Below are 72089 nucleotides of genomic sequence, written 5' to 3'. Positions count from 1 at the left end.
ATTTGCAATAAGAATTGACCCCAAAGTTGTCAGATATTATCAATAACATCATTGTTATATGATGGTGGATCATCATATATCTACAAGTGCAAACAATTAAATAAATTAAATGAGAACATGTTAAACCATGAAGTGATGTGATTTACATATTAAGCATTGAAATCTTTTTGTATTCATTTGGATAATGTCAAACATATTTTTCATTATATAATAACCACAAGCTCAACTATTGTCTTGTTGATGTGCCTACAAATTAAATAATATATATATATATATATATATATATATATATATATATATATATATATAATATATATATATATATATATATATATATATATATATATATATATATATATATATATATATATATATATATATATATATATATATATATATATATATATATATATATATATATATATATATATATATATATATAAAAGACAACCAACTTACCTTGATAGATATAAAATTAGACTTTTTATTCATAATATAGTCTCTCAGGATGTTATAACCTCTCATAATCCTAATTAAAAAAATAATATTTAACAAAAATATAATTATATTTAGTAAACATATAAAGTTAAACAATAGAGAAATCTCAACATAAATTTTGAAAGAGACATTTTACCTTAAAAGTGTGTTCTTAAAAGACTTGCTTGATTGATTTCCAAGCAAATAAAACTAATAAACAATATTATCATCTGGACACATTAGAAATAATTTCCAATGATTATTGTGATTTTACAAAGTGTTGTGTTAGAAGCACATATATACAAAAATATAGCATGCAAACAACTTGACAATCTAATAAGTAATATGAACTTACACATTAAAACGTGGTCCTAAAAAACATTATTTAAGATGATTATACATGTTATTTTGTATGAATACTTGCATAGCTTCGTCACTATGGCCACCATATTTGTTATTAAATACCTTAAAAGGATCAAAGAAACCAAAATTTTCGCTAGAGGAATTGAAGATGCATCAATGATGCAGATCAATGATGCAGATATCTAAATTATTAAAATAAATTTAAATATGAATTTATCAATATAGAAATGTTTCACATCACTACATTGTCATCAATACATTTATATCAACATGTTTGTATTTTTAATACCTATTATATTTTATAATATTTATTGTAGAAAATAAGAAAATTTAATAGCATTTAATTCTTATTATTATCATTACTATTTTAATTTCTAGTTAATTCTTTTTTTAATGAGATAATAATTAAGATTAAATATGTGTGGTTAATTAAAACAAGAAGTTAATCATTGGTCTATTAAATAGTCTGTAAGCCAATGTTCCACGCTCCTATATTAGAGTCCACAACTATATATAAAATAAATGTGAAAAAATAATTAATTATAGAAAAAGATAATTAGATATTACTTATCTAACCTCACAATTTTAATTTTAATTCTTTTTATTTTTTTAATTGGATTATTTATAAATTTTTATTTATTATATGAATTTTATTTTAATTAAGGATCATATCAATTCAAAATTTTGTATATGAAATTAGAAACTAAAAAAGTAAATAAATAAAAGAGTTGAAGTTTTAATTAAACCATTAAAAACATTAGATTGATATATTAAAAATAAATGTAAAAATATACTTAAAATTTAAATAATTTTGTTGGCCAATAAATAAGTTAGAAGTGTAGAAATTAACAAGTTTAGATACAAATCTACTTTTAATATATAAAAGTTATCTACTTTTAATATATAAAAGTTAATTACCACCATAATTACTTAATTACCCTAATTACAATCCATAATACAGCTAATTTCATATTCCTATAAGTAATTTCGTGCTAAACTCTATTTAATACTCTAACTAACTCTACCACCATAATTACTTAATTACCCTAATTACAATCCATAATACAGCTAATTTCATGTTCCTATAAGTAATTTCGTACTAAACTCTATTTAATACTCTAACTAACTCTACCATTTTACAATTTAATAAATTTGCCTCGACAACATAAAAATTGATTCAACTATATATTATATAAAATATAATTAAAAAATTGATTCAAATATATCAAAATACATTAAAAGAGAGTTTTTCATTGGGTAAGGTGATGTATGATATATCATAATTTTAAAAATAGTCTATTATATTTATTACCATTATTTCATGAGTTTTATTTTTTTTAAATGATTTAAATGTTTATAATAATAATAATACACGTATTTATTAAAATACTTATAAAATTGATTCAAATATATCAAAATACATTAAAAGAGAGTTTTTCATTGGGTAAGGTGATGTATGATATATCATAATTTAAAAAATAGTCTATTATATTTATTACCATTATTTCATGAGTTTTATTTTTTTAAATGATTTAAATGTTTATAATAATAATAATACACGTATTTATTAAAATACTTATAAAAATAAAATATTTTATTTGTGTAACATTTTATTAAGTACTATTAATATTTGGGATAAAATATTATATGTATTAATTTTTTTTATGATAAGAAATAAAATAATATATTTATTATCCATACGCATTTTTTGTTTTTTCAATACTAATGTTAATAATAAAAAATTAAATTATTTATTATTTAGTTATTATAAAAAATTTAATGATGGAAATAATTTTTATGACATTATTTTTTCAATTTTTACAATCATTTATGACTTTTTCGTCCCCATAAACAATATTTAATTTATATTTTTTTGATAAATAATATAATTTATTGTAATATTTTATCAACATTTGTTTTTTTTAATTATGGCATTATTTTTTATAACATTAATGTTTTCAATACCTCATTATAATGATTTATTAGGTTTTTTGTCTTAAAAATAGTTGACTCTTTTTGATTATTAGTGACAAAGATTTATTTTTATTTTTATAGGGAATAAAATTAATTTTTGTCACATTTTATTATGTGCTATTAATACTTGAGATACAATATTATATGAACTTTTTTTTGTTCATGTGAAATAAAATAACATATTTTTTATTAATATGTAATTTTAAATTTAGAGTAATAACAAAAAAATTAAATATTTATTATTTTCATTATTGAATTTAATTTGTGAACAACTTTAAATATGTTAGTGGTTCTCCAAAAAAAGAAAAAAAATTAAATGTAGTTTATTGTAAATATTTTATCAAGATTAAGTTTATTTATTAGTATCATAAATAAACGTTTTTTTAGATAGACTAAATTAATATTTTATGATTCGAACGAATTTTATTTTAATATTTTAATTAATGGCCTTCATATAGTATAATATATGCTACATGGTGATGGATTAATTTTAATAAATATTGATTATAGTCATCTAATATCTATGTTTATTATTTATAATTTACCAACAATATGAAGAATATTATTTTGATTATAAAAAGAATAAATATAATTATTTGTAAATATGAATAAAATTTTGTACAAAATGATATTTTTTATATTGATTATTTCCTATGTTATATTTAAAATAAAATTAATATGAATATTTATAATAATAATAATAATAATAATAATATATAAGTAAACCATTTATATTGATTATAAATTGCAAATTATAATGTAATTGGAATCCAATGAACCGTTCCATTACAGGATAATTATTTGTAATTTACCAACAATATGAAGAATATTATTTTGATTATAAAAAGAATAAATATAATTATTTGTAAATATGAATAAAATTTTGTACAAAATGATCTTTTTTATATTGATTATTTCCTATGTTATATTTAAAATAAAATTGATATGAATATTTATAATAATAATAATAATAATAATAATAATAATAATATATAAGTAAACCATGTATATTGATTATAAATTGCAAATTATAATGTAATTGGAATCCAATGAACCGTTATTTTATTGTTGTTGCAATCTTATCATTCCAAAATGAAATCAATATTTTGAAATTAAATTAATTATTATTGTAGTTTTTTTTGCCAAATATTATCGTTACTTGATTTTCTTTAAATGACAAAATGAACTTTTTTAATAATAAATATACTGATTTTTTAAGTGGTCTTTCTGAGATGTCAAACCGAGAATATGAAAAGAGGGGAAGTAATATGAAACGGTTTGATGAAAATTAGGGTTTTATTTAATTTAATAAATTGATATTATTATTATTATTAATATTGTTATTTATTAATATTTATTATCATCATTATTAATCTCATTTACCCACTTAATAACTCAAAATATTCCAAAACCACTATTCCAAAACCATTGACAATATTATACCATTTTAACTAACTCTACACTTTTACAATTTAATAAATTTGCCTCGACAACATAAATTGCCTTTTCCTATTACCTGCACGCCGAAAATTTCCTTGGGAACACAACAGTCTTCACGCCTTCTTCTTCAACAATGCTGCTAATTAATTCGATGTTATATATGTGTAACATCAAAAGTTGGATCCTTTTCAGCATTTTGCCACACATCTCTATCAAATTTATATACTCTTTTTTTCCAGGTTATTAGGTTTGTAATTTTATAGTCATCTAAATTTGCAGTTACATTAATTTTTGAATTTTTTTCAGTGAAAATGAGTAGAAATGTTGATTCTGTGAAAGACATCAATGACTCAAAAGAAACTTGGCGTCTTGCTGTTCGAATAATGGATGTTTGGAGTGTTGTGAATAATAAGGGTATTGAACATTTGAAGATGATTGTTATGGATTCCTTGGTAAATTGTTTATCTTTTTTTAAGTATAGATTTTTGTATGATAGTTAGTAATTATAACAAAATGCTTTTTTGTATAGATTTGTATTTTTCATTATACGTTCAATAATTTTTATATTAATTATAAAATTTACAATGTCAAATGCATGGAGTGGTTCCAAATTGTTGATAAATGAAGACATCCCTGAAATTCAAGATTTTATGTCTAAGTATGGATTTTATTTATTTATTTATATTCAGATTATTATACATAATTTTTAATTTCAAAAACAATCTTTTTTCTATAGGTTGCCTACTAATGAACAGAAGGAGAAGCCTACTCAATTTGCAAAATCTCTTTCTAATTGGTCTGGTGGTTCTCAGTATTCGTCAGTAGAAAGGTTTGTTCATAATGCGAAATGTATGTCCTTAAGTCAGTTCTGCAAAATCAAACATGTAAGTTGAATACTATAGAGCCGAATTTATCTTTACTATTACAATTATATTGTTTGCTTTTTGAAATTAATATCATTTTTTATTTGCTTTTAGGAAACTTTATGTGTTACTGTAGCAACCACATTGAAATTTGCTGTCTCAAAGTATGGATGGTTTTATTATGGCTGCACAAGGTGTTCTTCGAAGGCACCTAATCCTGAAAAAGCTTATGAATGTTCATGTGGGCAAAAAGTCGAACAACCTATACCAAGGTACATATAATCTAGATGAATTGCAAATAAATTTGGTAATGGATTTGTTATTAATCATATTGTTTTCTTCGTTTAAAATACTATAGGTACAAGATTGAGATATATGTTAGCAATGGTGAATCAAAATATCGATTTGTATTCTAGGATTCCGAATGTGCTGCTATACATGGAATGACTGCTGAATTTATGCATAACTCTATGGTGGAGGTACATTGTTATACATAAGTTAAAATGTTAATAGTTTATCGAGTTGTAAAGTTCAGATTATCACTCATGGTTGATATTTTATTTTTCCATTAGAATGGAGAAGATGATCTAATGGTTTATTCTGATGAGCTTGAAATGCTCTTGAATAAGAAAATGGCTTTTAGAGTTAAGGTGCATCCAACGTTTTCCCAAGCGTCTGTTTGGAAGCTTTATGACGATGAAGCCTTTCTTAAAGAGATTGAAAATGACTACATAGTAGAAGACGTATAATATTCACTTAATTCATGTATTATTTAAACATTTAACAAATATAATAAATATTCGATGTTTCAATGTGCAGAATCAGTCTAAAATTGAATAAATTGATTCCAAAACCACTATTCCAAAACCACTGACAATATTATACCATTTTAAATGTAATGAATACAGATATGCAACTTCCAAACTGGAAAAAGTTATTTGTGGAAATTTTTTGAACCCATTTATTGATCATTTAACATCCATTACATTAATGCAATAAATTTGTGTACGTTGATCCAACCATATATATATATATATATATATATATATATATATATATATATATATATATATATATATATATATATATATATATATATATATATATATATATATATATATATATATATATATATATATATATATATATAAACAAAAAAATATATTATATTTTAATTTTTTAAAAATAAATTATTGCACTTGCGCGACCCGTGCGAACGCACGGGTCCTTTACTAGTTAAAATAAAAACAATAATTTGTTAGTAAAAATTGAAGATAACAATGAAAATATAAATGATATCTTATTAGTAAGAATTGTATTATCTTCCCATTTATAAGAATTTTAAATAGTATTGATAGAATAATATTGATAAGATAATATTATTGATAGAATAATATTATCTTTCAATAATTGTATAACAATTAAAGTTATTGTACAACTTGATTAAATTTTATTTAAGAGCAACAAATTTTCGATAAAGATGAAATTTGTTGATTTTATTATCAATTAAATATTAAACCAATTGATAATGATAACTTTTTTTGGTACGAATTAATAATTTTAATTTAATAAATAATTTTGCATGTTAAAAATTTATTTTTTTAAGTTTTTATTAATAACTTCAATTTTTTATAATAATATGTCAAACAAATTTATGAAACTTATTTCTATACAATTTTTGTAAACTTTTTGCATAACCATGTTTAAAAGCTCAACATAGGACGACGGATTTCGTAAACTTTTTATCTATACAATTTTTTACTACAAATATGAAATGATTGAAAAAGAATTATATTTGACCCATATAATTAAATAAAAATTATTAAATATCATATATCAATTCAAAAAGGAGGTCTAAATCTAAATATTTTGCATAACCATATTTAAAATTTCATACCTCGCGTGTTGGTTCAAATTTACAATTCATTTCTTCGATTTTGTTAGAATCTTATAGATGTTAGATATATGGCGAACTAGATGAAGTTGCATAACAAAAACAAAGCAAAATAAAATAATTATCACAATCCATGACAAATAGATTTCAAATTAGTAAAACACATTATGATAAAAATCAAATATGTTATTCTTGCTTAAGAACTAATCACATCAAACAATACATAGAAATCAAGTATCAAATAACGTATTCAATACAAAATAATAGAGTCATAACTTTGAATCAAAGTGATATGAAATTTTATTTCCAAAGAACAAAAATTAAACAAAACTAACTAAATTAGAGTGAGGATTTAAGAAAAATAATTATAAGTCAAAGGACATATCACAAAGATCTTGGCATGGCGGCGTGTGGCAAACGGAAGGGAACACCGATTCTAATTCAATTGATACCTAAAAGAAAGGGATTACGTTTGTGATTATTCAAAATTGATTTAGAGAAAGTTTTTTATTCTGAATATTTTTTTAGAGAACTTTTCAAGTTTTATTAATTTAGAGGAGTGTAGCGGGGTATTCGTCACCATAAGAGATATTGACTAAATCTAAGGTAAATCATACAAGTCGAGTCGCCACCGCACTTCTATTTATCCAAAGGAATGGTTAGAAAGCGAACAAAAACCTAAAAGTTTTAACAAAAACTAGTAAAAGAAACAGAGATCTGGGTAAGGAGGTTGATTATGCAATGGGAAGGTGTTAGGCACCCAAAACATCCTAGGTATTCCTAGGGAGCCCTTTCCACGTTTGTTGTAAAGGTTATTGTTTTGTGAAAATTTATTTGTGCAAACATGATTGAAGGGATGAGAAAAGAATATAGAAGTTTATTCACATTTTTGTATTTGAATGGATGAACCCATTGCCTATGTACCATCTTGAAAAAGATTAGGATCAAAACCTCGTAGTTCGGGTAGAAAAGTTCAAAACAAGTGAGTGGATTGATTGGTTCAAAAGCCCTAAGGTCTTTTGTTATCCAAGGGAGAAAACTCAACCATAAAACCACAAGTCCACCATGTGAGGATAGCTTCAACATGCTAGTGAGGGGTTAACCCTATAATAAGCATGGAAGACTCATTGTCCATCACTAAGGACAAAGGTGAGTATTATATCTACCTCAAGGATAACTCAAACCTAATAGCTAAAGGTTATGGAAAATTTGATTAAGAAAGTGGCCATTGAAACCACAAAAGTATTTGGATGAGTGGTTTTTAGCAATGAAAAGTAATTACAAAAATGGTCAAAGTTGACTTTATAGGTTCAATTCAAAATAAGTGTTATGAAAAGAAAGTTTGAAAATCCAAAGCATAAGGCTTAGGTTTCTAGTGTTGAAAACAAAAGTCAAATGTTTGTACAAATGTTTTGGTTTGGGTTAGAGTGGAGAGAAGAAGAAGAATGGCTAAGTCCCAAGTAAAACAAAAAGAGTGAAGGGAAAGAAGTGAACCACACTAGGAGTTCCTCTTTTGAGATCATATTGATGATCCAAGTAGCTCCCATCCTTTGGAATAAAGCAAACACAAGCAAATATCTCAAGCAATCAAGCACACAAATCAAGCTTCTAAGAATCCTCCAATGGCTTTTGTATCTCTCATTTTGGATGCTCATGGTAATGGTTCCTCAAAGTGACTAAAGGTTGGAATTCCCTAGCACAAGAAAACACACATCAAAAAGTTCTATAAACAATCAAGGAATGGACAAGAGGGAGTTTAGAATATGGTCCTTTCAATTCATCTTCAAAAACTTTAAGCATTCTAAAGGCAGGAGGCCTAGTTGCTCTTTGACATTTAAGCATTCTAAAGGCATGAGGCCTAGTTGCTCTTCAAACTCCATTTGCTTGGGTATGGGTCCTAAATTCTAAGTCCTTATTGTCCAATTCTTGGCATTTGGTTCACAAGCAAACAGACAAACACAAGCACAAAAGTTTATACACAATTATGTACCCAAATGGGCAAAAGGCAAATGGAATTAACATAAACATGTGCTCAAATGAACAAAGAAAAAAAACAAATGAATAATATGTGCAAGAATAGTAAATTGCATAAAGTAAATTGCACAAAGTAAAGGTTAGTTGTTAATGGTTAATGGTTAGTATGCCATGAGGCAAAATTTAGCGCTATGTTAAGCAATCGTAATTGGACTTATATAGAAGTCACAACTATCTGAGGCCGGTCAATAATAATGTAGGCAACAAACACAAGTTAGGAGTCTTGATTAGTGAACCAAGTCCCAACAGCTTGCCATGCCAAAAGAAAAGAAGGATTGATCTTGTATTGGAATCGAGATCAAGCTTCATCACTGCAAACTGAAGATGGAATTTCTCAAACTTTCCTTCTTCGATTCTCTCTCATTTCTCCATATTTTTGCTTGATTTTTGGTCTGCTGAAGTCCTACCAATATGGGAAACAAGATTGAGTTGCTTTGAGGTCAAATGGAAGCAACTCAGTTATGGAACATCAATTTTCAATTCCACATATATTTCTATATAGTGAGAATTGGAGAGATTGGAGGTCAGATTCGAGATCCTCATGATTTTCTCTTCAAAATAGTGTATCATCCATGCATTTTTTGCGAAGATTTTTGTTGGACTAATCCGGTGAGGGTGACCGGAGAAGATTTTTTGAGAAGGTTTTGTGGTTTTATTATTATTCATAATACAAAATTTTCTAAAACTTTGGCCTTTTGTGCCTTTTCTTGTTAAAACTTTTGTTAAAAGAAATTCACCAACTTCTTCGAAATTTTTACCACGAACTACGGGGTTTTGATCCCTCATTTTTATGTTGGTACATAGGCATAAGACCGAAGGTCTTGTCAAACACAAAAATATAATTAATGAATTCTTTTCTCATCCCCACACTCTTTATTTCACCAAACATCATTTATACCCAAAAACATATGCACACAAAAAAGGGCTCCCTAGGTGTACCTAGGAAACTTTATGTGCTAACATCTTCTCCCTGTGTAACCAACCCCCTTACATGTAATCTCTGACATTTTATTAGTTTTGATTTGAAAACTTCTTATCTTTGGGTTTTGTTCGTATTTTTTCCTTTTCCTTTGGAAACAATAAAAGCGCGGTGGCGACTTTGGTTTTATTGAGGTCGAGTTTATCCATAGCTTGATCGTCGCGAATTTAACGCTACACATTGGTACACGAATTTGGAGTGGATTGCATCATTACTTGGGCCTAATTACATGCCCATGCACACAACTTGTTAAATTTTACCAAATTTTCAAATGGTGTGGAAATCAATTTAAAAGCCTATAAATACATTGCTATTGCCTCAAAATTAAAGGATCCTTGGCCAAGCTTGCCATGCAATTCCCCTAACCTCCATTGAAACAACAACATTGAAGATTTTTTTGAAATCGAGTTTTAGTTCAAATTTTGTTTATGAACTAAAACTCCAAGGGTTCACATCTATTTTCATCTGAACCATCTCATGCAAGCAAGAGGAACCAAGGCCAAGTGAATTGGAATCGAGATCAAGTTTCATCACTGCAAACTGAAGATGGAATTTCTCAAACTTTCCTTCTTCGATTCTCTCTCATTTCTCCATATTTTTGCTTGATTTTTGATCTGCTGAAGTCCTACCAATGTGGGAAACAAGATTGAGTTGCTTTGAGGTCAAATGGAAGCAACTCAGTTATGGAACATCAATTTTCAATTCCACATATATTTCTATATAGTGAGAATTGGAGAGATTGGAGGTCAGATTCGAGATCCTCATGATTTTCTCTTCAAAATAGTGTATCATCCATGCATTTTTTGCGAACATTTTTGTTGGACTAATCCGGTGAGGGTGACCGGAGAAGATTTTTTGAAAAGGTTTTGTGGTTTTATTATTATTCAAAATACAAAATTTTCTTAGTTTGGAGAAATAAAAAATAATATTAAAGAGAAGTTTGGAGAACTTAGATAAATTATTCAAATATAATTTAAACTATTATAATTTTTAAAAATTAAAAATAGGTTAATGATAATTTTTATTTATTTTATTTTATACAAAATTATACTTTCAACAAATTTCAAAGATTTATTTATATTTTCTTCAGCTTTCCTTTTCCTAAAACTCTCTCTTTCCCTTCTCTTCTAACTCGCAAACGGAGTCCGATTGCAAAAGAAGATGTGGTGCAATCAATTGATTAGTGAAATGTGAAGTAGATTATCACACTAAGTGAACTCCCTTTTATAATGTATTTGACCTCCGGTACCCTCATGATTGTTACTATAGTACAATTTTTAATGTATGGTCATATTTGTAATCATTATGATATTACTTTGTTGTAAGTATTATGGTGATACTCCTATGTGCTTATTTTTAACATATTTGATATTCTTTTATTCATGGTTATTATCTTTAACCTTTTTGACCATTGATTGACTCACTCATGACATAGTAGATGCTCTATGTCCTTACCAAATAAAAGTCTCACAAAGAAAAAGTCTTCATTCACCAAGCACAAAAACAAACCACTATCTCAATCTCTCATCATCATATCATAACCAAAAACCATACAAAGACTAAAACAAAACTTCACAATTGGAAATCCAAAATATCTAAAGAAAAAAATGTTGAGTAATCTTCAACTACACTCCACTCAAAGAATTACCATATTAGCTTTGAGACTCTCATTTCTTCTAATTTTCAGTTCTTTATTTCCTACTTCTCATAGCTACCCTTCAAGAACTCACATCACAATCTATGCAAGTTGCTCACAAGAAAAATACCAACCAAACACACCCTTTAAATCCAACCTCAACAGCTTTCTATCCTCAGTTGCAACTTCATCATCAGAAGTTACTTACGATTCTTTCGCAATCGGAAATGATACCTCAACAGGAGGAGGAGTCGTATATGTTTTATACCAATGTAGAGGTGATTTGCATCCACTTGATTGCTCAAAGTGTGTTGGAAGATGTGTTAATCAAATAGGCTTAGTGTGTCCTTATTCACTTGGTGCTTCTTTGCAATTTGAAGGTTGTTATGTAAGATATGAACATAGTGGTGATTTACTTGGGAAGTTGGATACAGGTGTTAGGTATAAGAAATGTAGTAAAGGTGTTAGTAGTGATGTTGAGTTTTTTCGGCGTAGAGACGATGTTCTTGAAGATTTGCAAACGGCGAATGGATTTAGGGTTAGTAGTTCGGGATTAGTTCAAGGGTTTGCGCAATGTTTGGGGGACTTGAGTGTTTCAGATTGTTCAACTTGCTTGGTTGATGCAGTTGGAAAGATGAAGAGCTTGTGTGGATCAGCAGCTGCTGTTGATGTGTTCTTGGGACAATGTTATGCTCGGTATTGGGCTTCTGGTTACTATGATGAACGAGGTAGGTTCATTCTCATTCTTCTTTTTTTCATTTTCAAATCCTTTAGCATGGTTCTAAATTGCAAAGAATATAAGCTAAACATAACTCAATCCCTGCAAAATTAGCTAACTCGATAGACGAAGGCGTTGTCTTTCACTTAGAAACACATTTTCAGTACATCACATAAACCCTAAACAGATACCGAGGAGTGGAATCTAAGTAGTCTGATAATACCTGATAGCAAATAATCCAACCAATCTTAAATAGATTCTAAGGACATTTTAATTGAGAATAACACAATTTTATTAAGCCGATTTATAAGATAAGGACCGATTTATGATATTTCATCAAACATAAAAATCTTAACAACGGCCGTAATTGCAATATTAATATTATTGTAACAAAAAAAAACTTATATATATATATATATATATATATATATATATATATATATATATATATATATATATATATATTGCAACAATTATAGATACACACCATAATATATAACCATGAACATAATTGTATCTTGATGACTTTATTTTCTTAGTGCTTAACTAATCGTGCATTAAAATGTTTTTAAGATAAGCATGAACAAAGCAAAATATGAGAATAAATAAATAAACCAATTGGATTCTTATTGAAAGAAGAAAGAATGGCATGGAAAGTTGATTTTACTTAACTATGAATTATTATTATATAATTCCTTTACATAAAGTAATCTACCCTCGATGACCCCTTTGTGGTAAAGTAATAAGTAAAATGGAGGTTAAAAAAACATAAGTACCTATGAGAAATTTCTAAACGCAATGGAGGTAAGAGCCAAAGCATTAAGCATATTAGCTTTTACACTTTATTTGGGAAAATGCACCTTTGTGCCATTCGTTTTTATTCTTTTTCATGAAACCCCTTTGTTGTTAGCATCATATTCTATATTCTTCACCTTCAACTGGCTTCTTGTATTAGCATAAAGAAACGAATGGTGTTTAAAAGAGAAAGCATGGAATCTCACTTCTATCTTTTGATCCCCAACAATATAAAGTTATATTCTTTCTTAATTTCTAACACTTAACATTTTTTCATTATCAACTATTAAGCATGAGCAGATACACAAACACATAACAAGACATTAATATCGACACATCAACATCATAATAATTAATATTTGACATTAATATAAATTAAAAAAAATTCTAAAAATATTAGTATCTAGATATTATTGTAATAATTGTAAAATATTAAAAGTGGAATCAACTATATACACATTTCTCAGCTTTTGTGGAAATTTATATTTTCTCAAAAATTTAGTGTTTTGTGTAGATTCCCATAATGATGATCAAGTTGGCAAATCAGTTGCAATCATTGTGGGGGTGTTTGGGGGTCTAGCAGTTCTAGTTGTTCTTCTCTCAATTTGCAAAAAAGCAGCAGGTATAATCATATATTTTACTAAATTTGTGATTCTTATAATAAAATGCATACTCCTATCATTGATTAAATGATATGGTTATAATGGTTAATATTTATTTATAATTTATGCAGGCTAAGAAGATATGGGGGCTATATGAAAGGGCAATCATCAAGAAAGATCCACAAATGTTTGTTAAATTTTTAGTGAAACACTACTTTCACTTTTTGATCAATTTATTGTATTTTTTTTTTGACAAAAGAAAGTGAGAGCTATCCTTTAGATTAAAAAAGTAGAATATAATATCAATCCACTTAGAAAGGGCTGCACATTGTCTTGCCTTTTTGATGTCCAACAAAAACCCATAATTCATTTTATCATTTTTAATTGCATTTCTATATTATTCTTTTTTGCACTTATTTCTAATTTACTTTGCTTTGTGTTTTGTTGACAAAAAAATTCTTGTTGCCTTTTTATGTAGAAACAAAACACATTCTTTTACTATAAAAAATAGATAATAATTTTGTTATCAAAGTAAACTGAAAATATATATATATATATATATATATATATATATTTTACTTTTACTAGTTGCGCTCTATTTATTTTCACTTACACTCGATAACACTAATAAAACATTTAAATGCACTCGTCTTCGGAATAGATGAGAGTATATCTCAAATTGTATTAATTCACGAGGTATTTGGATCGAACTCTAGTCTCAATAAGGTTAGTTTTATGGTTCGATAATAGTCGAAGTTGTGCATGTCGTAGTCAAAAAAATCTCTTACATGCAGAAATATGTTAGTTTGTTGTTTAACTTAGCATGTCGAATTGGACCAGTTTGTTGGATCAATGGTTTAGTATATTAGCTGAAAGCTAGAGTTTAGTTTTCTTATAAATAGCATACCAACTCTCACTTCTCCATCAATCATTGATAATCCTAATAAGAGGGAGAAAGTGGTGTGGTTGAGATTCAATTGTAAACATTGTTCCCTAATGTGTAATTGAATCAAGAATCCAATTTTTAACCACTTTGATTATTCTTTCTCTTCTATATTTTTCTTTACTTTATGGCTTTCTTGTTAATCAAGAAATCGATCATACTTTATTTTCTTGAGCATCGTTTCACAACATAGATAATATTGAAGTAAGTGTCATTAAGGATCGATCAAAAAGACTAATATTAAATTTACTAATGGAAATAGTTAAACAAAAAGATTTTGAATCGGTTTGAATGATATAATGATAAAATAAAAGGTAGACCGTAAAAAAAAGGTCGGATCTCCGATAAAGATTCAACAATATCTCATATACTAGTTCTTAGTCAGAATAGATATGTCTTCTCGATATTCCTACTTCGAGTTGAAAAAATTCCACATGTTTCAAACATTTTAAAAAGAGGTCTGCAATACGGAGTAACTATGTTCTACCGACTTTGCATCTCCATATGGTAATTTTAAGTCTTCTTCAAGCCTTCCTGGTCTCCAACTCACTTATCGCCTTGCGAGAAAACTCTAAAGCCTCATTCATATTAGCAAGGGCGGTCTCACCATCAAATAACTCATTCCCAACCGACGATAACGTGGCATCCACCTCCATTCTAGCGTTGATTATTGGCCGACGTTGTTGCACCCCAAAATTTGCCCTCTATTTTTAACTCTAACCAATTTTTTTGTTTCACATTCATTTGCATCATCTTCATAGCATAACATTTTTTTCTGTCTTAATATTAGCCGGAATAATTTCTCGGAATTTACAAACAGACTGGTCAAATTAACTTTTTAACTGTGCCTAAAATTAGTCAACGAAAAAATGTCAAGTTTAAGTTTGCAAATGTCGGTAACATTAATTTGCGGTTCACGTGGTTTAATTTGACATGCTAAAAATATATTTACGACTATTTTTGGTCATATGTTGATCAGTCTGAGCGGTTTAAACGGTCATTTCAAAATCCGACCAAACGCTGTATTTTTCCGAGTCATTTATTTCGCGCTGATTATTTTGACGTGTTCATTTTATTTTTTCGAGCATTTTTGGTGCCCGACTTTTATTTTTTTTGAGTCTATTTATTTTTATATTGGGTCTAGAATAAATAAATAGGTTAATTAGTTTTTATTTTAATTTTAACTATTTTAATTATTTAACTTTATTCAGTTTTTAATTTAATATTGGGTTTCAAAATAAACTTAGGCCCATTATCATTAACCTAATTTGTTCCTATATATATTTGCTAGCATGACTGATAGAGGGGGCCGAAAGACAGAACAAAAAAGAGAAACTGAGAGTGGCTGATCTATGCTATCGTACACACAGTTTGGTAATAGTTTATATATGATATATACTTTATCTATTTTGTTGATATATTTGATTATGTTTTCGGATCGTATCGTGTCAATACGCCGTTTTCACATATACGTGTATGAGGCGTGACATTTGTGTTATCCGATCCAGTTGCGATGATCGCAATTTTGCGCTAGCAATGCCGTTGTTTTTTTTAATTCATTTTTTTATATATATATACATATATTTAGATCTGCACATTTTTTTTTCATAACTAACTACCCTGATTTTTCCTAAACCCTGACAATTTCGCCACAAACTCTAAATTTCAAACCTAAAACTTTAACCGTGTTGTTTCCTCTAAACCATAAACCTTTTCTTAAACCTTAACAAACCTTATTATTGTTTCCTATTTTCGCTCATATTTATGTTATTCATACACTGTAACTGCTTCGCCCTTGTAATATTTTAAGTTTTAACTTGTAATATTTTCAGTTTTACTTTTCGCCATCTTTATTATGTAACTGCACCAAAGCGTTATAATAATTAGGATTTTATTTTCTGCCATTTATTTTCTGCCATTTTATTTTTCTGCCATTTATTTTTCTGCCATTTAAATTCCTGCCATTGATCCTATATTAACTGCGTGGTTTAGTAATGTAGGGCGTGAAAACCTACTAAATTAATTATTTAATATTTTTCTATAACCTTTATTTTTTTTTTTGTAAATAAATAATAAATACTAACTATTTTAATAACTTTTTTTTTATTACTTACTTATAATAATAAATCTTTATATATTTTGTAAATAAAATCTAATTGACCATTTTTCTAATTGAATAATAATAATAAACCTATTAATCTAATAATTTGATATTTTCTATAACCTTTATTTATTTTGTAAATAACTAACTTATTATTTTTCATATAACTCTTTTATTTTATAATTTGTACATTAATGTATTTTAAATTCTTTTATTATTACTAATTTATTTTAAACTCATATTTTTCTAATAACTTCTAAAAAAATCTAACTTGTCTAACCTAAAATAATTTCTTTTAAAATTCTAACCTTTTTATTATCACTTTATTATTATTGTTATTTTATTATTGCTTTATTACCATTGTTTATTTATTATTTTATTATTATTTGCTTTTATCTATTCTATTTTTGCTTCATTATTTTCCTTATTTTAATTTCGTTTTATTTATAATATTATGAACAAATGTATAGGTTGTAAATTTATTCATTCTCGCCTGATTATTATGTATCTGTTCCATAGCCATGTAATAGTTTAGGAATTTATTTTTCTTGCTTTTATTTTTGTAAATATTTATTGCGTGGTTAGTAATTTAGGGAGTGCAAAAAACTAACTGTAAATAATTGAACTTAGAAAATTAAATTCAAGACAAATATCTGAAAAATAACACTCACACACGTAAGTCGATCTTTGATCGCCATCTGTACTTCCTAGGGTATTCCTCTTGGTTGCCTTCTTTAAATGGTCAAGTCCCTCGAAAATAGGGGTGCCTTAAGCAAAGTCCCTTCAAACAGAAAAATCATCAAGTCCCTATAAACTTAAAAGATCAAGTCCCTACGAGGTTGCCTACGATATAATGATCTTGTCCCTTCGGTAAATATGATGATAGTCTCTACGAGTTGCTAAAGACACCCCTTATGTTGCCTTCATTTACCATACGATGACCCTACGCCCGTCCCTTAAACACATCCAAGGTAATGACTACCTATTCCTTAATAATAGGGACAGTCTTACCATTGAAAGAATATACAAGAATACGAAAGACTTAATCTAGGGTAGGTATCTCATAGTTACTTGCTCACACTTTTCAAAATTACTTTTACACCTCACAATTTCTAAACTAGGCTTTGTATACACCCATACGAGGGTCATTACAAAGTACTTAAAGAAATTTTTCTAATCACACACTACACTCTTGCAAACAAACAAAGTGAGCTAAGTAACTAAGAGCCCATGGATAACCATGGATATAAAGGGTGCTAATACCTTCCCTTTGTATAACCTACCCCCCGAACTCAAAATCTTTTTAAGGCATTTCCTGTTCTTTTATGTCCTTTCCTTTTGGATAAAATAAAAGTCGGTGGTGACTCTTGCTATCCGCAACATTTAACTAAAGTCAGTTCTCCCACCGTGTTACAGAACTGGCGACTTTGCTGGGGATTTAATAAAAGAGGGGTACCCTTAGGAATTAGATCACTTTAAAATTGTTTGCCTTGTTTGCTTTATACTTATCTATTGGGTGCTCTTATGTGTGAAAGACCCTAACCCGGATCTAGTGTACCTTAGGTAAATGGCAATAGACCAAGGAAACTGTACGGCGTATATCGATATGGTTGATCTGGTGGCCATAGTTAGTGTGACTTCTTGGTTGGTGCTTATGTTCCTTAAGCAAGTTGAGGATAATATGAGGCTGCCATATGTTGTCAATACACTAACTGACTTTTAGAACCCTAGTCATCCCATCTTGGCCTTTAGAAAGTAGTGAGATAACCGGCTTTGGTGAAGACTGAAGCTGGTTGATACTCGATACTACACTCATTGAGATCCTAAACTTGGAGGGTTTTGGTTGGCAAGTAAGTTGCCTACTGAACAACCACCCTTGTGAAGGGAAAATGATTTTGAGATCCCTTAGAACCTGGTTACTTTTGTAGGACAGGATGAATCAACTAAACTTCAGGGGAGGGTACTTACCTTTAAACCTCATGCAAGCCTTCAAACCTAGGGCTATTGTGTGACTTGTTTGTGTGTGCCACATGTTTGTGATTGAGCATAACATCATAGCATCATCATGCATCATAAGCATAGCATTTTCACTAACCATTTCAAGGACCAAAGGATTGATCTTTGTTCTTTGTTGCAGGTCATGGCTTCTGCTCGTAGGAATACTATCCGGATCAACTTTGTAGGAATACCTCCTAAGCTTAAGGAATTGGTCTCTCAAGTTTCTGAAAACTCCCAGTTCATCAAGAGGCATGGTCACCTACTGGATCTAGTCACTTCAAGGTTCAATGAAGACATGATGAGTGTCCTGTTTCAGTTCTTTGACCCTAAACATCATTGCTTCACATTTCCCGATTATCAGCTGGTTCCTAATGGAAGAGTTCTCTAAGCTTCTGGGTATACCTATTCTTGATCAGAAACCCTTCACAGGCTTGGAAAAAGAGCCTAAACCTGAAGTCATTGTTGCAGCCTTACATTTAAAGAAATTAGACATTGTCCTAGAAACAAGGAGTGGAGTTCTTAGTCGGAATAGATATGTCTTCTCGATATTCCTACTTCGAGTTGAAAACATTCCACATGTTTCAAACATTTTAAAAAGAGGTCTGCAATACGGAGTAACTATGTTCTACCGACTTTGCATCTCCATATGGTAATTTTAAGTCTTCTTCAAGCCTTCCTGGTCTCCAACTCACTTATCGCCTTGCGAGAAAACTCTAAAGCCTCATTCATATTAGCAAGGGCGGTCTCACCATCAAATAACTCATTCCCAACCGACGATAACGTGGCATCCACCTCCATTCTAGCGTTGATTATTGGCTGACGCTAAATACTATTTTTCTAGTATAGAGTTGATTATACTCAGAAGCTCGCACCTCATCATTAATTTCCCATAAGAGGTTTCTCGACTTAAAGATCTCATCAAGAAATCATCCCCACTCAATATCTAGGTCTCCAATATGCTCCTCGAGTGCCTCTTTCTCCTTTTGAAGATGGCTAGACACAAAGGTGTCCCTTATACCTACAACATCGAATGCCAAGATAGCTGAAGCCTTACACATCTTGTATGCCATTTATTCCATTTCTTATGGATGGATAACTTTGGCTTTGCTCAAGAAATATGCATGATCCTCTTCACAAACAAAATGTAGAAGTTATGTAGTCGTCCGAGGACCAGGGAGAGCTAGGAACAACACTGACAAGCTAGTTGGGGTTAGTGACGAGCTTCTGTGAAGATCCATTCTTCTCATAATCGGCTCTACTGCTCGAAGAATTTTTCAGGTTAATTATCCAGTGGGGTGATCAGTGCATTTTCATGCACATTCTTTCACTATTATGTTGCAACAATTCTATAGTGCATTTTGTTATTTGTTACTATTTTAGTGTGTTTCCTTAGCTTAGTTTATTGTTACATTTATTTTAATTTCGTATGGTATTTTCTGAATAACCAGCTATTTACACCCTCTCGCTTCGTAGGTAATAACTTCGGCTAAGAGAATTGGATTGACACTTTCTAATAAGTGTTGGAAATATGAGAGGATAAGGTAAAAGTTTCATGTTGAAGTCAGAAGCAGATTCAGCGTGTAGAAGACTTGAATAAACTGTTTTCAGTTCAGACTTACAAAAGTACTTTGTTTTTGGGCTGCTTTTGTATTATTTTCAGGTTGGTTGCTATTAGGCCCAAATTCTCTTGCTCTATTTAAATAAATTAGTAATTTTAGGTTTCATTATTCAAAATTCAAGAAATAGAGAATATAACACACTATTCACTATTCACAAAATTCCAAGCTTTGTACGATTTTCATAGAGAACTAATCCTTAAGGCGAATTTTGTTGATTATGGGTTCACCGCTTTAAGGTTATTTTAATTCCAATTCAATTTTGATTTCCGTTCAATTCTGTCTATGTAATTGTTTGCTTAATTTAATTGATTTCGTTTGCTTAATTTGATTGTTAATCATAAGATAGAATTGATTAAATTTGATTGTATGCATGCTCCTAATTTTAATCGCGTGTTAACTTAGCTTATATGTTAGCTTCACCTAATCTTTAAACCATCATGCTTAATGCGGTAAATATGAACATAATTCACATGATATTGATAGCGTTTGTCTAATGATTTCATATTCGAATATAATCGAAGCCACTTAGGGGATTGGATTTACAATAGCCAGTGATAAGTTGAAACCTAAATCAGTAGGATTAGCCATTTTAGCTTATTCATAATCAAATCTTTTTTACTGTCATGTTATTCGAAACCTAAACCTTAAAACCCTCATCATTTTCAGTTGGTAAAATTCAATACAAGAGTCCTTGTGATACGACATTCAAGTGTCGCTTCCTTAAACTATAGTTTTTAATTACTCGTTTTGGACCCATGCGCGACAACGAATCAAATTGGCTTCGTTGTCGGGGACTCTTGTCAATTTTAACCAATATTAGAGTCATAGGTGTTACGTTCCATCATTCTTGCCCTAGCATTCCTGCTTTCTGGCCTTTTCGTATTTTAGCGTTAAAACTCAGTTTTTAGGAAAACTGTCTCAGATTAGTCTGATTTTTTCCCATTCATTATAAATAACTCTGAGAGAACTTGTTGCCCTTGATGTTCATTATAATGCTTTATGTATTGAATGTCTTGTTGTTGTTGTACCTCTCGAATTGAAATCTAATGGTCTTATAGGTGAGGATTTGTATAAGCATTTGAAGGAATTCCAGGTTGTGTGCTCTACACCTTTGAGACCTGAAGGAATCATACAGGATCATATTAAGCTTAGATCATTCCCATTCTCACTTCAAGGAGCTGCAAAAGATTGGGTATATTATCTTGAGCCAAATTCTGTCACAAACTGGAATGATCTAAAAAGAGTGTTCCTAGAAAGGTTTTTCCCTGCCTCAAGAGTTGCTTAGATCAGAAAGGATATATGTGGTATTAGGCAAGTTGACATGGAGTCATTGGGCGAATATTGGGGGAGATTCAAGTAGTTAGTGTTGAGTTGTCCTCAACGCCAGATTTTTGAACAATTGTTAATTCAGTACTTTTATGAAGAGTTATTACCTATGGACAGAAATATCTTGGATGATGCTAGTAACCACCTATGCACCTCTCAGACCTTCACTAGAGGTCCTTGTCAAGAAAATGGCTGTAAATAGTCTCCAATTTCAGCAACGAATAAATTCTATTATTCAGAACTTGCAGACACAGACTGGACAACTTTCCACTTCAATGAATGTTATGCAGTAAGCTCAAGGATCAAACCAACTTCTTACCCAAAAATTAGTGAATCCAAAATGACCTAATGTGAGTGAAATTTATTTGAGATCCGAAAAAAGTTTTGAACCAACCCCAATACTCGAAAAAAATAACAAAGTTGTTGATTCCATGCTTGAGCCCATACCTAAACCTGATTCTAGTGTTGTGGTCGAAGCCAAAAAAGAGAAAAAGTATGTACCACTAATTCCTTTCCCACAGAGAGTTCTGAAAACTAAAAAAATGGATGAGGAGGATAGGGATAAGGAAATATTGGACGTATTCAGAAAAGTGGCGGTGAACATCCCACTTCTTAATGTTATTAAGCAGGTTCCCAAATATGCAAAATTTCTGAAATACTTATGCATTCACAAGACGATATTGAAAGGGAATGAGAGAGTGAATATGTGAAGAAATGTTTCATCCCGCATTCAGCCTAAACTTGTATCTTCACAAGTCATAATTGAGCGAAATGTCTCATCTCTCACTTAGGACATGCCCTAAAAGTGCAAAGATCACGAGACACTTGTTATTCCATGCACCATTAGGGATCGAAAATTCGAAAATTTCATGTTGGATTTAGGAGCTTTTGTTAATGTTATGCCTACATATGTTGGATTTAGGTCCTTTGCAGAATACATGTTTAACTATTCAGGTGGAAAACATAAGTAATGCTCGTCCTACTGGAGTAGTGGAAGATGTACTTGTTTAAGTTAATGACTTAATTTTTCCTGTAGATTTCTACATTCTAGAAATGGAAGGAGACATTAAGTCAAGCAGGGCATCCATCGTTTTAGGAAATCCATTCATGAAAACAACAAAAATAAAAATTGATGTTGATGATGGCACAATGTCCATGGAGTTTGGTGATATCATTGTTAAAACGATGTTAATGATGGCACAAAAATTAATGTTGAAGATGGAAAAAAAGTAGTGAGATAAACCCTTAATCATTTGATTCTTGATGGTGTGAAAAATGAGATCACTTTCACGTGCCCATTTGAAACTTTTACTTATTGAAGATCCTTCTTTGATCATGGAATAAAAGACGAAGGCACTACTAAAAATTTCAAGAACAATGGACATTTCCCAAAGCTACTACATGAGAGCCCCACTTTAGAAGAAGAGATCGTAGAAGATCTCTCTTTAGGAAAGGCTGCTTATGTAACCATCTATCTGCCTTGACTCCTCGGGTGTGTTCTTTCCTATCTCTCATCTCTCTTATTGTATACTTATGTTATTTCATTAAGGACAACACGTGTCTTAAGTGTGGGGGAGAGAATCATTTACTTGTGCATTTTCTTGTTTTCAAATACTTACTTGTTTTCTTATTTTAAAGAAAAGCATGTATTTTTATTGGTTTTGGGGTTGCAAGTGTTGTGTGAGTAATTTTTCTATTGATTAAAGACTTGTGGTGTGATTTTATTCATTTGTTGTACAATCTTAGTATATTAAGTATGACTAAACTCTGAATTATGCATCATTTGTGGTAGATCATTTACCATGTTAGATTTTGAGCCTAATAATGAATAACATTCAAAAATCCATCTTTATCTTTGTTGTGTGTTTCACTCATGTCTGTTAGTCTCTAGAACTTGAATTAACTCTTCTTGAAGCTTTTTGTTTACTTGTGTACACTAATATGATAAAGGAAACATGTTTTTATATATTTTTTTTTTTTTAGCCAGTTAGCAAAAAATCCAACCCTGAATATATCATCCCTTGTTTGGAAATCCCTTGAGCCTATTATCCCATTCTTTGTTTAAAACTCATTACAAGCCAAAAAATGAAAAACAATGGTATCACCCTATTCAAAAGGTTAAAGGAGTCTTGTTTATAGTTATGTAGGGTTGAACTATTATAGTTGTGATACTTCAAAGGCTGACAGAAAAGAAAAAAAAAAAGAAAAAAATGGAAAAAGAAAGGAAGGATGACAATACATGTTCTTTCTAGAAAAAAAAGAATAAAATGAGAAAAGAAAATAGAAATAGATGCAAGGTTGTTGTGTGAAAATGAATAAATTTTTTGATAGTTCAACTCCCGCAGTTTCTTTTAATTTTCTTTTGACCATTTGAACTTTAGCCTAGTTCCCCATTAGGATTTATCTCACCCTTACCTTGGCATGTTACAACCTGAATAAAAGTCTGTTTGATCTTTGTGTGCATATATTTCAATTGTGGATATTAGAGTCTTTTCAAGCTTATGGTAATACTAATTTTCATGATGTGCTTTGAGTGTAAACAAAAACCTAAACACTTGAGAGTTGAGTGAATTTTATTTTGTTGCTTTTGATGTATGCTTTGGTAAACTGTCTTCTTACTTCCTTTAAATGTCATTGAATTCTACTCACTAACATCACATTTATTAAAGCTTAGAATTAGAATTTTACTTGCACCCTTGTGATTTTAAAAGTCTTTGAATTTGCATGTTCTGTTTTGTTCATATTTTTCTATTTTGAATTTTAACTTTAGAACTTTGCTCGTAGTGCAAAATTTCATGTGTGGGGGAATTTGATCAGTGCATTTTTATGCATATTTTTTCACTACTATGTTGAAACAATTCTAGAGTCTCTTTTTTTATTTATACTATTTTAGTGTGTTTTCTTAGCTTAGTTTATTGTTACATTTATTTTAATTTTGTATGGTATTTTCTGAATAAACAATTATTTACACCCTCTCGCATCGCATGTCATAACTTGGGCTACGAGAATTGAATTGACGCATTCTATTAGAATTTGGAAACCTGAGAGGAGAAGCTAAAAGTTTCATGTTAAAGTGAGAAGCATAATCATAGTGTAGAAGACTCGAATAAATCGTTTTCAGTTTAGAATTACGAAAATACTTAGTATTTGAGCCGATTTTGTATTTTTTTCGGGTCGGATGCCATTAGACCCGAATTTCCTTGCTCTATTTAAAAAAAATAGTAGTTTTAGGTTTCATTATTCAGCATTCACGAAATAGATAATAGGACACACTATTAACTATTCATGAAATTTGTAGCTTTGTTTGATTTTTATGGAGAACTAATCCCTAAGGTGGACTCTGCTGATTAGGGGTTCCACCGCTTTGAGGTTATTTTAATTCCAGTTCAATTTGGATTTCTATTCAATTCTAACTATTCACCTGATTTTCACTAAGTCCCTATTTCTTCATACTTAGCTACTTTTTCCTTATTCTTTGGTGTTTATTCTTCATTTTTACTCCTCTTTAACTTGTTTTGATTCGTTTCTTCGACCGAAGTCATGCAATGACGAATTATCCTCAATGGCCAACCTTAGTAAGGGGTATAACAAGGTAGTACCGACCCATGAAATTTTTAATATTTTTATTATACACCTTGAACATTTTCCTACCTTACCTAAGGGATGACAAACCACAATATCACTCCGAGTCAACTGAACTACATAGGATATTAAAAATAAAGAAACCTTTATGCAGGCCTAACTTACTGAATGTTGTTGTCAACAAGCATCCCTCAGATGGTTAAAGAAACACACTTCAAAATTATTAAGGAGGAGCAAAAAACCTATCCATGAAAACATGCACTCATGAATGGGAAAGACACATCCTTTGTACTTAATGCATAATATTTTGTCCTCTTCTAGAGGAAGCACCCTTAGTCTGATGAGGAACCCACCTTAGTAAAAGTATGGTTCATACCTCCTTTATCGGTGAATAAGGATATGGTTTCGACCATCTCTTCACACACACATGCCACCAGGTATGTGTCCCTTGTATCTTGAGAAATTTAACAACTACTTTGGTTCATTTCAATTTACAGTCGACATATAAAAAAGAACAATCATAAGTATATGCACAAAATTAAGACTCCAACCACCACAAACTTCACTATTTATGAGGTTACAACCAATAGCACGACGATGCAACTTGGTATAAGTTTGAGCCTTTCGTTATCGCTTGAAATCATTCACGACAATTGGACTTATCAAGGGAAAAGCCGAGAAATAAAAAGCCTTGGAAATTTCCCTAGAATCAAGACCACAAACCATCTCTCCATTTTCGGCAGTAATATCTCCTTTTGTTTCTTCCATAACCATCTCATTTGGAACTTTAGAAAATGATAAACAAGCACATGAGGTAAATATATATGGCGTGTGAGTTTGACCAACGGAACCCCTTGAAAGGCGTCATAACAGTAGTTAGCGTAAATATATAGCAGAAGATGAAGTTGAAAGTAGAAAGATCAATAGAAGAATCCCTAAATCTCACAGCCGTCGAAAGTGAAAAGAAGAGAAAGTTCACCCTTTAATCTTCATATATTGCTTGTTCGACTACCACATGATCAAATTAGAAGAGATAAGGAAGGGTGAGCATTCTATCAAAGATTATGATCAATCCTCAATTTAATTAGAAGTACTCTAAATAAAAAACTTTTTATGTCAAACATATGGCCATATGTCAATTTTTTTATGAGAAACATTGCGGTAACATAACATGTATTTAATACGCATGTTCGTGATGCCAATTGCTCTAATTCACAAGAATTTTACACTTCCACGAGCCAAAGGCTTATCACTAAATTGTAGCTAAGACATCGGGGGCAACTGTTATGGGTCAGTCAAAGACCCATGGAAGAAAGCTCAATTGTAATACCCAATTTGAAATACTGATGCGATAGACATAAGAACGTGTAGGGCCTTGGGTGTTTGACTATTATCCTTGTAGGTCCACCTCGTTCTGCCATATTTGAAGCTCTCGCCTCTACACTAGAGTCTTTTTTTATCATTCCACCATTGATCAATTCTTATCTCTTGGTTATATATTGGAGAATTCGAGGAAAAGTTTCACAAAATCGGTGGGAGTCATGGACGTTGGATGATGACTAGTTCAAATGGCATGTGCATTGTCAAAGAAACCAACAAAAAATGATCCCAAAATTTTAGATGGATATGATCCATACATTTAAAAGATTATACTCATAATTTTTCGCATGGTGTAGTAGTTACTTACAGTCTGGTACAGAAATATCTAAAGGAGACGTTTTGATGATCATTCATAATTTTTCGCAGGTGTACTAGTTAATCTTCCCTAATCAATTTTAGTATGTGAAATGATAGTGCTTTTGCAAAGAATTATATCTTGGAGTAGGTTGGTCATACAAGGTTTAATCTAGTGTTTAGTTGGTTCCTTCCCTTCACCTCTAGTTCATTTTGCAAAATATTATTTACTTTACAAAGAAAATTAGAGGTGGATAAAGGGGCGGTCGAAGAACTACAAGCATTAAATAAAGTTCTAAATGTTAAAGAATGAAATGTAGATAACAGACAGAAGAATTCTTGTCTAGAATTAAACGTGTACTTGTTTTTTAATATAACTTTATCTATCATATTATAACTTTTTAATGCAATCCGAAAAGTTATATATCCAGTAAGGGATTGGAAAAACACTCAAACCACATAAGATATAATAAAATCATTTTTTAAACAAACATTAACAACAACATTCATCAACAAAAAATCTTAAACAACATACAAGATATAATAAACAACTCTTATTAGAAAAAAGCAAAACCATCAGCATATAACATAAACTACATATAACATTTCGATTTTATTAATAAAGACAACAACAACATATCAACTCATAGAATGATTTAGAAACGTACATGTCTCCCATAATGACATCCATAATGAAATGAGGATGAAGCTGAAGTGAGAGCTGCAAACTTGTGTTAATTTTGAATGGATGTCAGTCTGGGTCTTTCACACAATTTGCAACGCTCACTTTAGCTTCATCCTCGTTATTGAAACAAGCATCCCTACCTACAAGTCAAAACAAGCATAAAGTTCAAAACATTATAAAATAAGCTATTGAAACATAAACAATAATGCATAAACAGATTTGAAATATAAAGTATTATTAAGACGAACTTGTAAGGTAGCCATTTGCTAATATTTGATGCATCAAAGGTAACCATTCAAAGAAGACGAATTCTCTGTATAAGTTTGGGGTTTCCATATGAGAGATATAAGTGATAAAAATGTTAGGGTTTTTTTAGAGAGACGAGTGAAAGAGATGTTAGGGTTTTGTTTTGAGAGAGACATATGTTTTATACTAAAGCGAGAGATAATTTCGTTTATATATATAAATAAGTAACAGCTTTCACCATAGTTGATAATACGAACCGTGATGAAATGAAGTCACCTCACACCATGGTTATTTATAAGAACCATGGTGATATACAATGCCAAGCCCATTATGTCATGATAAATGGAAAATTGTTGGTGTTGGGATTCAAACTCTTTCTTTCCAGGTACATTTCACTATGGTTGTTGACTATGACCGTATTTAAATGTCTTTTATCAAATACAAAAAAAAAGCTCCTTAAAAGAGTTATTACCACAATTAACAGAAAAGTCGTTGTAAAATGAATGTTACAAAAGGTCTATTTTGTAGTAGTGATTATTTCTTGGTTATGTTAATATTTGTGGATTTTGTCTCTTGTAATTTGCTGGTGTATTTTTCCCGGTCTGACTTTCTAACACATGATTTTGTGGGTTCTCTGCAACTCTTCATAGAAATTGGAGTTCTCCACTTTGATGTTAAGCTTAGTCTGATTCTACTGTATTAGGTAAGAGTACATATTGTACTATTAGAACAACAACCAATATAGAAGACTAAAGGTAAATGAGAGTAAAAGACAACGAACATGGACAGTCTTTGTTAACGCAGTTTGTTCAATGATGCCCACCGATAACTTCTAAAAATACATAAAAATATTAAGCACATATTAACTTCTTTTGAAAGTAATCAATGGAAAACCCTAACTTATGAAGAAAATATGTTTTAATGCCTATGTTAATTTTTAACTGTGTAATGATCAGAGAGGTGAAAAAAGAACCAAGAAAGCATCAAAATCAGACAAAACACACCATTCAGGTACCAAGGCTCACTTAGCCAAATACCATACCTCACTAAGCCATAAATATGCAGTAAAAGGCCAAGAAAAACTAGCTAGAAGGAATGTTAAGCTATATATTGTGTATCAGAAAGCTTCAAGGCTAAGTTATTCCAGGGTGAAAGAAGGGTTCACTCTCTAAGTGAGCTAGAGGTGTGCTAACAGAGATTAAGGCGACCAAGACAACTTGCAAATAAGATGGAATTTAGTTAATAAGGAAGAGTGTGGGTGAGCTAAGCAAGGCTTAAAGCTCACTTAGAGAGAATGGTAGGCCAGGACAAAAAATAGGGGTTATGGCTATTCAGTTTAAAAAATATTATATATATGATAAGTAGTTTATAAGTCTTATTAGGGCATGATGTAGTTATCTTAGTAGGGAATGAGAAACACAACATGAGAGGAAAAGAGAGGGATAATGCTGGTATAAGTGTTGTATGAGAAATCTTCAATAAATACTTCTCAACATCTTACTCATGGGCTTAAATTTAAGGATACGATGAGTAAGCATAGCTAATTTTCTCTTTTGTTGGGGTTAGATGTATTTTTCCTAGTACTCATGTTTTGATCCAACAATGGCATTCTATATAATTATTCTTAAGCCTTTAATACTGATGAGTTATTTGTTCTTAATGATTGTTTTAGATTAAATATCTAAAGCACATTTTCATTTTATGACTTGATATTCGAAAGGTATTTGTCATTACTAGATCCAAGTCTTTCATCTATTGGATATGCTAAAGTTTAGATTTAGATTTAAGTTCAGTCTCTGTATTAACTATTGAAACTTAATGTTGGTGTATTACTTAATATATCGAGATATCATCTATTAGGTAATATGAATGATCTCACGTAATTGACTTAGACATAAGTTACAATGAGAGTTTCATTTAGTAATATTAATAGCTGGTTAGAATTACATATTATTGATCAAGGATGCTACATTAGAATAGGTCATTGAAATGTAACCCCAACAAGCTTTCTCAACTGTTAAACACTAAAGATCATTTTATTTTTTGTTTTACATTTCACTATTCACAAACAATCAACCACCCGATAAATCATTCTTAAAGTCATAGAAATTATTGAACGGTCTTTAAAACACAACCAGTCCCTATAGAGATGATAAAAATATGCTTACGTTTGTTTTGCAACACCTACCTTATGAGTATAAAGTAGTTATAGTTCCCTTTATTTATGTCTTATGAATTAGAATTCCAGTGTTACAAGGCATATATATAATACTAGGGTTCAATTTACCTTAACCCTAATCCCCAATTATCTCGATCCATAATAATCTCCACAATATGAGTTATCTCAGCAATACCCATAATAATATCCATATTATAAGCCATGCTCAACAATTTCAACCTTGTCAAATATCAAACCTCTATGTAGAATTTATGCATTGTGGAGGTACACCTCCTTCTTAATATTGAGAAATATGTAATAAGTACAAGCAATACACGAACTTGTCCTTGATGATTGGCTTGGTCAACATATGTGTCATAACTGTCCGATTTACGTTATATACATTAACACTTATCTTTTCATTTTACAAGTAAACATCACAAAACCCCTAATTTATCTATAAAAAGTAAATAAAACAGGTGAAAAGAACTGGAAAACCACGAATCAGAATGAAGAAAACAAGAAAACTCAAACCTTGAAGAATCAAGTCGCGCAGGAGCCCATCTACGAGTGTGTTGATTGCAATTTAGGGCTAGGGTGAAGCACCTAATGCAAGTTTTTTCATGGTGAAGTAAGGATTAGGGCGCTAGTCAAGAGGGTGGTGTACTAGGCGATCAAAGGTGGTCAAGAACACCTGGAAGACATGCAAGCATTATTTGCTAAAGAATATAACAGGTTACCCAAGGTGTCAAATCATGGTAGGAACCCCTAGCGAGAGGATAGTACGCCCATCGTGAGGCTCATAATTTTGCCTATAAATAGAATTTTTGCAGTTCAATGCAAAGAGAGTTTAGGTGGATCGGATGAGTACATAATTGGAGTCGGTTTACTCTGGTCTACAACAGAAGTATAAGAAATCAAGTTTGAAGGCAGAAGTGTTGCTCAGGTGACATGGCAAATCTCGTTTCCGAAGTCGACTTCCCTAAAAGGACCAACTAATATGCTAACCATGTGTAAGCTTAACTAAAATTTCTATTGTTGGGGTTAGATGTAATCATTATATTCATGTAGTAAATATGTCATAATATTTTGTGTAAATCTACTTATGTTGTAATATTGGTGACTTTTTAATTTAAATGCTTGTTTTACCTTTGCAACCTTAAAACTATTTTCATGGTGTGACATGACCTCAAAAGGTGTTTGTCATTACTAGATTGGATATAATACATCCATTGAGTACTAAGCATAGACATTTATATAGGCTCAATATTCACACACATTATAGCAGGATCAATGTGGAGTCTCTCTCCTTTGCAACCGTTGGGACTTAATGCTCTATGTTTGTTAATAGTAATGTATATCGTTCTATTAGGTAATGCATTGATCTCACGGCATGGACACCGAAAAGGGATACAAATGAGGGTAACAACTGGTAGTTTTATATGCTGAGTAAAGAAGCATATTACTGATCTATTGATGTGCATGATAAATACATAATGATAAAATATAACCCCAACAAGCATTCTCACTATTAATAATGTCATCTCCAAATTTACTTTTTGTTTTTTATTTTCTTGTCATTTAATTTTTTCGCATCATAAAAATCACAAAAACATTATATTGGTTAAGATAAAAAATCACTGTGACCTTATCTTTAAAACCACTTGTCTCTATGGATACGATAATTATAAAACATACTTTTACTGCTAGCCCCCAAAAAATGGCGTCATTTCTAGTGATTGGTGCTATGTTTTAAAGATAAAGAAATATTTGTTATTTTAAGTGTGTATATATTTGTGTATAACTGTATATTTTGTTTATAGTCACTAACCTATTAACATCTAGAAGTATATATGTTTTTGCTAGTTTATGAGAGGTAAGGTACCTACTGAACAACTCTTATTCGATCCTAAAATCGAACAAATCGCACGCAGAAAAGATAGTGAAAATCAAAAACAAAAACTGAGAGGAAAGATATATAAGAGTATTCTATCAAACAACAAATAATAATGGTTGAAGTAAACAACAAGAATGGAAATAAAAATGTTGGCACGTGTCAAATATTCCTAGACATTTAGCTTATTTGGCTAAAACCCAAAGGAATGTCCGACAAAGTGAAATGAAAATGAGATTGTTACAAAGTTTGTATGCTAACCTTTGCAAGCTTAGATCATGAAGACTCGTATGTGCACCTTAACGGTGAAAAAACAGACATTAATATGTGGTTAGCGTCGGTTTAGCGTCGGTTTAGCGTCGGTGTCGGGCCTTGAATAAAAGTTGCGAAGCTACTGTGTAACGTCGGCTAAAGATACACCGACGCTACGTAGCCTCGGGGAGACGGAGGCTAAAGCGGACACTAATGGAACCGACGCTATGTTGTTTCAAAATCATGAAAAGTCAATATTATGTTTAGCGTCCGTGTCACCGACACTAAAGTCAACAAAAAAAGTCAACAGATAGCGTCCGTGTCACCGACACTAAAGTCAACATAGAAAAGTCAATATTATGTTTAGCGTCCGTGTCACCGACACTACAGTCAACAAAAAATTGTCAACAGATAGCGTCCGTGTTACCGACACTAAAGTCAACATAGAAAAGTCTATACTAATATTTAGCCTTGCATACACCGACTCTAAAGTCAACAAAAAAGGACAATAACGGGTTGCAACATGACAACCTCACTCGAACAAATTTTTTCAATCCACAATATCATATTTATGGTAAAACATTTGGAAACAATTTTAAACATTCGTGAAAGTAACTACAAAAGTTCTACCCACATTAACTTTCAAAAAACATACACAAAAAGTAATCACATCCGAGATTAATTCATTCTACTAAAAGTACAAGATCAATCTTCATCTAATGATTGATCATCCAAATCGTCATCTTAATGATGAGAATGTGATACAAAAGTTGAAGTGTCAAATTTCTTCATCATAAATTCCTTCCAAGCATTCATCTCCCTCTCCATCCTTTGTGCAGTCTCGGTAGCAGCTTTTGCAGCCTCGGTAGCAGCTCGCATTGCTTCGTTAGCCTCTTGTAATTGGGTCGTTGCAGCCTCGGCAATTTGTTCAGCTCTAATTCTAGCTGCTCTTTCAGCTTCTAATGACATCCCAAACATAGAGTGTTGAGGAGTTTGAGATTGTTGGGTAAAACTTTTTGATCCACGTTTTAGATTAATAGCTAAATCTGCAGCGCCATAAACCCGACCACGGTTACGGCCCCCAGCAGCCTCTGTCCATAGCTGATTTACACACTCTCCATCTAACACCTGAACAACCTCTCCATTCCCTTCTTCAGTTGGCTGAAGTTCTGCATCAAACTTCTCTTTAAAAGTCTTCTGCATAACAAAACATTATAATGCTAAGTTAGTGCTCTGTTAAGAATTTAGAGATGATATGTTGGTTAGAAGTTAGTGCTCTGTTAAGAATTTAGAGATGATATGTTGGTTATAACAGTTCATATTAGCTTCTATCCAAGTATTTCATATTAGCTTCTATCCAAGTATTTCACCATTTCATATTAGCTTCTATCCAAGTATTTCACCATTTCTATAACAGTTCAATAATCAAAATTTAACAGGTTCCATTTAACATTCAATTCGTAACCAATTTACACTTCATAGTCATAAACTAACATACTAACTTCCTAATAGTTTTTTGATGTCAATAACCAAACAAGCCAAACTACTTTCATTTATTTCCAACAATTCAAACCATGGTAGCCAAATTCTTTCCCTAATTGAAAGCCAATACTTTACTTCATTTTCTAACAACAACTGAAATAATAATTCAAACCACTCAAATGGTGAAGCATTTGGTTAATCAATTAACATTCAGTTCGGCTTCAAATTGCATTTGGTTCAGCCCAACATTGCAACTAAGGTTCAACATTAAACGAATTCACTGCAGCACCAGTCTGAAACACTTCCAAATCACATAGTTAGTAATAGTTAGTTTCCTAATTGATTTTTCAACCTGCGTTTCAATTTCATAAAAAACTGCAGCAAAAACAACTTAACCAAATTTGTTCAATCACATTCATTTCCTAATTGATTCAATAACTTCGTAATTCAATAAAATGCCAACAGTAATAACCATCCTATTTAATATTCAAATAAGTGTGACAATAATGCATAATCAAATAATATAAATGAGGTGGATTATTATAAGACACGTGTCTAGTGTTCAATGGACCACTCAATGTTCTCAGTGAGTTCCTACCAATCCGAATCCTCAATGAGAATTATAATTCATAACCACAGCTTTCTCTACTAACTTACCAAATAAATAGTGTGTGTGACTAGTGGATTAAATTGTAACCACAACTTACTCCATCAGTGTAGGAAAATGAAAGACTTACAAATATAATGTTGAAGCAAATTCGAATATGCAACAATATCTCACGTCTTGATTCATGTATATTCAACCAAACATAGCATGTTGTAGTTTAAATTTACAATCAAACAAACATTTACAAACCAGCAAATCCAAAACCATACAATACAAGAAAACAAAACAAAAGAACATAACAGATTCATAATTCATGTTTTTCCTTCAATCCTAGCATAAGTCAAACCAGCACAAGCATCAACGAAATCCTCATCAATAAAATCAGTAGAAAAAACCTGAATCCTATCTGCATAACCTTTCTCAAAACACTGAGCAATAAACAATCTAGCATATCATCCTGATGAATTAACAGTAAAAATAGTTCGAATTAGTGGTTAGCATATGGTTAATTGAATGTTTGATTTCTGTTAGTGTTAGGAGTCGGATTAGTGAGTAATGTTGAGTTGTTAGCACGTCACTGTCAGTAGGTTGAAAAAGTAAGGAATATTTAACAGCAAGATAACACAAGCAGGAATTTCAAACTGATTGCAGGAATTTCAAACTGATATCAAACAGCACAGCAAATATTGATGCAGGAATTTCAAACAAATATCAAACAGCACAGCAAACTGATTGCAGGAATTTCAAACTGATAGTTAAACATAGGACTTGTGCTATTATATCTAACTTACATTAGACTATAAAAATGGATAACTAGATCCTTTTTGGAGAGTTTAATTTGAATAAGTCTGCTTCTGAAAGCATGGATGCAAATATTGATGTAGTAAAATTTACGAGAACTTACATAAGTAGATGCAGCACGACTGTCAACCCATTCACCATTTTTCCTCTTGTGTGTTTTTAAAAATAACTCATCGGGACGCAGATCCCTTTGAAGTTCACGTGACTACAAAAATCAAATAATCCAATAATCAATACAGAATACGAGTAAAACTGTCAAGATATAAAGAATCTTCATAATAATAATAATTTGTTAGGATTTTATTACTTACAAGTTGAAGTGCAACATCAATATGAGCCTTACGGCCTGTGGTGTGGACTGCTCCGCCTCTTGCGGAAGCTCGATTGGTCTTGTTTTGAGAAGACACAGCCAAAAACTCGGTCTTTTTCCAATAAGTTTGAAGTTCAACCCAAGCATCATCACCAATCCATGAAGGTCGAGTCCCTTTTCTCCTCGCCTTCCCCAACATGTCGTTTAATCATTTTCTTCCTTTTTTTTCAAATGCGCTATAGACAAATGCATGATCGAAAGGATCCCACGAAACCTTCTCCTAAAAATAATTAAAATCACATAATTAATATTAATAACCAATTAGTTACTTTTTTAAATATAATTTGATCAACTTAAGTGACAAAAGTCAATAAATACTTACTCCAAACAACTTAAACCAATCAGCTTTCGTATCAGGATCGAGTGCAGACCAATGATGTATAGGTTTATAAAATTGTTTGCGTATCGCATAATTAATGGCACCAGCAACTTCTTTGGCAGGAACTAGCCTACAAAATACAATAATAAAACTACTAAATTATTAAGAATCATATGGATAGTAATATTCTCAACTTTCTTAACAGGTTATATATATTTTAGACAAAATACAATAATAAAACTATATGAGATTTCTTCCACACTTAAACTTTTTATCAATCAATATGTCTAATTGAATATTTTAGTACTGTAAGCATATTTAGATTAGGAGCTTTTACACCCAAAATCAATCTACATGTTCTGTTCCTCTGTATAGAATCATGCAATGGAGTTCCTAATGACCAATTATGATTATGACACATGTTACATTCTTGTGTTAATTATTCCAGTCCAAGACAGAACAATATTATTAATCACATTTAACTGTAGGGAAGCACTTAAAAAGCTGTAGTGTACGAATCCATAAAAGGTGAGATTCACAACAAGGTGGAAAATGCAGAGGATACACAATTTTACAGAAGCTTCTTTAGGCATGCAGAAAAGCCAAAATCAAAATGTGCAACATATAGTAAAGATTCCTGCACAAAATTAAATTATGAGAATATATATGACTTACCCAGTACCAGATGGTTTTATAATAACTTTCCCATTCTCATCTATTGTTGGCACAACAGGGGTAATAGTTTCTTGACCCACCGCCTCATCCTCATCAGCATCCACATCTTCCTCCTCTGCCAAATTTGAAGGGCTAGCCATTGTTTGAAGGTTTATACTTTGAGGGCCAACCATTGTTTGATGGCTTAAAGTTGGAGTAGGCATAAAACTGAATTTCTCAGAGGTAGTGGCATGAACAGGTACTACAGTTGGAGCTGGTGTTGGCATCGACGATGCAGCCTGCACAGACGATGCTGCCTGAGCTGGTGTTGGCATCGACGATGCAGCCTGCACGGACGATGCTGCCTGAGCTGGTGTTGGCATCAACGATGCAGCCTGCACACACGATTTTTTAGAAGCTGATGTTGGCATTGATGATGCAACCTGCACGGACGATGCTTCCTGAGCTGGTGTTGGCATCGACGATGCAGCCTGCACAGATGATTTTTTCGAAGCTGATGTCGGCATCGACGATGCAACCTGCGCGGACGGTGCTGCCTGAGCTGGTGTTGGTGCCGATGATGCATCCTGCATAGACAATGTTGTTTGAGCAGGTTTCCTAACGATATGCTTCTTGTTAATTATGCGATTTCGTTCTTCTTGAAGTTTTCCTGGTGCTAATACCTTAGCTTTTCCACCTCTTTTAGTCATCTGTTGTCATAAAAATAAAAGGATTAGTTAGTGTCACACTCTTAACAGTATCATAACATTATCAAATGCAGTTTCTGATAAAATTAAAAGTAAAAGAAAAGATGTGGCGAGTATAATATTAAATTAATTTTAGTTCAACAAATGCATAGTAAAGTCACTGCAAATTATTTCATCAATTGTGAAAGCATCACTTCTGAAAACAACAAAAAGCACACATCCTGCAAAATATCTTGGGTATGGAAACTATCATGTTGGAAAGAATGCATAAGATACATTTACACAACAGTGGATATGATAATATAAAATAATCAAGGAAAGTACTCAGAAGTCATCAGAAAATCCATTAATCAAGGAAATCTACAGTGTTCAAATATTCCATTATAGAAACCCTGTAATCAAATACAAAGGAATGCTGCTAACAAAGGATGGGTAAACAAAGAAAAAGTTCTCTACAGGGAAAAGATAAATGCACAGCGACTTAATTTATCTTCATCAATGCCCTCTATCTGCTTCACTAGTAGAGCAATCAAAAATCTCTTCAAACACATCTAATTGTGACATGTCACGCAAACAAGATATTGCTTCAATTTCTACATTGGGTAGCGCCGGTAACATCCCATCAGATTGATAAGGTACTTCATCCTCTATGTTGTCAATCTCTACGCGACCCCTTGGTTTTGTGGTGATTGCCGCACACCATCCACGCATATCTCTACACATTTCTGGATATGGGACATAATACACTTGTCTTGCATTTTGCGCAAGGATGAAAGGATCATAAGGACGATAACGTTTATCCATCTTAATATCCACAGTTTTATATTGTGGGTGAACCTTTGTGCCCGTATTCCTTGTTGGATCAAACCATTCACAATAAAAAACTGGAATCTTATGCTTCAGACCAAAGTAATCTAGCTCAAAGATATGTTTGATTATTCCATAAAAATCAGTATTTCCTCCTTCTGCAAGACCTTTCACGTGCACACCACAATTGCTAGTTTTTCTACCTTTGCTCCATTCTTCAGTATGAAACTTGTACCCATTGATAAAATACATGTTCCATGATATGGCCATTGATGCAGGACTGCGAGACAAGGCAATTATATCTTGGTTAGTAACTCCATTTGTCTCCTCATTTACATATTTCTTCAGCCATATGGGAAACTCTATATGTATGCGCCCAGATGAATCTTCTATATCTAGAGAGTGGTTCTCTAAGAATATGCTGAAATAAATCACACGATTCATAAGTAAATATCTATTATGATATGCATCAATAATTTGATTGAATATATTATGATGCACACTTACTCAAGATATGGTTTAACCTCATCACAATTTATCAAGACATGCACATGTGAAGACTTCCATTCCTTATCAGATAGAAAATATTTTCGTGACATCCCACTTGGTCGACCGCCACTTTGTAGAATGGACATTGTAGGTAGAATGTCATCATTGTCTAAATGAGGTTTGTTACTAAGATTTATGGTTGGCAACAAACGGAAAGAGTTGAAATAATGAGAGCAAAAGTAATTTGTCTCGCGATGTATATAATCACTGCATATGGAACCTTCAACTCTAGCCTTATTTGTCACTGCCCTCTTTGAGACTCCCATAAATCTGCACATTCAATCATTCCACGTTTATTAATTTATGATAAACATGCAATAACTTAATAAAATCAACCACAACAATTACCTTTCGAATGGATACATCCATCGGTACTGTACTGGACCACCTAGAATTGCTTCTTTGGCAAGATGGATTGGAAGATGCTCCATTGAGTCAAAGAAACCTGGTGGAAAAATCCTTTCCAACTTGCATATGATAATTGGAATATTCTCATCCAACTTAATTAAGTCGTCCATCCTCAATGTATTGCAACAAAGATCTTTAAAGAATCGACTTAGCTCAGTTAATGGTTTCCAAACCAAATCTGGCAATGAATGGAATGCAATTGGGAGTAAACATTCCATGAAAACATGACAATCATGGCTCTTCATCCCATGCACCGTACCCTTTTCTACATTCGCACACCTACTGAGGTTTGAAGCATAGCCATCTGGCATTCTCAATTCCTTAAGCCATTTACAAACCAACTTGGCTTCAGATTTGGTTAGAGTGTAACTAGCCTTTGGTTTACCATTCTTTCCGTTTTCTAAGGGTTGGAGCTCCAAGTCCCCGCGAAAGCATAATTTAGCCAAGTCTTCTCTTGCCTTTTCATTATCCTTTGTTTTATCCTTAACATTCATGACAGTATTAAATATATTATCGAAGACGTTTTTTTCTATGTGCATCACATCGAGGTTATGCCTTAACAAATTATCCTTCCAATATGGGAGATCCCAAAAAATACTTCGCTTTTTCCAATTGTGATCCACTCAATACCCTTCGAATTCTTTCCATTTCGCCTCCCATCCAATTTCAGTAACTTTTGGAAAATTACTTATTACCGCCCATATATCTTTCCCTGTGGAAATGGGAGGTGGCTCATTGGTCACAACCCTATTTTTTAGGAAACTTCTTTTACTCCTTCTGAAGGAGTGATTAGATGGCAAGAAACGACGATGACAGTCAAACCAGGAATTCTTATGGCCACTTTTCAAGGTGAAAGCATCAGTGTGTTCCATACAATGAGGGCATGCCAATTTACCTTGTGTTCCCCATCCAGATAACATACCATAGGCTGGAAAATCATTAATTGTCCACATCAAGCAGGCTTTCATGATGAAGTTTTGTTTTGTAGATATATCATAGGTCAATATTCCATTGGACCACAATCGATGTAGATCATCAATCAATGGTTGCAAGTAGACATCTATCTTTAATTTAGGGTTTTTAGGTCCGGGTATGAGGCATGCCAAAAATAAGTATGGTTTGGTCATGCACATTTCAGGGGGGAGATTATACGGAGTAACTATTATTGGCCAACATGAGTATGGAGAAGCAGACGCTTGAATGTAAGGAGTAAAACCATCTGAACACAGACCCAACCTTACATTTCTGGGTTCCCTAGAAAAGTCAGGATATACACTATCAAAATGTTTCCATGCTTTTCCATCTGACGGGTGGCGAAGGATGTTGGAACTATTTTTGTTCATGTGATGCCATCTCATTTCACTTGCCGACTCAGTTGATGCATACAATCTTTGTAATCTGGGAATGATTGGGAAGTAGAACATTCTCTTCACTGGGATATCTTTGTACTTTCCCATGCCAGTCTTGCGAGGAATGAACCTAGGAGCATTACAAAATTTGCACTCTGATAGATTGCTATCATCCTTGTAATATAACATACAACCATTCTTACAACAATCAATCTTCTCAACCTTTAGCCCTAACTTAGATACCAACTGTGTTGCTTGGTAATAGTTATCGGGCAAGCATTTTTGAACTGGACATACACTTTTAAGCATTTGTGCAACAAAATCTAAACCTTTTTGTGGTACATGCCAATTAGACCTAATTTCAAGAAGTTGAGTAGATATTGATAATATTGATTGGGTCGCTCCCTCATAAATGGGCTTGTTGAAAGATATCAACTTGTCATAAAATCGTTTGGCATCTTCGTTGGGAAACTCATCCTCCGTATATTCCTCAACTTCTATGTTATCATTCACGTGAGAGAATACTCCATAAGGCCTAAAAGCATCATACACCATCTGATTCATTGCCTCAATTTGGTCATCATGATGCACATGCTCACTACTATTTGAATCATTCCTTGTATTAACATTGAGCTCTACTTCTCCATGTTGAGTCCAAATCCAATAGTCTGGTTGAAATCCATCTCGATACAAGTGAAGTCTAACATTAGTTGGTGTTCTTATCTTGAGACACTTGCAATTTATACACGGACACCTTATCCCTCCCTCAGATTTACAAATAGGTTGTTTCAAAGCCCTCTTTACGAAGTCTTTAACCCCGCGAACATACTCTTCTTTCAATCCGTGTCTATTGGAATATACTCTATCGTACATCCAAGTACGATCCATTTTCTATAAGGCAAACAATTAACTCGTCAACCACTGAAAATTAAAACATATATTAGACAAAAATGAATGGCTGATAAGTTCCTAATGGGTATTAGGAGAAAATCAGATAACTTCCTAATGGGTATTAGGAGAGAATAGAATACATGCATTCCAAGGGATTAGATATTACAATAATTTGTCAAGATAAAAGGTTACATATATATCTATGTGATGGCATGTATTTGAGGTTTATGTATTTATGTGTAAATATGAATGTAAAATGTTTTCGGTACAGTTCTCCTTGTTTGTTGAGGAAAGTAGAAATGCAACTAAATGAAACATCAAGAAAGGTTCTTAACCAAGAGCAGTAACAAATTCAGAAAGTTGTGTTTTCTAACATTAAATTAGAATATTCATATGACCTGTAAGCTATTTTTTATAAGAACCACCTCATATAAGCAAATTTCTCTACCCCATTCATATAAAATTAGATTATGATCAGAAATGATTAAGTAGAAAAAAAACATTTTTTAGGCAAATAGATTAATGATGTTCCCCATCTTCTACTTCATAATAACTAATATGAGAAGTAGCCACCTGTCCCTATGCCGGGAACAGATTACGATCCATTCGAGCCAGGCTGTTTCATAGAGCTCGACCAGTAAAGATGTCATGCAAGAGTAAAATAGATGCATAAAATTCCACCATGTATATCATTAGAAGGTAACTTCCTAATAATCGAAACATGTGTTTGGCTCCTACACCAATACACTTTCCCTTTCCTATACCAAAACATCATCTATGTCCATGTCAACAATATCAGAAAAACAACATTTGCCTAATTATTATGTACAGTGAGCAAATATGAATTGACCGTTTTATTTCAGGCTAGTGCAAGTGTGACAGTTACACTGATAAATTCATTTTAAAAATTGTAATAATAAGAAGAAGAAACAGTTCAGTACAAAAGCATAAATCCTATAAAATGTTTGTATTCCAAAGACAACACTAGACCTTTTCTATGAAGTCTGCATTTAAATTTTTTGTTACTAAAATTCAAACCTGTTAATCAATGGAGGCCAAACTCAAAAAGTGGTTCTCACCGACTAATTGTAAGATGTACTTATTTGGAAGATTAACTGGACTGGCCATAAGCCACAAAGTTATGAGAGAGTGAGGTTATAGTCATTTTTCAATTCTGTTTTCCTAACTAATTAACTCTCACAATTTTCACTTAACCGAAATTTAACAAACATTAACAGTCATAACAGAATTCAAAACAACCTACTAACTGATAGCAGACTTAACTCAAGTAAGAAATCTAACAGAAACTTAACTCCATCCTAACAGAAATTCAGTAATCACCAAACAGTTCGCTAATAGCAGTCCACAATAAAAGCATATCATTGTTTCATTTAAGTCATAACAACTCAACATTAACATTAACAGAAGCAAACTATTAGACTTTCAACAATAGTTCACAGCTGACATTACTAATAAGTAATAACACATTCAACTAATTAATTTCCTAACACTTAATTAGCTAAGAAGTTCATAACAGAAACTGTGCAGCAATTTTGTTTCTGTTAGAGGTTATTAGTTAGTTAGGATCTATTATGAGAAGTTATAAAATCTGTTAGAGGTGGATTTGGTGAGTGAAATGTTTAACTCAAATTCTGTTTTGAAATTAAATTCCATTGTAAATTCAGTTAGTTTAGAAATTCAAAAGTTAGTTGAATCGAAATTGAGATTTAAGTGGAATGTAACTGAAATGAAAATTGTAAAATTTTCCCTCCTTGTTTTATGTGAATGTAGTTATGCAGGTTAATTTCAGTTAGTAAAAAAAGACTGTGAGGATGTAAATATCTCATCAAGCATGTTTATACTCTAAATTCTAAGCCGTAATGATCTAATGACTGAAAAATGGCATATCAAATAAAATGTCTAAAAGGCACTGAGCACAGGCCATAGGGCACTAAAAATGACATGACTCAACAAAATGAAAGCTAAAACCAATGCAGAGAATCAACTCCAACAAGGGATGCGTACTGTTCCTGACAAACTCAAAGATCGCAATTCTTAAACAAAATATATGACCAAAACCAAAGCATAATACATAATTTAAATAAACAATCACTTGGAATATATATGATAACAGCTTTAAATTGTTTGTAATCATACCTCTGTCCTATAGCGTGTATCAGCTGGTGGAATCTTTAGTCTTGCCTTCCAATCTTGTGAACTAACATACAAAATCAATTGAGAATAAAATTAAAAGACATTCTTTTCTTAGGGAAAAACAATCACATTAGCTTTATCTGGCAGTAGAATAATTGAATTTTACAAGCTATTTTCAAACCTTTCATAAACACATGATAGAGCAAACATCAACCAATATCATATTAGATTTGCAATAGCAAGGCATTAGAAATCATTGTAAACATCATCAAATCAACTTTACATTAGAGCACTATACAGAAATTAATGCAATTCTGGTTATGTTGGACAGAGATAAAACACTCAGAACCTAGAACTTCATAAAACACTATCAAACATTCAGGTTCCCTGCTCAAATTTGAGTTTCAGCGATCATTTACAGACCATGATAATAACTTTCAAAATCATATAAAGCTCTTGATTAAATGAAAAAAAAATCTAATTTGATTCTTCACTAGATAGAAAAAGAAAATAAAACCAATTTACTACATAAGACAGGAAAATTAAGCAAACCACAGTGGAAGGAGACAGATTGCTATCAACAGTTAAGAAAAGAGTTGGCGAGCTAAAATAATCAAGCTATCAAAGTTACACAAACCATATCAACGAACAAACATTAACAGCAAATACCCTTTATAAGAGGAGAGGATTCCCTCCTACAGCAAGATATCACCGAATAGACAGCCTGGGCAAACAACCACGCACACAAATGTATAAACATCGAAAAGGATTCACGGATTAGGGATTCACCGAATATGCATTACCTTTGATGATTCAGAAACCCTTTAACGAGGGATTTTGAATTAGGGATTCTTCAATGGATTCACGGATTAGGGATTCACGAATCGGTTCACGAAATTGGGAAAAAACGGATTCACGATTTAGCATGGAATTAGGGTTTTCGTGTTGTGAAATGAAATGGAGGGAGAGTGAAAAATGACGAGGGAAAAGGAAAGAGGGAAATAAGCTGCGCGCAATTTTTGGTCAGAAATAGAAAATTCCTTAGCGTCCGCCAAGCGGACTCTACTTAATAAATAAAATACTTAAACCTTAAATATATATACATATTATAGATAAATAAATGGAAAAATTATATGTAATAATAATAGCGTCGGCTACGCGGACTCTAAGTAAATAAATACTAATTAAAAAATAATGCTACTAGATAGAGTCGGTCACACCGACTCTAAATAAATTAATCAAACATTCTTCAAAGGTAACATAACAAGTAGTGTCGGTTTTGCCGACACTGATAAAAAAAATAACTTGTCTTAAATGATGTACGTAGATAGAGTCCGTTAGTGTAGGCTTAGCCGACACTAATAGTGTCCGTGTCGGTGGCCGACTCTAAACTAGGAGGCTAAAATGACTTATTCTAGTAGTGTGCAGGAAACCAATTGGAGAAATCAAGGATATGATGATATAGGATGACAACCACACATTTCCTATAGATTTTGTGATATTAGATGTCAAGGCAGACCCATAAATACCTCTAATCTTAGGAAGCTTTTTCATGAAAACAGCAAGGATCCTCGTGGATATGGATAAAAGAGTAGTCAAGGAAAAAATCAAATATTGTGAGGTAAGTTACAAGGTTATAGGTGTCGCGTGACACCAATTACTATTAAGCTATTGACATTAAATAAGAGCTTGTTTAGAAGCAACCCAACCACATATTAAATTTTTCTTTCCTAGTTTTTAATTTAAACATTTTTCCATAAAACTTTATCTTAGAAACCAAAGCCAAACTCTACCAAAGGACATACGTGCTAAGAAAAAAAAGGGAATGCCATTTTGTGACTAGCGTGCCCAGGGATTAGCCAACCTCGATTAGTGCAACTAAAAGTTTGCCTAGCAAGAGCACGAATCTTGAGAAGTATCAAAGGGTATTAATTCTGACACAACACAATCCCCAATAGACCTACAGTGTTTGCATGGTTAAAAGTCCTTATTTCAAAGGGTAGTCAATTTATTCTTCACATTTTCAAAGAAAAATTGCATCCTTCTTGTCAAAACAATTAACACAACAAGTTCATCTACTCTTCATCTTCATCTTTGACTCAAAGGCTCAAGAAAGGTATAAAACTATTCACATATTTTTAGTTAGCTCTTTCAAAAATATTACACAGTAAGAACATACCACGTGTGCCACTAATGATGAAATCTTTAATGCATGTTAATAAATCTTAAGGTAACATCAAAAACACAACATGCATGTAATCTTGTACCATAGTTTTGTTTAGAAACCAACATTTATGGTTTAAAAATAAATTGTTGCACTAGGAGAACTATAAGCCTCTCCCAACAAGAATATGAGATTATAATAGTGTCCACAAGAATGGAAGTCTGCATTATTTATTATTCAACTAACTGTAATAGAAAAATATACTTATTCTCTTGATTCTACACAGATGGCTCCAAAGAAATTTGTTTTTGGACGGAAAAGACAACTCAGAATAGAATCCTCTTGTGTTCCTTATGATAGAAATCGATTCAAAATTATAGAGCATGGAGAATTTTTTTTAAAACTTAGGAGTAGACAAATGGTGAATGGAAGAAGAGTTTAACTAGATGACCCAGGGGAATTTTCTAACCTCATACAAGAAATAAATAGTAGAGGATGGTAAACTATAGAAAACCCTCATACGAAATCCATGTGTACATTATAAGGGAATTTTATGCTAATGCAAAGCTGTCTGGAGAAGATGCAACAATGGCAAGAAAATCATGGGTGAGAGAAATGGACATTCCATATGACCAAGACACTCATATTACTCCCTTAAAGATGCATGTGACTTACTTCAAAAAGGATTGGATGCTTACTTATGGGTTGTTCATATAAATATTTAGAACTATGATAGGATATCCGCCAACATCTGTATCGAAATGAAATCCATGAAATAGGTTGGTCAGTTAAATCACTTTAATTTAAGAAATCTAACCTCACCATGGAAGCCCAGATACTATTAATCTTCCTCCTACATAATGTCACTCCAAAAATAATTACCTCATTTGCAAGTCTACAGACGACACAACTTGTCTTGTTCATTATCAGTCAACGGGAAGTGGATGTAGCTAGGATAATATCTAATAAGATATGGGGAATTGTAATTTTAATTTAAAAACCTCCTCTCACTTTTCTCGGATTAATTATAGGAATATGAAGGATGTATGAAGTAGATTTACCTGACTACTATTATTGTCGTATATATAACCCAATAGATGATTACTATGTTTATTGCCATTGCAGGATACAACAATATAAAAACCGCAAAATACAAATGCCATCATCTGACCATAACCAACAGGAATCAATAGGTTTGGAAGAAATCAACAAAAACATGCAAACCTATTTTACTCATGAATTAAATATATCAAATATCTATCATGTAGGCTTTCTTGCTTTACAAGAATCCATGAGTAATTTAGAGATTTGATGCATATATTAGTTATAACTGCTTAGACAATTATATATAGTTAGTTTGGGTTGTTATAACTGCTTTTGACAGTTATAAATAGTTAGAAACTAACCATTCCATGTATGCTTTTATTGAATAAATGAAATTCTCCCTTCCTATCTCTACTCTCTATCTCTCTCTCTCTCTCTCTCTCTCTCTCTCTCTCTCTCTCTCTCTCTCTCTCTCTCTATCTCTCTCTCTCTCTCTCTCTCTCTCTCTCTCTCTCTCTCTCTCTCTCTATATCTATATATATATATATATATATATATATATATATATATATATATATATATATATATATATATATATATATATATATATATTCTCCATCTTTTCCCTATCATTGGTATCTAGAGCCTGTTGACCTCGGCCACACCATTCATGGCAGAAGCGACGCGACTGCAGAATGCCATTCGTGGGGCGGAGGAACGCATCATGGCGACAGTGGAGCCATGTATCACGAGGCAAATTCGTGAATTGGAGATTCGTTTCAAAACTCAATTCACCAATGTGCAAGAAGCCATGTGCGGAACTGGATTGCAGATGTCGGAGTTAACGACGGCGCGTCGCCATGGCGGCGCCGGCGACGGTGCAACTTGACCAGCAACACGATTAATGCGTCTGGATTTTCCAAAATTTACTCGAGACGATGTGGAATCTTGGATCTCGAAATGCGAATGTTTTTTTTCGTTGGGTGGAACGTAAGAAGGGGACAAGGTCTCGGTTGCGAGTATCACTCTTGATGATAACTCTTTTCGTTGGTTCCAAAGTCTAGAACAGGGATCGAATGGCCGATTGACATGGCCGAATTTCACCGAGGCATTGAAGATGCGATTTAGCCTCGAGTTCGATTCACCTATGGAAGAACTCAAGAAATTGGTGCAAACTGGTTCACTGGAAGCATATCAGGAATCGTTCGACAATCTGGTGGGTAGAACAGCGTTGACAGAATCTCAAAAGCTCCAGTGCTATTTGGGAGGCCTTCAACAGGAATTATGTAATGGTGTGAAGATGTTCGCGCCGCGTACGGTGTTGGAAGCTACTCGTATTGCAAAGTTGCAAGAATGAAGCTTGGATTTGTTGCAGAAATGGTCGGTGCCTGCAAATCGAACCCAAATCTCTTGGAGTGAGAAGAAGAATACAGTTTCTAACACCTTTGACAAGAAAGTGATGCCTCAGGAGAAGAAAGGGATTGTCGAAGGTTCTCAGAATAGCATTTTGGGAAAGCCGGAATATACGTTTCAGAAGAAACTTTCCCCTAAAGAAATGGATGAACATAGGGCTCAAAACTTGTGTTTTTTTTGTCATGACAAATTCTTTCCTGGACATGATTGTCCCCAGAGGAAAAAAATGCAAGTTTTCCTTATGGAGGTTGGGGACGAAAATCAATTAGACTCAATTGAAGTTGATTATGTTTCTAAGGAAGTGTCTAATGAGCCTATTCAAAGTGTTGATCCTACTGTTTCTATTAATGCCATTCAGGGAGACTCTTCTCATCCTATGATGAGATTGATTGGCTGGCTGGGCAAAAAGAGAGTTCATGTACTCATAGACACTGGCAACACTCATAATTTCATTAGCCAGAAATTATGTAAGGAGGGGCTTAATATTCTACAACCGGTGCATCCCTTGTGGATAACTATAGCTGATGGCGGGCTTATACATGGTGCAGGACGGTGTGAAGGCATCAGGTTAAAGCTTCAAGGGTATGACTTTCTTACTGACGCTATTGCTATACCATTGTCTAGTTGTGATGTTATATTGGGCATGCAATGGTTAAGGCAATGGGGTGTCATACAATGGGATTTCACCAATATGGCTATGGAATTCTCTATGAATGGTATGAATGTGAAGTTGCAGGTTGTTAAAGAAAACAAAAGTAAGGTGGTTTCTGCTTCTAAATTGCATCAATTAGTGGTGGAAGATAGCTTCTGTTACATGCTACAGCTACTACCTTGTTCAGCAGAGGCAGTGTGTTGTTCTGTGACCACTAAAGAGCTAGAGGATCCTGTGATGACGACTGTCGCAACCCGAAAAATACGGAGGTGCGAAAAAAACAACCGGCGAAGAAGAAAATGACAGAAGAGTCGCCACCGTGCGTTATTTATCCCAAAGGAGGGAAAGGAAACGCTCGAAGTAAACCTGGAGAAAGGAAAGGAAAAGACAAGGTCTCGCAACCAAATCTTGGGTTCGGGAGTCGATTATGCGAAGGGAAGGTATTAGCACCCCTACGCATCCGTAGTACTCTACGGGATCCACTCTTGTTGTTTCTTGTCTAAAAGGTGTGTATGTTTATCTAATGTACTATTTACTAAAAGGGTCAAGAGAAAAATGACTCGCACAGATATCGCATCCACTGCATACGTATCTCATCTGGAATGAGAATCAGAGTCTTCGTAGCTCGGGTACCTATGGGTTAAAGAGGAGTGTGCTCGCTAAGACGTCACGTCTTATGCCTACGTATCTCATCGGGAATGAGAATCAGAGCAAAACGTAGTTCAGCTAACTACGGGAACAATGGGTCTCGATTGCAACTAGGGCAAGAGAAAAGGAAAGTCTCGATCGCATAGAGGGCGAGAGAAAGGGAATGTCTCGATCGCAACGAGGACGAGAGAAAGGATCGCAACGAGGGCGAAAGCAAACAAGGATTAGTTGTTAGTCGTTAGTCAAACTCGGCAAGACATCGCATCTTGTGCCTACGTATCTCATCTGAACATGAGAATCAGAGTTGCCGTAGTTCGGCTCACACGCACGCCAAACAAACAACACACAAGCAGGCAAACATGGAGCCTGAATGCCAATCACTGGACTTACATCAGCATCCGAACCCAAAACACACACAAAAAGGCAAACGTGGAGCCCGAACGCCAATCACTGGACTTACATCGGCATCCGAACCAAAACACACGCACACTGGAACCCGAATGCCACTCGATGGACTTACATCAGCTTCCAAGCACACAACAACCAAACAAGTTAATAGGGAGTCGGGAACTCGAGCCTATAACTGTCAAGCACACACACAAAAAGGAAAAAAGGTGCCCGGAGTGGTCTCGCACGACCACCTGCCTACATACCTCGTCTGGAACAAGGATCAGGGCTATGTAGTTCCCCTACATAGGGGTTGCCATCTGAACATGGACTTAGAGAAGGAGGACACCAGTTGTGTCAAAGGAGAGTGGGCGATGTGTTCACGTCCTAGCAGTAGGTGTCGCAGCTCGCTGAATCGAGTCTTAGGCAGTTACCTCTTTGCAATAGAACGGACTACATGCCACAAGATCGGAGACGCTCGGAAAGGTCTAAAAGAAAAGGGGGAAGCTCTGCCCTAGAGTTGTCATGCAATATGTACTTAGGTATTAGGATTTACAAATGGGAATATCTACCTAATGTTGGCATGCAAAGAATATGGGAATTCTACCTATGTTATCATATAAAAGAATAAGGGAATCCTACCTATGTTATCATACAAAGGGTTCTATCTAACGGGTGCTACCTAATCGGAGCAAGAATCGACGAATGGAGCAAGGAGAAGTGTTAGGGATTAGGGTAGATGGCGATGCATGAAGCAATCGACTTACAAGGTTGATGGCGATGCATAAAGCAATCGACTTACAAAAGGGTGGATGAATACGTGCTGGTTCTGTTAGGTTTTGAAAAATGATTACTCGACGTTGGATCGAGGTTTTGGTCTTGTTTTGAAATGGTTATCGAATGTTCCTTTTAGTTCTTGTATTAACAGATGAATAAAGAATGAAAGAATACATATTATACATTTCATGGGAGAGGGATACATTTGTTATGAATGGGGGTTGACATGGCAATCAAGCAATATAAGTATATGCCTCATACACCATACAAATAGGCCACAGTTAATCAAACAGTTAAGATATGAACAAGTATATAATCGAATCAAATAATCAAAGAATGAAATAATAAAGCATTAAACAATGTATGAGTGTAAGTGCGAAGGAACCGGCTCATTGTAAGAAAGCCCAAGAGTAAGCTATGTGAGGTCGATGGCGATGCTTAAAAAGCAATCGACTTACAAGGGTGTAAAAAATGGGCTCGATATTAAATCGAGAAAAGTATGATTTTTATAGTTTTAAAAATGGTTTTGAATGAAATGGTGAAATTAAAAACAACCAAACTTATGTTATGAAACTATGAGTATCGGAGAAATGAGAGTATAACATAAACATGAAGGATAAAAGAGAAAATTAAATGCCGCAAAAAAACCAAACATGCTACACACAGGTATCGAACCCACTATTAAGAGGGAGATAACCAACTCCCTTCCCGTCAGGCCATAAGCTGCTCACTGGAAAACCAAAGCTCACAAAAACCTAAATACCAACCGTGACCCTCCAAGGAAAAAAAGAACAAACAAAAAGGCCAACTATGGACCGCATGGATTAAGTTAGCCCAAACCCCACGAAGCAGTGGCCAAGATACAAAAAAAAAAAGAACAAAGAGCCCAACGGTCACCCTAGCCACATGGCTGTTGGGTGACGAAAACGTAAAACCTTCTCACAATAATACCAACCGGCGGTATTGATGAGAAGCTGATGTAGTAGAAAGCCACACAAGTCCCAATGGCACAGCAAATGAGCAATCAATAAAAGGTTTCAATCATTTTAAATGCAGAAAAAATAAAATGAAATGCAAAGGATAATCACAAGTCCCAGACTATTTTCAGAGAAAGCAAACCTTCACAACTTGAGGAGGTCCGAAAGTGAGTAATCGCGACAACAACGAAGGTCGGCGACGGAAATGAAGCCCGACCGGAAAGCAACAACAAGAACCGTTGACGAAGGGGTCAACGACGATTGGACGGCTGACGCTTGAACCTTTCACTCTTTCGCCAATCGAATCCCAACGGTGCACTCGAAACTCGCCTTCCTTGCCTCTGGTGTGAGCTTCGTCCAACGGCGGTGAAAAAAAGGTCTAGGGTTCTTTAGACTTTTCCTCCTTCACCTTCGTTGATTAGGGTTTTTTTTCTTTTTCTCGCCGCTATCTCCTCTTTCTCCCTTCTAGGGTTTCATGAATAGTAACCCCTTTTTATACAGGACCCCCCTCTTTCCTCTGCTGCGTTTTCTGCTGTGTAGTGGAGCCTTCGTACGGAGGATGTTAGGGAAATTTTGTCCTCTTTCAGCAGGTGGTCCCTCTCTTAGGCTCCTCAACCTTTACCGTGAGTAACAGGCAAGTCACTACTGTAAATTTTTTGACACACTTGAAACAAACGGAACGTGACGCTTATGGATTATTGGAACGGGATTGTATCAATCCGTAACTGTTATTGTTGATACTTGCAGGAAATAAAGATATAACAGACGTGACAACAGGAACTGGTTTGGTTGTGCATGAGAACACTGCCGCATTGGTGTGAACATTTGTCTGGGCTTCAACTCCGGAATTTGTCACATGATCTGCTCCATCATTTTTCAAGGTTTCCCCCAAGGTTGGTGTTTCAATTTATTTAGTATTTTGAATCAAAGAAAGAGCTTCTTATGGTTAACAAATGCATTGGCAGTTATTGGATTGTTTGCTGCAAGTGTAACGACGACATCAAAACTATGACAGGATTCTGGGTGTCGATTTTCATTTGACTTTGCTTAGGTACTTTAGGGGTCTTTGATATATCTTTTTTTTGTTGACAGTATTGGAACCATTGTTCTGCCACCTTCTCCAGATGCTGATAGATCAATTGCAAGAAGCACGACTCAGTTGGCCCGACATCAAGATGCCGATTCTTCAAGGATTTTTTGTACGCCAATAGCGTGGTCCAATCTCTGAATTCAGCCTCATCTGCAGCTCATATATATGGTGTTGGTATAAAAGCCATCCCTTCAATATGATTTCAAATTAGAAACAATACAAGCTCCTTTGACTGGTTTCTTCTTCATTGATTTGCAGTTCATATCACACCTGGATTTTTCCCAAAGAGTCTTCACACACTAAATTTGTCAAGAAACAAGATCAGCACCATTGAGGGCCTCAGAGAATTAACCCGATTGCGTGTACTTGACCTAAGTTTCTTTTCAGCTTGAACTGACCCTGTCTTGTTGGACTGGATCTGCTAAACCGTTAGTTGAGTTATGTTAAAACAACTTTCCATAAATTTATGTTAAGTGAATTAACGGCTGGTTAACTGCAGATCTGAATTATTATGCAGGGCTTTGTGTTAGGAATGGATTTACAGGTCATGCGCTGGTGTTCCAACCCTTGGAAAATGGTGCAGGTTACATATTTGGCTTGATTTTGTGTCCCACCTGTGCATGTTAATGGTTCATGGTGTAGAATTCATGGAAAGCCCTTGCTGAAAGTGGTTTTAGGTTGGCTGATATGAGTTTGGAAGATCTTTGTAGGCTATGGATAGGTATTTGTTGAAAATGCCCTGTTTCATTTCTTGAGCCGTGGTTACATCAAAAGGAACAAAGCACTTAGCTTGCTGATCTAATTTTTGGCTGATTTGTTCTCTGCACGTTTTGCTTGAACTGATGTGAATGGGTATGGGTTGTTGTGCTAGGTTGAGCTGCTGGTTAAGGGATATTTAGGTATCCACCATTCTGCATATGCACACCCTAATCAACATGGATTGCACTTGACTGCATGGTGTATGGCTGATGCAGGAAATTGAAACACCTCATACCAGATGTTTCCTTGCGCACGAATGCATTCTCCGTGGTCTTCTATGTTAGGAAGTGTCGTCATGTAGATAACTCTCTTCCTGTACTGATTTGTGCTGGTAGTGTCAATGGTTTAAATCCCGGTCTACAAACTTACAAGGCTAGCCAGCATGGAAGACCTACTTAGGATGCCATAAATGTCATGGTTTGCTGCTAATTCCTGTTGTTGCTCTAAAGGTAAGTTTCGCAACATGGTTGGATTTCAGGTTGCATCTTTTAATGACTCGGGTTTATGCAGGTACGCGAGCTTTGTCCTATCATCCATTTCGCACAGCGGTACTTTGGCATCTTCATGATAAATACTGGGAGTTTTAACAACAATCATCTTCCCAGAAGTGCAAAGGACTTTAATTCGTTCTCTCTTAATCCCCGAGACTTCGCCGTCTATTCAAGTGATGACAGGATCCTCCAACCAAACATGGGTTTCAACTTGGAGCAATAACAGCGGCAGGGACTGATGGATTTCCAGCTTTAATCAAACTCCTGCCGAATCCAGAGCAATTTTAGCCCTTGCCGTCCATGACGAAGGTTCTCCATCTGTGCTGCAGAGAAGTTGGTTCAAGTCTCTATTTCATCTTTTCATCACAGCTTTCTGTTGTAATAAATTTATTGCTCAACACTGCATAATAGGCTTTTGTGGAACCTTCTGTAATGATATTCTTGACTGGAGAAAATTTGTTCACAATAATTTAGTCAAGACTCAGAAACACTTCCAGTGGAATTCACCTCCAGTGAGATATCGTGCTTTCTATATGGTTATGTATAACCTCTGATTACGCCATCACACCATCCAATACTGATTCTAAGTGCTCGTCTGTTTTTGCGGATCAATGTCCAAGTGCATGCCAGGATCAAACCTACAGTTGTAGCTTCTGTTGAGTGTATCTAGAAGTGAAACTAAAGAAGCCCCAAAGACTCACTCTTATCCTGTATACACCCTACTGTAAATAATTACATTACTGTTTTATATGTAACGGCTAATTTTTTTAATATTCTTGCATCCACATTTTTGTAACGTTGAAAATTGTGGCATGTGCAATTGGTAGTGTTCGACATTGAAACTAAATTAACATTGGTTTGTTTCAATACTAATTTTGAGAAGAGAATCCAATTTGCTTCAACTCCAAAGAAAACCAATGCAATCAGTCCTTGATTCACTAACAACAACGATTCACTAACAACAACGATGCACTCCTCCATCTACCAGTCCTAATTTTCAAAGCAGGTTTTCCATAAAAAAAAACAACGGATTCATCTTCTGTGCAAGAAATGATACACTTCTCCTCATGCTTGTAAACTTCAATAACCTGAGAGTTAGAATCTTCTTCGTTTCCATCCATTGTTCGTCAAAGACTGCACTAGATAGGGTTTAGGGATGCACAGAGGTTGCGTTGACTTTGATCAAAGTTCATTTTTTTATTTTTCTTGTATAGAATCACATGTACTGGCTTAAAATGGATGAAATGGATTGGAATGGCTTGAAAAAATGATTGGAGATTGTTTTCACCATTGGCTTGAATGTTTGACTCTTGAGAAGCAAATAACTTGACTGATAATGTGTATGAACAAGACCATGAAATAAGACCATAAGGTCATAGTATCCATGAACCCATAACATGACTGGCATGTGGTTAGAAACACAAGAAACTTGGTTGTTCAGATGACCCAGACCGTAGAGGTATCCACAATCACAACACCATGACTTTGGATCCAAATCAATCCTCATGTAGAACCAAAGTTAGGTTAGGCCAAGCACGCCAAACAAACATAAAAATTCAGGAGCAAAATCGGGGTATGACAGTTGCCCCTATTTAAGCGTCTTCAACTAGAGAATATGAAGCAGGATGTTCTTCATATGATCATAGTGGGAGATGGTTAAGTACTAAGAAGACCCGGATTTTGATCCTGAATCCCTATGAAATAATTAGCAATGCCTGTCAGAATTGGCGAATGAGCAATCCCCAAAAGAAGAATCCGTCTGGTACGGTGAAAATCGGCCTGAATACCGAAACAGAAAGTTGGCCTGGATACCAAAATAAATGGTAACAACGGAATACCCATGGCCTGAACGCCGCACTAAGCATCGGAATATGAGAGTATCAATGTTGGTCTGATCACTGGAAATCTGGTCTGAACACCACTTTGGTCTGGATATCGAAAAAAAACTGGCCTGAATGCCACTTCGGTCTGGATACCGGGAACTGGCCGGGACGCCACTTCGGTCTGGATACCGGGAAAACTGGCCTGAATGCCACTTCGGTCTGGATACCGGGAAAACTGGTCTGAATGCCACTTCGGTCTGGATACCGGGAAAACTGGCCTGAATGCCACTTCGGTCTGGATACCGGGAAAACTGGCCTGAATGCCACTTCGGTCTGGATACCGGGAAAACTGGCCTGGACGCCACTTCGGTCTGGATACCGGGAAAACTGGTCTGAACACCACAAGTTCTTCGTCCTGACTGTTGAGAACTTCTTCGATCTGGAATCGGAAACTGGCCTGAACGCCACATCGGTCTGGATACCGCCTCGGTCTGAACACCGGAAAACTGGTTTGAACACCACAAGTTCTTCGTCCTGATTGTTGAGAACTTCTTCGATCTGGAATCGGAAACTGGCCTGAACGCCACTTCGGTCTGGATACCGGGAAAACTGGTCTGAATGCCACTTCGGTCTGGATACCGGGAAAACTGGCCTGAATGCCACTTCGGTCTGGATACCGGGAAAACTGGCCTGAATGCCACTTCGGTCTGGATACCGGGAAAACTGGCCTGGACGCCACTTCGGTCTGGATACCGGGAAAACTGGTCTGAACACCACAAGTTCTTCGTCCTGACTGTTGAGAACTTCTTCGATCTGGAATCGGAAACTGGCCTGAACGCCACATCGGTCTGGATACCGCCTCGGTCTGAACACCGGAAAACTGGTCTGAACACCACAAGTTCTTCGTCCTGATTGTTGAGAACTTCTTCGATCTGGAATCGGAAACTGGCCTGAACGCCACTTCGGTCTGGATACCGGGAAAACTGGTCTGAACACCACAAGTTCTTCGTCCTGACTGTTGAGAACTTCTTCGATCTGAAATCGGAAACTGGCCTGAATGCCACATCGGTCTGGATACCGCCTCGGTCTGAACACCGGAAAACTGGTCTGAACACCACAAGTTCTTCATCCTGACTGTTGAGAACTTCTTCGATCTGGAATCGGAAACTGGCCTGAACGCCACTTCGGTCTGGATACCGGGAAAACTGGTCTGAACACCACAAGTTCTTCGTCCTGACTGTTGAGAACTTCTTCGATCTGAAATCGGAAACTGGCCTGAATGCCACATCGGTCTGGATACCGCCTCGGTCTGAACACCGGAAAACTGGTCTGAACACCACAAGTTCTTCATCCTGACTGTTGAGAACTTCTTCGATCTGAAATCGGAAACTGGCCTGAATGCCACATCGGTCTGGATACCGCCTCGGTCTGAACACCGGAAAACTGGTCTGAACACCACAAGTTCTTCATCCTGACTGTTGAGAACTTCTTCGATCTGGAATCGGAAATTGGCCTGAATGCCACATCGGTCTGGATACCGCCTCGGTCTGAACACCGGAAAACTGGTCTGAACACCACAAGTTCTTCATCCTGACTGTTGAGAACTTCTTCGATCCGGAATCGGAAATTGGCCTGAACGCCACATCGGTCTGGATACCGCCTCGGTCTGAACACCGGAAAACTCTTCATGTCTATCAGCATCGGCGAAGATAACAAAACAGTGATACGTGATCCGGCACGCATGCCAAAGACTTATGCTGGGAATAACAATCGAAAGATTGGCCAAAGAGTGAATGAGATATATTATCTATAGCCGTCAAAACGTAGATAATACACTCGCATGGAAGATTATCCATAACCGGGTTGCAGGTTGTTAAATGAATAATCGACCGAAAAGAAAGGCATCAGGGTACCAGGACTAGGCATGCAAAAGATGACCAATCAGAAGAGGATAACGTTGCTAACTCGGAGCAAATACCCAAAAGAAAGGGAAGACCCAATGGGGACAATACTGCTTGATCAAGGCAAGTATCCAAAGGGGAAAAGAGTATCACTACCACAAAGAGGAGATTACATCTACCGGTTTGTAGGCAGAAAACCACAGAAAAGTAACCAGTCATCGACCAGGATGAGCACAAAGGGTTAACTCTGCTAGGGGATGAAAGTGGGATTTTACGACTACCAGCCAGTAGGTAGAAAACCACAAAGATAGGACTTACAACTACCGGTTCGTTGGTAGAAGCCACAGAAAGGTAACCAGTCATCGATAGGATGAGCACAAAGGGTTAACTCTGCCAATGGGATGAAAGTGGGATTTTACAACTACCAGTTAGTAGGCAGAAAACCACAAATTCCGCTGAGGATGAGATGAATGAGTGCCGGTTAGTGAGCGACTATTCATTTATGCCCCAGGGAAGCACGGGAGACAGCCAACAGGAAGCCAGTTTAGGATCGATCCAAAAAGCAGACTGAAACAAGACTCATCCTAATGAGGAAAGAACTCAATAGGGAAAACCCCTCACGTTAGGGAGGGAACGGAAACAACCGTCATCCACGAGGATGTATCTCGGTGGGGAGCGCAGAAGGAATGGTGGACATTTTCTGCTTAAGGGGTCGACTCTATATGGAGAGATCAGACACGCCCACATATGCTAGGGGAATTGAACCAAGCTTGCAAAATGATGCCAACTTCGGGGAGTAACACTGCTGGGGATACCCATTCAACTAAGGAGTCACTTGCTGGGAAAACACCAACTTCTCAACCATGCTGATGAACCCAATTCTGAAGCCGATCCAACGGCGCGATGCTAAACTCTTTCCAACAACCCAATCTCGGCTGGTCACCACGGCCTAGGGCTAATGGACATGTTTGCAATGTTGATGCATGAGTTTTTTTTTGTTTTACACAATGCCCCATGATCATGGAAATGCTATGCACTAATGATGCAATATGCTATGATGAATGCATAAACACACGTCTCCTCCAGAGACAACACCGGGGAACTCCAGGAACTGTGCTGAGGATCCCATAACCATGTCAACTTCCATCCTGCTGGGGAAAGACAAACCTTGCTGGGGATGCACTCCATCGAACCCGAACTGCTTGGAGATTGCCCTACTAGGGGAGGCAACCCATTCTTATCTCTACTGGGGATGATTTTCTCCGAACCCGATCCGCTTGGGGATCTCACTGAGGGAAAACCATCAACACAAACCCTACTGGGAAGGCAGTAACCTTCAGGCTCGCTGAGGAGACACTGATCTCAAATCTGTTAGGGAGGATCTACTGGAGAGATCTGTATCAACAAATAGCAGGAGACAACCATCAACAGATACACGGCAACAGCTGCATCATGAGTATTTGAATGCTATGATTATGCATGTATGCATGATACCTAAAAATGTATGATGAATGCTGACAAACAGACGTGCTCAACACACAGGTCCGGGAATCAACCATCCGGTACCACTCTTTCAGAGGGAAAACCAAAGTCACCAGAGAGCCAAGAAAATCCACTGGAGACTGGGATATCAGGGAGCAACACCATCCTGCTGGGGAGGAAGGCCACCAGAGGTTTCCGGAGGGATCGTCAGTCATAACTGGAGAAAAGAGTTCAACATACTGGCGGACGCGCCACAACAACTCGTGCTGGAAATCAGAGATACTCAGAAGCAACCAGATCTCTGATGAAGATAGATAGGCCTTAATAAAGCTCCTCATGCTAACAACTCCGTTGGGGATCTATCTGAGGACATGATGGAGTACTGGATGTCAATCCACCAAATACTGAATCTTCCAAGAATAGCACCCATGCTGGGGGAGGGAGGAAGATTGCTCTGCTGGAGAGAGGAAAGTTGAAGTCTTCAATAAATGCTCTGCCTAGGACCGCCCCACAAAAAGCGTCCAAACAGCAAACTTGCTAGGGATGCCCCACAATAGGGCTCAAACAGCACTCTACTGGGGATGCCCCACTATAGGTGCTAATAGGGACTTGGAAGAAAAAAACTGCACTGCCGGGGACATGAAGATGAACAACTTCAACCAACACTACACTGGGCAATCTCGCTGAGGAGAAACCATGAGAGGTTCTACAGGGAAAAGATACAGTCATGCTCGAGATACGAACAATTGTCTTACCTGTTGGTAATCATACCACCCTTGGGAGAGCACTGTGGGTCTCCTAAGTATCCTTCCATCATTGTGAATATTCACTTAGTTTGAGAACAATTTTGAAAAATTTATTTATTTTGAAAAACAATGATACTTTATCAATTAAAACATGCAAAACGTTTGTTGAGTTGAAACAAATAAGAGTGCAAATAATTGGATAAAAGCTCAAATTGATGTGATGGAATGGTAGTCTGCAAAGGGCGAGACTCCATAGATCTGTACAAGTTTGAAATCGGTGATATATATTGGAGAGGGCTACATTGAACATAATGACCCTTACTCTACCATTCTGAATTTCGATGTATTCAGAGCTTCAGTCGACGACGCATCGAGGATTCCTGACGGATGACAGATATAGAACACGGTCTTGTCAAGATGCAGTTACTTGCCAAATCCCTAATTTTTTCCTAGATTGCCCCAGTGTGAGGTGATCAATCTAGCGGGATGCAAATTCTTTTTTTTCAATGTCTCTAACTTTTGCCTGGATCGCCCTTTCGGGTTTTCAATCCACCGAGACGCTCCTTTTTGCCTAAGTTGCCCTTTGGGGTGTTCGACTTAGCGAGCTTTTTGTTCTTTTTTGTTTTTTTGCGAAGTATTTCTTGACTGCATCGGGAATTCACAGGACGAGTGAACTTCTTCATCCATTGCTGTAAGTCTCAAAGCACCGCCTGAAAAGACTCTCTTGACAACCTATGGGCATTCATAGCTTAGGGTTCACTTGCCCCTGGAATCGGGTACGAAAGACAAGACTTTCTTGAGCACAGGGTCCCTCGGAACACACGAGGCTTGACCTTCTTATAGCGTGCTTTCGTCACTCTCCGCTGATATAACTGACCATGACACATGGCAGTTAATCTCTTCTTTTCGATCGAATTCAACATCAGTCAACTTGGGACTTTGAGGGTGCTATTTTTTTCTTTTGTTTCTTTCTTTCTTTCTTTTGATTCTGATTTCTTTTGATTTTGCACCCTCTTCTTTCTTTGTATTTTCTTTTTTCTTTTTTCTTTTATGCCCCAGTTGGCTGTTCTGCTGATTCTCGAGATACAGCTGAGTGATCTTCTTTTCTTGCTCAAGAAGTCGGAAAATCTCGTCAGGAATCCCTTCAACATCATCTTCTTCCGCTTCGAATACAGGGAATTCACAATTGGGAGATGACGTCAGATCATTGTGTTCAATGGGTTTAAGAAACAACCTGCATAATGATTTTGATATGAAAAGCTTTTTGGAAATCAAACAAGACAATCGTTATGCAGATGAAAAGATTGTTTTTATTCTTGTTTTTAGGGTTTTTTGTGATCACCAATTTCATGTAAAAAGCGAAAAAGGAAAACAATTGGAAAAAACAAATGTTTAACATGCATTTATTTGAATGAAAATATCATTGCACAAAATGTTGCCAACAATGTCATCACTTCTCCTTTTGGCATGGGAGAAGGGTTTTTAAACAAAGTGATTATTACTCTGACTTCTGAACAACTGTAGGAACACCCACAGTGACCCATTTGTGATAGATCCCACCAGGGATAACAACTGTCAGTATCCTTTGCATCAGCAACTTCTGCTTTTGAACAAACCTCTTCGTTGAAGACCTCAGAAGAAAAGCCAACGCCGGCCCGGGGCTTGTTGTCTTCAAGCTTGATTAACACTGGGACCTAAGTCCTCGAAGCTCAGAATCCTTGATCTGACAAGGTCCTGCACCTTATTCTTAAACTGAAAGCAGCTTTCCACGTCATGACCAGGAGCACCCGAATGATACACACAATGCTGATCGGGCCTATACCACCACCGAGGGTTGACAGGTATAGCCGGCGGGTCTCTGGGAGTAATCAAGTTCCGCTCTATCAAAGAGAGATACAGCTCTGTGTACGACATAGGGATCGGATCAAAAATGATCTTCTTCCTCTCGTTACTCGTACTAGCTTGATTATCATTGTGAGGCTGCTAAGCTTGCTGTTGAGGACGATGTTGCTGAAGCTGATATTGCTGAGTGGGTCTTCTCTGTTGCTGTTGAGTTGCTGGAATAGTCACAGCAGCGGCCTGACGAAACTGTCCTCTGTTCACACTCCTCCGACGGTGCACAACATTTGTTTCACTTTCTCCCCTTTTGGGTGCCCCAGAGGATGGCTTTTTAGAACTTGAAGGATTTGAAGAGCCAGGATGGCGAACCGGAGCAAGAGTTGCTCTGACATTAACAGTCTCTGTAGCAAGGGGCTGTCTACTGATTATAATACCCCTCAAATCCTCACCCACGGCATAGTTGTTGACAGGAATAGTGACAGCAATAATTTGATCATTGATAAGGACCCCCTCTGGTGAAGCACGACTGGGCGGCAGAATCACAGCTTCCTGTCTCTGGGCTAAGGCACGCAGCTCCTCTTGCCCCTGAACAACTCCTTGCATCATGGTCATGAACTGGGCCATGTTTGCCCTCATCTCAGCCAACTCATCTTGGACTTGATCCATACTCCTCTGATGATTCAATCTGGTTGCGGTGCGGACGATGATCAACAATCCAGTCTCAGTCAAAACCCAGAGTGAGAAGTCTCTCCCAAGCATGTCTGCAATGCAAGGATGATATGTGCATGATATGCATATGATGCGGATGCTATTTTATCATGAATGATCCTGAAAAGGATATGCACATGCGAGTTAACTTTTTTCATGCATTATTATTTTTTTGGAAAATAAACATGCTACGATGCAAATGATGGAGCCTAGACTGGCAGGCTGTGCATCTCGGCACACAGGATCCGAAGCTTCGGCTTGAACTCTGATCACAACCATCTGAAACCCAAAGTCAATCTGATCAACTGGCATCTGAACCCATGTCTGGAGAACTGAGTCACCATCTGAGTGAGCACCCACAAATTCAGCCCAGGGATCCGAAATAAACGGAACCCGCTGATAAACCACGGACAGAACTCCGGCGTCCCAGAAATAAATGTCCATAAATTTGGCTGAACCAAAGTCACCATCACAACACCACTGGCAGAAACCGTATCTGTAGAGATCAAACCCTCCCCTCACTGGTAGGTTCTAAGAACAGAAGTTTGTCAGCTTCAGCCCTTCAGTCGAGAATAATACGTTTACCACTGAAGGTTTGGCATTATTTCGGGATAAAAGACCTCTGCTGACTCCCCTCAACAGGATATCCTAAAGCAAGTTCCCTATCTCGGGGTCCTCGGATTGAGCAGCGAGAATGCGCCCACCAGAGCTAACATAATCACGTCTCGGAGGAGAGGCCTCGACTGAGTTCTCGGGAAATGGTCACCAGAGTCGACGATTTCTAAAGGAATATCTGTCGTTATGGAACACCCATAGGACAAAATATATCCAACAGAAACCTCGTCTGGGTGTGGTTCTTCACGAACGACTTAACGTAGCAACATGCCACGCAAGCCTCATGAACATCCACTCTAAAATCTGTGTGTACACTCAAGCCTGGGTAATGGGCTTACCTCTCATAGAACACCCCACCCCAACAAACAGATAAACGGCAGCAGATACAGCAAACATATGTACATGAATGCAATAAGGTAAAGCAAGTAAATGCGGAAAGTAAACGACTGTACAAAAGCATAAACACCCAACAAACAAGAAATCTACAAAAGCTAGGAGGGACTCGCTTAGGGAAACTTGGTCCCCAGCAGAGTCGCCAGCTGTCGCAACCCGAAAAATACGGAGGTGCGAAAAAAACAACCGGCGAAGAAGAAAATGACAGAAGAGTCGCCACCGTGCGTTATTTATCCCAAAGGAGGGAAAGGAAACGCTCGAAGTAAACCTGGAGAAAGGAAAGGAAAAGACAAGGTCTCGCAACCAAATCTTGGGTTCGGGAGTCGATTATGCGAAGGGAAGGTATTAGCACCCCTACGCATCCGTAGTACTCTACGGGATCCACTCTTGTTGTTTCTTGTCTAAAAGGTGTGTATGTTTATCTAATGTACTATTTACTAAAAGGGTCAAGAGAAAAATGACTCGCACAGATATCGCATCCACTGCATACGTATCTCATCTGGAATGAGAATCAGAGTCTTCGTAGCTCGGGTACCTATGGGTTAAAGAGGAGTGTGCTCGCTAAGACGTCACGTCTTATGCCTACGTATCTCATCGGGAATGAGAATCAGAGCAAAACGTAGTTCAGCTAACTACGGGAACAATGGGTCTCGATTGCAACTAGGGCAAGAGAAAAGGAAAGTCTCGATCGCATAGAGGGCGAGAGAAAGGGAATGTCTCGATCGCAACGAGGACGAGAGAAAGGATCGCAACGAGGGCGAAAGCAAACAAGGATTAGTTGTTAGTCGTTAGTCAAACTCGGCAAGACATCGCATCTTGTGCCTACGTATCTCATCTGAACATGAGAATCAGAGTTGCCGTAGTTCGGCTCACACGCACGCCAAACAAACAACACACAAGCAGGCAAACATGGAGCCTGAATGCCAATCACTGGACTTACATCAGCATCCGAACCCAAAACACACACAAAAAGGCAAACGTGGAGCCCGAACGCCAATCACTGGACTTACATCGGCATCCGAACCAAAACACACGCACACTGGAACCCGAATGCCACTCGATGGACTTACATCAGCTTCCAAGCACACAACAACCAAACAAGTTAATAGGGAGTCGGGAACTCGAGCCTATAACTGTCAAGCACACACACAAAAAAGGAAAAAAGGTGCCCGGAGTGGTCTCGCACGACCACCTGCCTACATACCTCGTCTGGAACAAGGATCAGGGCTATGTAGTTCCCCTACATAGGGGTTGCCATCTGAACATGGACTTAGAGAAGGAGGACACCAGTTGTGTCAAAGGAGAGTGGGCGATGTGTTCACGTCCTAGCAGTAGGTGTCGCAGCTCGCTGAATCGAGTCTTAGGCAGTTACCTCTTTGCAATAGAACGGACTACATGCCACAAGATCGGAGACGCTCGGAAAGGTCTAAAAGAAAAGGGGGAAGCTCTGCCCTAGAGTTGTCATGCAATATGTACTTAGGTATTAGGATTTACAAATGGGAATATCTACCTAATGTTGGCATGCAAAGAATATGGGAATTCTACCTATGTTATCATATAAAAGAATAAGGGAATCCTACCTATGTTATCATACAAAGGGTTCTATCTAACGGGTGCTACCTAATCGGAGCAAGAATCGACGAATGGAGCAAGGAGAAGTGTTAGGGATTAGGGTAGATGGCGATGCATGAAGCAATCGACTTACAAGGTTGATGGCGATGCATAAAGCAATCGACTTACAAAAGGGTGGATGAATACGTGCTGGTTCTGTTAGGTTTTGAAAAATGATTACTCGACGTTGGATCGAGGTTTTGGTCTTGTTTTGAAATGGTTATCGAATGTTCCTTTTAGTTCTTGTATTAACAGATGAATAAAGAATGAAAGAATACATATTATACATTTCATGGGAGAGGGATACATTTGTTATGAATGGGGGTTGACATGGCAATCAAGCAATATAAGTATATGCCTCATACACCATACAAATAGGCCACAGTTAATCAAACAGTTAAGATATGAACAAGTATATAATCGAATCAAATAATCAAAGAATGAAATAATAAAGCATTAAACAATGTATGAGTGTAAGTGCGAAGGAACCGGCTCATTGTAAGAAAGCCCAAGAGTAAGCTATGTGAGGTCGATGGCGATGCTTAAAAAGCAATCGACTTACAAGGGTGTAAAAAATGGGCTCGATATTAAATCGAGAAAAGTATGATTTTTATAGTTTTAAAAATGGTTTTGAATGAAATGGTGAAATTAAAAACAACCAAACTTATGTTATGAAACTATGAGTATCGGAGAAATGAGAGTATAACATAAACATGAAGGATAAAAGAGAAAATTAAATGCCGCAAAAAAACCAAACATGCTACACACAGGTATCGAACCCACTATTAAGAGGGAGATAACCAACTCCCTTCCCGTCAGGCCATAAGCTGCTCACTGGAAAACCAAAGCTCACAAAAACCTAAATACCAACCGTGACCCTCCAAGGAAAAAAAGAACAAACAAAAAGGCCAACTATGGACCGCATGGATTAAGTTAGCCCAAACCCCACGAAGCAGTGGCCAAGATACAAAAAAAAAAAGAACAAAGAGCCCAACGGTCACCCTAGCCACATGGCTGTTGGGTGACGAAAACGTAAAACCTTCTCACAATAATACCAACCGGCGGTATTGATGAGAAGCTGATGTAGTAGAAAGCCACACAAGTCCCAATGGCACAGCAAATGAGCAATCAATAAAAGGTTTCAATCATTTTAAATGCAGAAAAAATAAAATGAAATGCAAAGGATAATCACAAGTCCCAGACTATTTTCAGAGAAAGCAAACCTTCACAACTTGAGGAGGTCCGAAAGTGAGTAATCGCGACAACAACGAAGGTCGGCGACGGAAATGAAGCCCGACCGGAAAGCAACAACAAGAACCGTTGACGAAGGGGTCAACGACGATTGGACGGCTGACGCTTGAACCTTTCACTCTTTCGCCAATCGAATCCCAACGGTGCACTCGAAACTCGCCTTCCTTGCCTCTGGTGTGAGCTTCGTCCAACGGCGGTGAAAAAAAGGTCTAGGGTTCTTTAGACTTTTCCTCCTTCACCTTCGTTGATTAGGGTTTTTTTTCTTTTTCTCGCCGCTATCTCCTCTTTCTCCCTTCTAGGGTTTCATGAATAGTAACCCCTTTTTATACAGGACCCCCCTCTTTCCTCTGCTGCGTTTTCTGCTGTGTAGTGGAGCCTTCGTACGGAGGATGTTAGGGAAATTTTGTCCTCTTTCAGCAGGTGGTCCCTCTCTTAGGCTCCTCAACCTTTACCGTGAGTAACAGGCAAGTCACTACTGTAAATTTTTTGACACACTTGAAACAAACGGAACGTGACGCTTATGGATTATTGGAACGGGATTGTATCAATCCGTAACTGTTATTGTTGATACTTGCAGGAAATAAAGATATAACAGACGTGACAACAGGAACTGGTTTGGTTGTGCATGAGAACACTGCCGCATTGGTGTGAACATTTGTCTGGGCTTCAACTCCGGAATTTGTCACATGATCTGCTCCATCATTTTTCAAGGTTTCCCCCAAGGTTGGTGTTTCAATTTATTTAGTATTTTGAATCAAAGAAAGAGCTTCTTATGGTTAACAAATGCATTGGCAGTTATTGGATTGTTTGCTGCAAGTGTAACGACGACATCAAAACTATGACAGGATTCTGGGTGTCGATTTTCATTTGACTTTGCTTAGGTACTTTAGGGGTCTTTGATATATCTTTTTTTTGTTGACAGTATTGGAACCATTGTTCTGCCACCTTCTCCAGATGCTGATAGATCAATTGCAAGAAGCACGACTCAGTTGGCCCGACATCAAGATGCCGATTCTTCAAGGATTTTTTGTACGCCAATAGCGTGGTCCAATCTCTGAATTCAGCCTCATCTGCAGCTCATATATATGGTGTTGGTATAAAAGCCATCCCTTCAATATGATTTCAAATTAGAAACAATACAAGCTCCTTTGACTGGTTTCTTCTTCATTGATTTGCAGTTCATATCACACCTGGATTTTTCCCAAAGAGTCTTCACACACTAAATTTGTCAAGAAACAAGATCAGCACCATTGAGGGCCTCAGAGAATTAACCCGATTGCGTGTACTTGACCTAAGTTTCTTTTCAGCTTGAACTGACCCTGTCTTGTTGGACTGGATCTGCTAAACCGTTAGTTGAGTTATGTTAAAACAACTTTCCATAAATTTATGTTAAGTGAATTAACGGCTGGTTAACTGCAGATCTGAATTATTATGCAGGGCTTTGTGTTAGGAATGGATTTACAGGTCATGCGCTGGTGTTCCAACCCTTGGAAAATGGTGCAGGTTACATATTTGGCTTGATTTTGTGTCCCACCTGTGCATGTTAATGGTTCATGGTGTAGAATTCATGGAAAGCCCTTGCTGAAAGTGGTTTTAGGTTGGCTGATATGAGTTTGGAAGATCTTTGTAGGCTATGGATAGGTATTTGTTGAAAATGCCCTGTTTCATTTCTTGAGCCGTGGTTACATCAAAAGGAACAAAGCACTTAGCTTGCTGATCTAATTTTTGGCTGATTTGTTCTCTGCAGGTTTTGCTTGAACTGATGTGAATGGGTATGGGTTGTTGTGCTAGGTTGAGCTGCTGGTTAAGGGATATTTAGGTATCCACCATTCTGCATATGCACACCCTAATCAACATGGATTGCACTTGACTGCATGGTGTATGGCTGATGCAGGAAATTGAAACACCTCATACCAGATGTTTCCTTGCGCACGAATGCATTCTCCGTGGTCTTCTATGTTAGGAAGTGTCGTCATGTAGATAACTCTCTTCCTGTACTGATTTGTGCTGGTAGTGTCAATGGTTTAAATCCCGGTCTACAAACTTACAAGGCTAGCCAGCATGGAAGACCTACTTAGGATGCCATAAATGTCATGGTTTGCTGCTAATTCCTGTTGTTGCTCTAAAGGTAAGTTTCGCAACATGGTTGGATTTCAGGTTGCATCTTTTAATGACTCGGGTTTATGCAGGTACGCGAGCTTTGTCCTATCATCCATTTCGCACAGCGGTACTTTGGCATCTTCATGATAAATACTGGGAGTTTTAACAACAATCATCTTCCCAGAAGTGCAAAGGACTTTAATTCGTTCTCTCTTAATCCCCGAGACTTCGCCGTCTATTCAAGTGATGACAGGATCCTCCAACCAAACATGGGTTTCAACTTGGAGCAATAACAGCGGCAGGGACTGATGGATTTCCAGCTTTAATCAAACTCCTGCCGAATCCAGAGCAATTTTAGCCCTTGCCGTCCATGACGAAGGTTCTCCATCTGTGCTGCAGAGAAGTTGGTTCAAGTCTCTATTTCATCTTTTCATCACAGCTTTCTGTTGTAATAAATTTATTGCTCAACACTGCATAATAGGCTTTTGTGGAACCTTCTGTAATGATATTCTTGACTGGAGAAAATTTGTTCACAATAATTTAGTCAAGACTCAGAAACACTTCCAGTGGAATTCACCTCCAGTGAGATATCGTGCTTTCTATATGGTTATGTATAACCTCTGATTACGCCATCACACCATCCAATACTGATTCTAAGTGCTCGTCTGTTTTTGCGGATCAATGTCCAAGTGCATGCCAGGATCAAACCTACAGTTGTAGCTTCTGTTGAGTGTATCTAGAAGTGAAACTAAAGAAGCCCCAAAGACTCACTCTTATCCTGTATACACCCTACTGTAAATAATTACATTACTGTTTTATATGTAACGGCTAATTTTTTTAATATTCTTGCATCCACATTTTTGTAACGTTGAAAATTGTGGCATGTGCAATTGGTAGTGTTCGACATTGAAACTAAATTAACATTGGTTTGTTTCAATACTAATTTTGAGAAGAGAATCCAATTTGCTTCAACTCCAAAGAAAACCAATGCAATCAGTCCTTGATTCACTAACAACAACGATTCACTAACAACAACGATGCACTCCTCCATCTACCAGTCCTAATTTTCAAAGCAGGTTTTCCATAAAAAAAAACAACGGATTCATCTCCTGTGCAAGAAATGATACACTTCTCCTCATGCTTGTAAACTTCAATAACCTGAGAGTTAGAATCTTCTTCGTTTCGATCCATTGTTCGTCAAAGACTGCACTAGATAGGGTTTAGGGATGCACAGAGGTTGCGTTGACTTTGATCAAAGTTCATTTTTTTATTTTTCTTGTATAGAATCACATGTACTGGCTTAAAATGGATGAAATGGATTGGAATGGCTTGAAAAAATGATTGGAGATTGTTTTCACCATTGGCTTGAATGTTTGACTCTTGAGAAGCAAATAACTTGACTGATAATGTGTATGAACAAGACCATGAAATAAGACCATAAGGTCATAGTATCCATGAACCCATAACATGACTGGCATGTGGTTAGAAACACAAGAAACTTGGTTGTTCAGATGACCCAGACCGTAGAGGTATCCACAATCACAACACCATGACTTTGGATCCAAATCAATCCTCATGTAGAACCAAAGTTAGGTTAGGCCAAGCACGCCAAACAAACATAAAAATTCAGGAGCAAAATCGGGGTATGACAACGACGCATAGAGAATATGTTTTACAGGAGTTCCAGGAGGTCTTTGAAACACCTACTGAGCTGCCACCCTTTAGGGGTATTCATGACCATCAAATTGTGCTAAAGGAGGGTTCTAACCCAGTTAGTTTAAGACCTTATAGATATCCACCAGCTCAGAAGGATATCATTGATGGTATGGTTAGGGAGCTCTTGGATTTCGGAGTAATTCAACCAAGCTCTTCCTCTTTTGCTTCTCCAGTTGTGTTAGTCAAAAAGAAAGATGGGAGTTGGCGAATGTGTGTGGATTATAGGAGGTTGAATGAAATGACGGTGAAGGCTAAATTTCCAATTCCCTTGGTGGAGGATTTATTGGATGAATTAGGTGGTGCAGTGGTGTTTTCGAAACTGGATCTTAGGGCTGGATATCACCAAATAAGGATGAAAAGTGAGGACGTACCTAAGACAACTTTTCAAACGCATTGGGGGCAGTATGAATATATGGTGATGCCTTTTGGATTGTCCAACGCACCAGCTACTTTTCAGGGCACAATGAACACTATTTTTTCGGGATTATTAAGGAAGTGTGTTCTTATTTTCTTTGATGATATATTAGTGTACAACCCATCTTTGGAGGCACATGTGGATCATCTCCGACAAGTGTTTCAGATCCTCAAAGCTCACACTTTCTATGTTAAGAAAAGTAAGTGTGCATTCTTCACTACACGGATCGAATACTTAGGTCATTTCATTACACCTATAGGAGTCACTACTGATCCAATTAAAGTTCAAGCTGTGAGAGCTTGGCCGACACCTCAAACAGTTAAGCAATTGAGGGGATTTTTGGGATTGACGGGTTACTACAGGCGGTTCATTAAAGGTTACAGTATTATTGCCTCTCCTCTTACTGATTTACTCAAGCGGGATTGTTTCCACTGGCCCGAAGAGGCACACACCGCCTTCACTAAATCGAAAGATGCTTTGAGTAATTCCCCGGTGTTGGCTATCCTTGATATGCAAAAGCCATTTATGGTTGAAACAGATGCTTCAAGCACTGGAATTGGTGTTGTGCTAATGCAGGACAGACACCCTATGGCTTTTATTAGCAAGGTTTTATCTCCTAGAAATAGGCTTTTGTCAATTTATGACAGGGAATTATTGGCATTGGTTCATGCAGTCTCTAAGTGGCACCAATACCTCTCCCTGAACACATTTACTATCCTTACTGACCAGCACAGTTTGAAGTACTTATTGGAGCAACGTCTATCTACTCCAGCCCAATATAGATGGGTCACTAAGCTCATGGGTCTTTCTTAGGAAATTCTGTATAAGAAGGGTAAGGATAATGTGGCTGCAGATGCATTATCTAGAGCCTCTCACGATGAAGTTTTACAACTGAATGTTTCTTCTATTTCTTCTGAGTTATGGGATTCTCTTCTTAAGAGCTATGAGCATGATTCAGCTTTACAGGGCCTCAAGCTGCAGGTTCTCTCTAATCCAGCCTTGCATCCCCATTTTTCTGTTTTGGACAATTTGCTGTATAGAAAACAGAAGTTGGTTATTCCTAATGATGGACAAGTGCGGCTAGTGATTCTATAATGACTTCATTCTTCACATCAAGGAGGATACTCAGGCATCAGGGCTTCTATAACAAGGATAAAGAGCATGTTTTATTGGAAAGGCCTTGCCAAGGAAGTCACAAATTTCATTCAGCAATGTGAGACTTGCCTTCGATGCAAGTATGAACCGAGAGCTATTGCGGGTTTACTTCAGCCCCTGCCAGTCCCAGAGGAAGTGTGGCAAAGTATAGCCATGGACTTCATTGAAAAGCTTCCTAAATCTCATGGTAAAGACACGATTTGGGTAGTTATTGATAAGCTGAGCAAATATGCCCATTTTATCCCTATTGCTCACCCTTCTACTGCATCCAAATTAGCTGAAATTTTCATTGCTGAAATCTACAACTTACATGGTGCACCCGCCAACATTGTGAGTGACAGAGATCCCTTGTTTACAAGTAAATTTTGGGGTTCTTTTCTTGGTCAGTTGGGCATTTCACAGAGCTTAATGACAGCTTATCATCCTCAATCGGACGGTCAAAGCGAAGTCTTGAACCGTTGCCTAGAACATTACTTGCGGGCTATGACATGGCAGCGACCTAAGGAATGGGTCAATTGGTTACCTTTGGCTGAGTGGTGGTACAATACCACTTACCATTCCGCTATTCAAGCTACCCCTTA

The 72089-nt window shown here is 35.7% G+C and overlaps 3 protein-coding genes and 1 long non-coding RNA gene across 4 annotated transcripts; 1 reads left to right on the top strand and 3 right to left on the bottom strand.

Moving 5' to 3' along the window:
* Positions 1 to 11480: 11480 nt before the first annotated feature.
* On the top strand, positions 11481 to 14159 carry LOC127127972 (plasmodesmata-located protein 8). The gene is made up of 3 exons (XM_051057232.1): positions 11481 to 12388; positions 13688 to 13795; positions 13907 to 14159. Exons 1-3 carry the CDS (start codon positions 11632 to 11634, stop codon positions 13909 to 13911), a joined length of 870 nt encoding a protein of 289 aa, XP_050913189.1. The 5' UTR covers positions 11481 to 11631; the 3' UTR covers positions 13912 to 14159.
* A 21505-nt stretch (positions 14160 to 35664) lies between these two features.
* Positions 35665 to 36556, bottom strand: LOC127129342 (uncharacterized). Its single transcript, XR_007806305.1, has 3 exons — positions 36508 to 36556; positions 35836 to 35962; positions 35665 to 35733 (listed from the first exon to the last, which is right to left on the bottom strand). It is a non-coding gene; the product is annotated as an uncharacterized LOC127129342 (long non-coding RNA).
* A 44-nt stretch (positions 36557 to 36600) lies between these two features.
* Positions 36601 to 37196, bottom strand: LOC127131479 (uncharacterized). Its single transcript, XM_051060399.1, has 2 exons — positions 36753 to 37196; positions 36601 to 36639 (listed from the first exon to the last, which is right to left on the bottom strand). The coding sequence occupies exons 1-2, from the start codon at positions 37194 to 37196 to the stop codon at positions 36601 to 36603; spliced, it is 483 nt and encodes a 160-aa protein (XP_050916356.1).
* Positions 37197 to 39580: 2384 nt separating this feature from the next.
* On the bottom strand, positions 39581 to 41194 carry LOC127131478 (uncharacterized). The gene has a single exon (XM_051060398.1). The coding sequence runs from the start codon at positions 41192 to 41194 to the stop codon at positions 39581 to 39583; it is 1614 nt and encodes a 537-aa protein (XP_050916355.1).
* Positions 41195 to 72089: the final 30895 nt, after the last annotated feature.

Source organism: Lathyrus oleraceus, chromosome 3, assembly GCF_024323335.1.
Source record: "Lathyrus oleraceus cultivar Zhongwan6 chromosome 3, CAAS_Psat_ZW6_1.0, whole genome shotgun sequence".
In the NCBI taxonomy this organism is placed as follows: Eukaryota; Viridiplantae; Streptophyta; class Magnoliopsida; order Fabales; family Fabaceae; genus Lathyrus; species Lathyrus oleraceus.
The sequence above is the reverse complement of the archived record's forward strand: the minus strand, read 5'-3'. Positions and strand labels throughout refer to the sequence as shown.

What these genes read in the sequence shown, in the direction of transcription:
- LOC127131478 (XM_051060398.1), bottom strand. Translation starts at nt 41,194, where the DNA reads ATGGATCGTACTTGGATGTACGATAGAGTATATTCCAATAGACACGGA.
- LOC127127972 (XM_051057232.1), top strand. Translation starts at nt 11,632, where the DNA reads ATGTTGAGTAATCTTCAACTACACTCCACTCAAAGAATTACCATATTA. An exon ending in TGGTTACTATGATGAACGAG is followed by an intron (nt 12,389 to 13,687) that starts GTAGGTTCATTC and finishes TGTTTTGTGTAG; the next exon opens with ATTCCCATAATGATGATCAA.
- LOC127131479 (XM_051060399.1), bottom strand. Translation starts at nt 37,196, where the DNA reads ATGACTAAAAGAGGTGGAAAAGCTAAGGTATTAGCACCAGGAAAACTT. An exon ending in TGCCAACACCAGCTCCAACT is followed by an intron (nt 36,640 to 36,752) that starts GTAGTACCTGTT and finishes AACAATGGCTAG; the next exon opens with CCCTTCAAATTTGGCAGAGG.